The following is a 71,656-nucleotide window of genomic DNA, read 5'->3' on the forward strand; positions in this document are numbered from 1 at the left end:
CAAATTGAGCAATCATTGGAAGGACGTTATCAACCAGTTTAAGTCATAATTGGCTATGATGTTCCCATCCTACCAGCTTGTGATGTTCGTTGTGCTTTACTCCAATTTCAAACTTGCGCTTTCACTCGGTTCACACTAATACAGCCACTTCGCCCTTGGTTGCGGCTCTGCGATCTCCCATTAACATGCTAATCTCTCTTTAACATGCTAATTTTCACCTGGCAGCCCTTTGATTGGTGAAAACCAACCACAGTCGGGTTGGCTGCCCACCACTACTTACATTATCATTGGCTACTGACATTTGGGCTATGCCCATTTTTAAACCTTATAAACAGTTTGCCTTGGAAGCTAACCCCCCTTTTCCTGAAGGCGACCGCTTGTGTTGCGATCGAAACGTTGTAGTTTTGTTATTTTTTATTTTATTTGAACCTATCTTTGTGACTTTACCAAAAGACCCAATAATTTGATTGGTTAGCTTATAACTAGCACCAGCGCTGGCTTGAAGTCTGAAGTAAGGCAAAAGAAATAGTTCCGAAATCAGCCATTCATTTAGAAACAAAAGAAAAAGCCGACCTGGCAAAGGCCGATTGACTTTTATCTTTGCAAAGTAGAAACATGTCCACACCTTTCAAATTTCAATTGGAAACTAAACATAGGCACTGCAGTACATTACATAATATAATTACACATTGGCACTGCAGTACATTACATTATATAATTACACGTTGAAACGGTAGTTATTCATTTTTAAATATATTGACAGGAATAGTAATGTATCAATGTGTACAGTATACATGATATAAAGGACTAAACATTTTATTTTAAATCCAGGACGGCAATGGCTTCTGCCGCACTGCCCTCTGCTGCCCATGCATGGTGGTTACCCCTGATCAGTGCCTATCTTATTAAAGACCAATTCAACACCTTGTTGGCTACCCCTTTCCATTAAATCATAAATCACGTTTATTCTACAAAGTCCCATCACAATTGAGAAACACAAACGAATAGACAAAAACATTTTTGCCAATATTTAAACGTCTGTACGCCGTATGGACCTGACAACTCAATTTCCCTGCACAAGAATACGGGTAAACCCGTATGGGTTGGCACGGTATGTGCATTGTCCAGGCTCAAACCAGCTTAGCTTCCGAGATCTTACGAGAATGAGTAGATTTTTACAAACGTGATTTAGTCATAGGCAATGACCAACGTCACTTGAGACCCAAACAGCGTCGATATTCCTCGAAAGCCAATGGTATAACCACCCACCGCATCCGAACAACAAAAATCCGATGTGCACACCTCCTTCCTACATTTAAAATTCAAGACAAGCCAGTCGTGTGATTGTGGCCATGTAATTAAAACTTGTGGACCGTTGAGGACATAAACCACTGTTAGTTTATGCTCACTCAATGGAGGAATAGTAAAATGATACCAACTCCTTAAGCCCTCTTGTGGCGAGCAGATCTTGACATTGGCATCGAGCTCTTGAACATTTTGCCATACGCAACGATTGAAGAGTCAATACAAACGGGAAGCACAAAACGGTTGTAGAGCTCTAAGGTTAATAGGTGCAAATTTAAACTGTCATGCATGTGAAGAAATAGGCTTTGTTTCGCTGTGTAACAGGAGGGAAAGTAAAGTAACACTCGGAATTAAATATCAGACCTGGTTTGAAATTCAGAACCAACACACCAGTCAATAGCAGTGGCTTTAAAAGAGAAACAAATTGCGACGTTTCGGGCAATTACCCTTTTTCGTGACCCATCGGTTTGCGGTATAAAACTCGCGCTCTGATTGGCTGGACGGTATCACGTGGTCATCGTGAAAAGTACAATTTAAAATTGGCTGAACGTTTGTGTCGATTTTTTACATATATTTTTTCTTCTTCTTAAAAACTGGAGTAATATATCATTATAAATGTGTTGTTTTCTTAACACAGTATCTTAATAATTATATATTATCCCAGTTAATTAGTTGAAAAATAATAAAACTTGGTTATTTTGCTTTATAGGCCGAGCAAGGATCCTGCGCCTTGCCTTGATCCTCTGCCGCGCTCCGTGGGCCGGACTGCCCAGGCAAGAGTGGAGGGTGCGGGTTGGGCCTCCCGACTTCACGAACAACTAAATTAATGAGGCTGTAATACAATTACTCTAGATTTGAAGCTTTCGTGACTGCAAGGATTCACAATCTTATGTTTTTTTCGATAAAATCACGTAGGTAAAAAGTAAATAATAAAATAATAGCCAAAATAATAGAAATCAAATAGTAAATAACAATAGAAATAAAATAATAAATCACTGATTTATTATTTTATATCTATGATTTTTATTCTTTACTTTTTTACCTACGCGACTTTACCGAAAAAACCCTAAGATTATACAATTACTCAGTAACTTGAAACTACCCTATTACTAAAATAATCGGAAATGTTGCCTGATCTCGAAAGCTAAGCAGGTCTGAGCCAGGACAGTGTCTTGGTATGGGTTACCGCAATGTATAACACAGGTAACTATAGAGGTTACTTTGTCAACAGATGGCAGTGCGAAATAAAAAATAAACGATTGTTGTACTCTACGTCTATGCTTCGACATCTATGTTCCCCCGCCTGCAACCCGCATTGACCGACCGGTGCGACGAAATTTGATCAAATTTACCCGCACAGTAATGTATGAATACAACAAACCGTGTTGCAAAACTGACATTTGCTTCGTGCGACCCTGAGACGTTGTGCAACATTTGAAGAATGATGCCACGGAATATGGGTGCAGTTCAACAACAAAAAAAGCTAAGCCACTTAAGCTTACAGACACACACCGTAAGTCTTCTTGGTTCTTTCGGTAAAGTCACGTAGAAGGGAAATAATAAAATAATAAAAATAAAACAATAAAATACAATTTATTTTCACGTAGAAGGGAAATAACAAAATAATACAAATTAAACAATAAAATACAAATTGTTTTTATTATTTTATTATTTCCCTTCTACGTGACTTTACCGAAAGAACCAAGAAGATGAATCCCTGCAGTCACGAAAGCTTTCAATCGAAACACACCGTAAGGTCAACAGTTGCTGATACAAAAGGGTGACAAAGTCACACTCGACCACGGTCAATACATCGCCGGCTGGCTCTCCAAAGTCGCTATTATCTGCGACGTTCTGTTTGTAAATGTTATCCACCTTTGCACGTGAGCTGATTCGGTTGCTTCCAGTACCGTGTCGTTTTAGCCTTGACCATTGTCCCTTCTGACCACGGCGTGTCCTGCCCGCTTATCAATTCGAATGGTGTTAGGAGTCCGCGTTCTCCAATTATTTTTTTTAAAGAGTGACACATTGCATTAGACAATACCACGTATAATTTTAACTGTCTGGAACAAGTTCCATTTCTATCAAACCTCACTGGTTTGTAAAGTGTTGTATCCATTCGCCTGAATTCATACCTGTCAACCCCTTATCAGTGCCCTATCTTATTACAGACCAATTCAGACATTATTGGTCACCCTGTGCCCTTATATTTCCTAACGTTCATCCTACAAAAAGTCCCATCACAAGGGAGAAACACAAACAAATAGACACTCACTACTAGTACACTCACCACTAGTACACTCACCACTACATGCCTGTCAACCCCTTATCAGTGCCCTATCTTATTTCAAACCAATTCAGACCTTATTGGTCACCCCGTGCCCTTAAAAATCTCAACGTTAATCCTACAAAAAGTCCCATCACAAGGGAGAAACACAAACAAATAGACACTCACTACTAGTACACTCACCACTACATGCCTGTCAACCCCTTATCAGTGCCCTATCTTATTACAGACCAATTCAGACCTTATTAGTCACTCCTTGCCCTTATAAATCTCAACGTTAATCCTACAAAAAGTCCCATCACAAGGGAGAAACACAAATATTTTTTTCTGGCCGTAATGAAACGGCTGTATGCCGTATATGGACCTAAAAACTAAATTTCCCTGTACAAGAATACAGATACACCGTGTGGGTTGATAGGTATGGGAATATCACAGAATATGATTTTTATACATTGTAAAAAATATTCTTAGGACCCTAATAAGCAACCATTTTTTAATTCCCTTTGTCGATCCACTGCTGGATGAAGGGCCTCTTCCATGCCGTCTCAATCCAATACCACAATGGCTCATATACGACTCGCCACTGATGTTAGCCGTGGCCTGTCATCAAACTTCACGGTGGATAAGCTCACCAACGCGCCACCGTTCCACCGTCAAAATACGAAAAACGCCAATTCTCGCACAGGCGATTCTATGGGTCTATCTCGGGGTCTTTATCGTCGATATTGATCGATCAATGCATCGTGTGGGCCCTAATACATAACCAACAATAATCGTGATGTCACACAACCCAGGTATAACTCGACAATGACACCTAGTGCCAACCCTAAACCATAATTCAACAGCAATCATGAACTGAAAGTATCTGACACAGTACGGCGCTTGACACCAGCCATGGAGTCAACATTGGGGGAGACCAAATCTTCCAGGGTCTCTGGGGGTCCCAACCCAGAAAAATATCTAAATTAGAAAACTCATTTCCTGCCTAAAATATAAAAAAAAAATCACTAACACATGGGATGGACTTTTTATTTATTTTTTACAATGTCTAATAGTGTATTGTATTACATTGCTCTGTTTTTACTTGTTTACCATTTCTTGTATCATTGTATGTAATGGCAGAGATTAGGGATTAATAAAGTACAACCATAACCACAATCTTATGAACAGAAATCTATGCATTGATTTATATGAAGACAAGTCCAGATATTGTGGCCAAGGTTTAGCAAATTGTTGTTTTTATTTACATAACATAGCAATTCTATTTTCTATAGTAATATATTGTGGGGGGGGGGGGGGGGACATTTTGAGCATACTCTTAGGTTTTTTCGGTAAAGTAAAAAAAAAACCTAAGAGTATGAATCCTTGCAGTCACGAAAGCTTCAAATCTTGACATTTTGAGCATATTTGAATATTGTGGGGGGATGTGCCCCCCCCCAATTTCTATTATAATTACGGCCTTGTGGTGAAGTATGGTCAAACAACCCGCCTGACCGACATAGCCCCGGGAGACGCCGTCATCCAGCAGTGGCTTGGCAAAGGCGCTGATTGACATTGCCCGTCATTAAGCACCGTGTTGTTAATGACTGGGACGGTGGGGTACATGTCAAACGCGAGCACGGTTGGCCACGTACGGCGCGAAAGAAGTTCAACGTAGAGTACAGACATACGGAGTAACAACAACAACGACGAGACGTATGGCCAGCACAGTACTTGGGACCCTTTTGCAAATCCACTGCTGGATGAAGGGCCCTGCCCCGAAGCTTTGTGTCGGCCATGTGAATCGTTTCACTGTTGTACGTCAACCACGCCGGTGCACACGAGGTAAGACGCCTTATGGGATTGCAGGCTGCCGTGAGGCTGTACTCCTGTGCTGGACGTTACAGGGCCACCAAACTCGATGTAGGATTTAACACCACGCGGTTTTGTCTGTATGTGTACCGTACGTTGGACGACAGAAAAGAAGTTCACCAAATGAGATTTCGGGTTTTTCGTTCACTCTCGGAAGCTGCTAAGCGGCGCTTAGTCTGGATATCGTTTGGAAGGGCTACCACGGCGTGCCAAAACCAATGCTCACAGGCTCATTCGCATTGTCCACGTTGGTGGGCAGTAAAAAAAACACAACGGATGCATCAACAACCACAATGTTGGCACTGCAACTGCGCTCCCAACATCTACATGGCTGTGTGCCTTCACGAACCCCGCGTTAGTCACCGTGGCAAAAACCGGTCAAACAACCCGAACAACAACCCCACGGACCCAGCACGCACAGGCGTGGGGTCATCATCATCATCATCATCCAGAAGTAGATTGACAGCAGGGACGGCTGCCTGTTGTAGGGTGGTCCAGATGTATGTGACCCCCCCCCCCCCCAATTAATTCACCCCTAACATTACTTTCCTTTGCAATATTCATTTCTGTTTTAAATAAACCTCGCTTTAATTTTTTTAAGTTTAAGATGACTAAATAGGGTGGGCAGGGGGGGGGGTCACAAGACATTTAGGCCACCCTGCACAGGACTGTACGTGTAGGATCACACCGTACATGAAGTGCGAAATACTCACTAAGTTGCGGCGAAGACCATCAACGTTGGGTGGACGTTCCGAATGAAGAAAGAGCGAAACGAATAGCTTAGGGTGGGGGACGGACTCAGCAGCAACCCTGGCAACGTAACTTCTATATATTTTTTATTTTCCAAACCGGATTAGAGCAGCCCCTTTAATCTTTGTACCCTTGGGACAACAGGATGTGCGACTGTGATAATATTCAACTCTCACAAAGTTCTGGCCCGCATAACATTTCTTCCTTACACCCCCTGCCACACTGCAGTTACTTACTGGCAATGTTCTAGGACAATCGATACAACTCGACAAGAGTTTAACGTGTGCGCGTTGACGAGCGAGTTAAGGCGAAGTTGGGTCTCTTCTCACGGGCAAAGAACTCCGTGGCGGTCAGAGTTGGGGCCACACCTGGGCCACGTCACTCAAAACGCCGCGCGACCCACAGGTATTTACTCCTGGCCGACACGTGGGCGTGCAGGTGGTGGTGGTGGGAGGTGCTGGTGGTGGTAGTGGGTGGGTGTGGGAGGTGCTGGTGGTGGGTGGGTGGGTGTGGAGGTGTGGGGGGTGGTGGTGGGAGGTGGGTGGGTGGTGGTGGGTGGTGGTGGGAGGTGTGGCTGGTCGGAGGTTCTGGTGATGGGTGTGGAGGTGTGGGGGGTGGTGGGTGTGGAGGTGTGGGGGGTGGTGGTGGGAGGTGCTGGTGGTGGGTGGTGGTGGAGGTGTGGGGGGTGGTGGTGGAGGTGTGGGTGGGTGTGGATGTGTGGGGGGTGGTGGTGGAGGTGTGGGGGGTGGGTGAGTGTGGATGTGTGGGGGGTGGTGGTGGTGGTGGCGGTGGGTGGGTGTGTGTGTGTGGGGGGTGGTGGTGGGAGGTGCTGGTGGTGGGTGGGTGTGGATGTGTGGGGGGTGGTGGTGGGAGGTTCTGGTGGTGGGTGGGTGTGGAGGGGTGGGAGGTGGTGGTGGGAGGTGCTGGTGGTGGAGGGAGGTGGTGGTGGGAGGTGTGGCTGGTGGGAGGTTCTGGTGATGGGGGTGGAGGTCTGGGGGGTGGTGGTGGGAGGGGCTGGGAGGTGGTGGTGGGTGGATGTGGATGTGTGGGGGGGTGGTGGGAGGGGCTGGTGGTGAGTGTGGAGGTGGTGGTTGTGGAGGTGTGGGAGGTGGTGGGTGTGGAGGTGTGGGGTGGTGGTGGGTGGTGGTGGGTGGGTGTGGGGGGGTGGTGGGTGGAGGTGGTGGTGGGTGGGTGTGGAGGTGTGGTGGGTGTGGAGGAGTGGGGGGTGGTGGTGGGTGGGTGGAGAGGTGGTGGAGGTAGTGGGTGGAGGTGGGGGGGAGTGGTGACGCAGCTGTTCGCGCTACGCTGCGCTACGAACCCGGCGACCCGAGTTCGATTTCCGCTCACGGCCAACAACACCGGTGACGATTATCTGAACCGGCCTCAAATGAGCACCTGGTGCGTTGCGTATTTAAAAAAACCCATCGCCACTCGGGAGACAAAGGCGGCCGGGCGTGGTGCTTGACAACCCAACCCCTCGTATGCCGTGCCGGCCTTTATAGGTGCTCGCTAACAGCACTTGCCCCAACAGTCTGTGCAGGTTATACGGGGGATCTTTGTCTTTGGTGGGAGGTTGGGGGGTGACGCAGCGGTTAGCGCGCTGCTATATGAACCCGGCACACCTGAAAACACACACCACCACCACCACACCCTGTCAAGTCATAGGGGGTTTGTTTGACCAATTATGTACAGGGGTTGGCAAACCTAAGGCGCATGCGGTTCTCACTAAGGACTGCTTCGTGACATTATATATATTTAAAAATTAAGGACAACCGTTTCGTACTTATGTGCAATACGGCTCTCGAAATATTGGGTTGTTCCTTAGGTTGCCGAGTCCTGGACTAAATATTTCACCGTGCTGGTCAGTGTGAGTTGGTAAAGAGGGTACCCTAGGATTTGTTTAGATAGACGTTTAAGTTGTAACATTCATGTTTTTGTTTTCTCTTTGCACACATTTGCGAAACGAAACTTGCAATGGCATCTGAATATTCACAAAGACTGGAAGAATCCGATGAGCTATGAAGCTCTTCTTCTTGGTTCTTTCGGTAAAGTCACGTAGAATTGACGGCTACTTGCGTTGTGGCCGAAACGTCGTGAGAATTATTTTATTATATTTTTATTATTTTATTATTTCAATTCTACGCGACTTTACCGAAAGAACCAAGAAGATGAATCCCTGCAGTCACGAAAGCTTTAAATCGAAATTTATGAAGCTCTTTTTCCACAGATGTCCAGTATGGGCGGGTCAGCAAGTTACAATTATTTGCAATTATACCCAGAATGCGCCTGAGCTCGCTCGTTGGGTTCATGTAAGCTAAGCAGTGCTGAGACTGGATAGGGTCTGGTGTTCTATACTGTGGGGAAGAGTGGTGGGCAGCAGAGGGCAGTTCATCATATTCCATTGCTGTACTCTTACTGCTGTGCTCCCATGTCAGTGCTCAACATCTTCAACTCGCACTGACCAACGTGGAGAGGCATGGGCAAATACTCCCCACGACTCGCAAGCCACGGGGAGACCACATGGACAATACATGAACAATATCTACATCTATATACAGAACATACACACCCTTACACATGTACATGCATATATGGTACCTGTTTTCAGGGTTGTCAACTTTCCCATTTGCAAACCATGGGGGTGGAATTGGGGGTGGGAAGAGAGAAGGGTTGACCACTCCATGGTCAGTGGACAGCAAAAAACGCTATTAACCTGGCAACTTGAGTTTAATTCCCATCCACGTTTCACATTAATGGAGTTAAAACTGAAACTATTTTTTATTTTACTAGGAAGGCCCACTGAGATATGTAGCTCTTTTTCAGAAATAACCTGTCCACAAGTGATAGCTCAACGAAGTGGCTTATGATGTGGAAATTTATAGCAGCCACATACTCTAAACGCATGTTTCTAAATGTGGAGGGAAACCAGGAGAACCCGGATAAAAATCCACACGACCACGGGGAGAGAGACACACAAACTCCGAATATACAGCAGGGGTCAGGGTCGGGATCGATCCCACGACCTCCTGTATACCAGGCGAGGTAGTTAACATCCCACCACCGTGGCTCGAATCTGTCCTGGGTCTCACCCTGCCACCTTCAACCAACAATATGTTCATCACATGACAGCAGTCAAATTAATACTTCAAATTTTTTAGCACTAAATGGTGCCCGCTAAGCACTTTGGCCTCTGAGCCGCGTGGTCACCTCTGACTTTGCCCCCATTTGAATTAGGCCATCTAAAATCACAGGCAACAATTATAGAATATACCCCTTCACGAATTGTTAAATGGCAGAACTGAAACTGTCCGTAGTTTTCACGAAAAAATCCTCACAGTGGCCTAGCTATCAAGTGTGTAGGTTGATGCAACTGCACCGTGGCCAACTGGCCATTCCCCTACACGCTCCCTTTTGAAGCCAGGCGCTTGGGCCCCTTTGGCCAGTGGGCCCTATTTAATGTATTGCATGAGGGCCCATGCTAACCATGATAATCCACTTGCTATCATAACGCAAAAATGGGCAAAATGACGGCTAAAACATTAATCAGTCATGTCTTACGCAACCATTGTACAGTGAACAAATGTACATTCCGGGCAAGTACATGGACGCTTTGTAAATCTCACCTGCTGCCAACCTTCCCAGAGTTTATGAGCATTGTACAACATTGTGGTGTGCAATTCTCTACGGGAAACTTTTCACTCACGAAAGAGTCGTTGGCCACACACATATAGTCAATATTTGCTCCCATCATGATCATCATATTCACGGTGAAATGGCGCATTCGTCCTTTGTTGCAGCAGAGGCTCACGGTTCAAAGCCAGCGGCCGTCCTGTTGAATACTCTCGTTTTATTGACCTCAGAAGTACGCGTCGTCTATCTCACAGTGGATGCGACATCATTCGCAAGCATATGCGATTTTTTACGTATTGTATTTTGAACTTCCTTTGTACCGTACCTGGTCAACCGTGCCAATCGGAGGTGCGGGGGAAGGACAACAAACTAACACACGAAAAGCATTTGTAAAAAAAAAAGAATTTTCAATCTAGATTTGTGCGGGTGTCATGGTACAAATGTGAAAACTTACTTGAAAGTTTTACAATTGGAATATATATAGCAATCATCGCCCCTACTGAGTCATGAGACTCAATAATACTTCCCTGAGTATACATTATTGGATGAGGACCTCCCCAAGTCGTACAGGTTGTGAGGGCTATCTGACCATACTTCACCATGCTGGCCAGTGCATGTTGGTGAAGGTTTTGGAGCATTGATATCAACAAGTTGCCTAACTACGCACTGCTTCATGTAATGTATTACCTCCCCCCCAGCCCAGTCACCCTATAATTCTTAAAAACAATAGTGGAATAAAGGCCCATTTCTGGCTCAAACTGCATGTCACTATCTATGGTTTGTAAATTAACTCAAAGTGTTGTCAAACATTGCTTATACATGACTCAAACCCCCCATTAATTCTGTCACATTGTTTTATGGAGTTGTGTAAAGTGGTTAACGCACTGTGCTATGAACCCAGAAAACCAGTTTGAATCATGGCCATGGTTAACCTCAGTGGCAAGTAATATCAAAAGCGATCCCGCACTAAACCAGCGTCAAGTATGGTAAAAAAAAACAATGACCGACATGGTGTGGGTGAGGCCTGGATTCATTTGTAGATTGAGAATGACTCATTTATAATTGTCTTGTCACAATTTTATGTAATCTTTAAAAATATGAGTGGGATGGGTGCGCATTAAGGTTTCCAAAAAGTCCTAGGACATCTCAAACTCTGTATGTCAACATACCTGGCTCTCATGCAGCTTTACCTGACGTGTTCAACATTGTTTACACCTGACACAGATCTCCCATTAGTTCACATTATCACGTACTTTTGTAGTGGGTTCTACGGAGGCACACACTTTAACTTGGAGGCAACACGTTTATTGTAACACCCCAACAGGGTTTCTACATAAACGTACACAGTTACTAGACCCCAACAGGGTAACTACATAAACAGTTCAGGTCAGCAACACACTGCCTGATCCACGATGCCGAGCGTAACGACCGAAGACCGACGACCAAAGAGACGTAGCACCGAGGGTTCCATTCCAGCAGACAGCCGTGATTGCTCTCGGGACCTCCCTTTTATCCTCCCGAGCGTGGCCTCGCTCCACCTTCGGCAACGCCCCCTTCTGGATCTCACCAGAAGGTTCTCGACCGAGCATCACATGTCCTTCAAGCCACATTTGAAGGGCACGTGCCCTCTTGGGTTCACCCAGACTGTGACATCCTCACTTGCCCTCTCTCTGACCGTCACCAGAACCATGCCCCCTGGGGCCCGCTTCCGTGCCATACCAACTCTGGTGCCAGAGAGAGGCTCAAGATGCACAGTTTCACTCTTGTGACAATAGCTGGCGCTAAACGACAGTGACTCCATTTACATCACTACACTTTTAAGTGCATATGTGGTGCCACAGCGACGGGGCCGCTCTGCCGAGCCAGGGAGCCGCCCGGCTTCCCCCACCGCACTGCCCCCAATCACCCGCCCCACATAAGCACACACCCGCACGCATCCCCCCCCCCCCCCCCCCCCCCCCATAGAGCTGGAAGGGAAGGTTACCTGATCGACCGGTTTTTATCCGAGAGACCCTTATCGGGATTAATTCTCACGGTTTCCGGCGATCAGGGAATTGGATGACCTCCCCCGTGCTACGTGGTACCGCGGCGCTGCTGCCGGCCTTAATATGGTGTGGTCGCGGCGTGGGGCATTCGGCCACCGCGGTTGAGGCGCATTTCCCCCCACACACACCCCCACGAGTCGACGGGGCAAGCAGGGGAGGCACGGGACAGCATGAATAGCGGGGTCACAGGGGCTGTTGCGCATAGTCATGGAGGGTTGGGATAATTGCGCTTGAGCGCGCAAGCCCCATTGGTAGGAAGGGTAAGGGAGTAATTAGGATTTACGCCTTGCACGCAGCACACTGATTAGCATATCAACAGCGCCTGGGGACTGCCGTGCGCGGGCTTGGGGTGCACGAGCCCATTGTTCAGCGCAGCATCCCCTTTGGGAGGTAGGGAGGATAAATAGAGGAGCGCAGAGGGGAAATCGCTCTCTTACTCCAGCGCCAGGCGACCAGACGCAGCTCGAGCCAGCGACCCGGACGTCCGTGCGACGCACCGAGGCACGCGGTTAACACAAGGATCAGCGGACCGCCGTGGACACTTAACAGTGAGTAAGAAGGGGAATTAGAATCATAGCCGATAAATAGGGAATAGGTACAGGTTTAGTGGAATAGGCCAGCCTCGTCGACTCACTGATTCAACATCAATTCGCAGGTGGCATATAATAAATCATTAATAGCGAAGCGTGGTCTCGCGTGATCTTGTCGTGCAGTGTGAGCGTGTGGGTGCGCTGTGTGCACAGTGGTTCGCCACGTGAGTGAGCGCTGCGCGGAGCTGAGCGCGCGGGTTGCGTGTGGGAACGCGTGTGGTACTGTGTGTGCGTAAGCTCGCGGCGTGCGTAATAGGCGTACCCCAGGTGCGCGATCATAACGCAAGCGGCCAGCAGACGGCGAGCGCTGCGCAGAGCGGCGCAAGAGTGGGTGTCGCGTGTGTTCACTCCGTGTGTGATACAGGTGCGCGATCATAACTTGCGTAGTTGGTGTGGAGTTGGAGTGCACGGAGCGGCGTGTGTGTGTGTGCATACGTTCGTTACATGTCGGACACGGATGCGCATTGGTAACGTGCCGCACAGGGCTATACTGCGAGCACGGCGTTTGATTGACGATGATGTGCGCACGTATGCTCGCAGCGTGGGAGCGCGGCGCGAGGCTGTAACCCTAGTGGCGTCGCATTCGAATGCCGGCAAAACCGTAGCGAGTAATAGGGAGGTGGGGTAACTTAAACGGAATAGGGGATGCTGGCGGGAGGGACCCCGGGGGCCAACGGCCCCCACAAATTGGTGTCGGAAGCGGTACGGACCCCCGCGTTACCTCACGCTAAAATAAGACTAATATTTACCGGCCGGGGGGCCCCTTCGTGGAAGGCATTCGCCCGCAATCTCTTAGGGGCCAAGGAAATTAATGGATGGACGGACGCGCAGGCAGTACGTCAACTTAATATGAATCTTGATGGGCGGGCAGCCGATTTTGTAGAAGCGTTACCCGCGAGCGCACAGACACAGCTAGAGGAGCTGATGCGCCGACTCGATCAGCGGTTTGGCACGCGTGACGAGGAGGAAGCAAAATCGGCCTTAGAGGCGCGCCGGCGCCAACCTGGCGAAGATCTACGTGATTACGCCGAGGATGTGCGCGAGTTAACAAAGATCGCACGCCCGGGGTACGCAACTGATGTTATTGAGGAACTGGCCGCCGAGAAAATCCAGCGGTACCTGTCTCGCACGGCGTGGTGGCAGCCAGACATGAGCTGCCCACGTCTTCCCTTTAACGCCCTTGTCGAGCGCGCACGTAAGTGTGAAAGAATTCACAGCGAACGCGCGCAGCTCCGGGGGCTGGGACGAGAGCGCGCCATTGCGAGCCTGCTCTCGGAAGACGAGGAGGAGGAACAGGAGCTCGCGAGGACGGTAAGGGGCCGGGAAAGAGAGCCTCCAGTGTCCCGCGAGACAACCCCGGGATGGGTTGCCGGTATACAAACAGGGTATAAAGGATGTCTCCGGCCAGGTAACCCAGATAGACAACAAGGTAACTCACGTAGGTGAGAGGGTAACCCAGGTACGCGAGGAAACGAATAAAAATATGACCCAACTGCAATCCTCCGTTGAGACCATCCGATCCGAGATGGGGGAACTAGACTCCACGGTAGGAGGGCTAACTGGAAGGATAGCGCGACTAGAAGCAGAGTATGAGCAGCAGCGCACTGGGGGAGGAGGGAGTGGGCAGAGAGCCCACTACGGAGCCGCCACCCCTCCCCGGGCATGTTACATGTGCGATCGCCGAGGGCATCTAGTGAGGGACTGTCCTCAGGTCGCCCGAGCTAGACAAGAGCTAAGGTCAAACACTAAGGCCCCCCTAGAGAGGGGACCACCGGGGGGTGAAATCGACGTAGCCCCGACACAAACAAGCTGTGAGAATAATGGCGAGCGAGTGATCTCCACACAGGTTCCAGCAACAACGCCCACGGAAACGGTGACTCCTGGCGACTGGCTGCGGGAGCTGGTGGCGGGGATCACGGGGGCCACGTCGCTGGTGGAAGGGGAGGTAAACGGAGTGCGTACCCGCATCCTACTGGACACGGGGGCGGTGGCCTCGCTCGTGAGCGCAGCGCACTGCAGCGCGATCGGGGTCGACGTGCGTCACCTGCAGGCCCCGGACCGCGCGCTGCACACGGCGAGCGGAGCCGGAATGGGGCTGCTGGGGAAAGCCACCCTAGAGGTCCGCATAGGCAGCCAGGTATGCACGCAGGAGTTCTACGTGTCGAGTGCGTTGTGTCACGAGTGTATCGCAGGCACCGACCTCCTAGAACGGTTGGGACTCAACGTGCAACCCCGCCAGCGATGCGCCACCATGGAGAGCAACGGCGAGCGGATACCGTTCCTGGGACGAGAACCAACGCGCCGCCGCTTTGCACCTGTGGCCGCTATCCTGGCGACGGCAGTCACCATCGGCCCGCTCACCGAGATGCTGGTGCCGGTGGCAACATCCCCCACCGACCCCGCGCTCCGACCATCAGGGGAGGTAATGCTAACTCCTCACCCGGAGTTGGCAAAACGGTATGGGGTTGTGGGATCCGCCACGTTGGTAAACGCAGATGGGGGCCGATTGTTTATGCAGATGTTTAACCCCCACAATACCCCCGCGATACTGCGACGGCGCACCCCGATAGCCACAGTACACCCCCTGCACGCACGCCACTCTAACGACTCGGTGTTCGCACTCTGGGCTGAGGACCCCGGTCGTCCTGAGGGTGAGCAGGACCTGGCCTGGCGAGTCGGCCCGACTCCCCGAGCCGAGGTCGTTCCCCTGCTCGACGCGTTACATGTACCATGGGCGGACTTACCTAAGGGAGAGGCCGATCGGCTGCGCGAGTTACTGCGGGAGTATGCCGACGTGTTCAGCGAACACGACTCGGACGTGGGTCGGACCGACCTTGTTAAGCATCAAATTGACACTGGTGCAGCCCGACCCATCAAACTCCCTGCGTACCGAGTGGGCGCACCCGAACGCGCCCAAATCAAAGAGGCAGTTGGGGACATGCTTCGCGATAACATAATTCAGCCCTCGGCGAGCCCCTGGTCAGCCCCGGTGGTACTAGTAACGAAAAAGGATGGGTCAACCCGGTTCTGCGTCGATTACCGTAAACTAAACGCAGTCACGCTCGGCGATGCCTTCCCCATACCTCGCATCGACGACACCTTCGACAGTCTCGCAGGAGCGCGGTATTTTTCCACCCTCGATCTGGCATCCGGTTACTGGCAGGTGGAGATGACGGAGGAGGATCGGCCAAAAACAGCATTCACCACCCCGATGGGCCTGTTTGAGTTTCGAGTGTTGCCGTTCGGACTCACCAATGCGCCCGCGACGTTCCAGCGGCTGATGGAGTTGGTGATGCGGGGCTTGCAATGGGAACAGTGCCTGATTTACTTGGACGATGTGATAGTGTTCAGTAGATCTTTGTCTGAGCATTGGTCCAGGCTTCGAGAGGTGTTCCAGCGACTGCGAGCGGCTCATCTCAAGCTCAAGCCACGTAAGTGTTACATCGCACAACGCGAGGTGGGGTACCTCGGGCATCGCGTCAGCGAGGCAGGCGTGCACACCGATCCGGAGAAGGTGCGCGCCGTAGTGGAGTGGCCACGGCCAAGGAATCTGACGGAGATCAGATCATTTTTGGGGCTTGCCACCTATTATCGTCGATTTGTAAAGGGATTCAGCGAGATTGCACGCCCCCTCACCCAACTCACTTCCCCTAAGCACCCCTATCAGTGGACGGGGGCCTGCCAGACGGCCTTCACCACTCTCAAAGACCACCTCACCCACGCCCCCACCCTTGCTTTCCCCGATTTTACCACCGATTTTATTTTGGACACCGACGCCTGCAGCAGCGGGCTGGGCGCGGTGTTGTCACAGGTACAGGATGGGACGGAACGAGTCATCGCGTACGCCAGCCGGACCTTGAGTGGGGCCGAGCTGAACTATTGCGTGACCCGCCAAGAGTTGTACGCCGTGATTTTCGCATGTAAGCAGTTCCGGCCGTATTTGTACGGCAGGAGATGTCGCGTACGCACTGACCATTATGCTCTGCAGTTTCTTCTTACATTCAAGGAGCCGCGGGGGCAGATGGCCCGGTGGTTGGCGCAGTTGCAGGAGTACAACCTGCAAATCGAGTATCGGGCTGGCCGGACGCATGCAAACGCGGACGCCTTATCGAGGCGACCCACGGTGTACGCCGAGACGAGGGCGGAGGAGGCCTGCCCGTGTTTCACGGGGGGACGCTGCCGGCAGGCAACGGACCCCCGAGAGGCCGCGGCCACTGACCCCCCCCCAGCGAGGGAGAGTGCAGTGTGCGCCACAGAAACCCTCACAGGTGGCACTGAGGATCCCGTCGACCGCCCGGCAAGCGCGGGACCCGCGGCTCGGGACCCGATCGGACGGATCCAGGAGGACGTCGGCTGCGCCTTCCCGGGCCTAAACGACGAGCAGCTGAGACAGACCCAGCAGCGAGATCCGGATCTGGCGGCAGTGGAGGCGGCACTGCGGGAGGAAAAGAGCGCCCTACCAGGACCCTGGAGCGGTTTGTATGCCCGGTTGTGTGTGCGGAACGGAGTGGTACGGGAGTTAACCGAGGCCGGCCAGCCGGGGGGCATCTGTGTTCCTGCCCAGGTGCGACCCCAGCTGCTACGGCTGGTGCATGACCACCCACTCGGGGGCCATGATGGGGAACGGCGCACCCGGGAGACCCTGCGTCGCCAGTATCTCTGGCCCAAATTGGCACAAGATGTGGCCGCCTGGGTGCAGGGCTGCCGGGCCTGTCAGCAGTGTGGGCAAAAGCCGGCGAGGTACCAGGTACCCCTGAGGCCGTTCCGAGTCAGTCGGACGAATCAGTTGGTCGGAATCGACCTGCAGGGGCCCTTTCCACGATCCCACCGGGGCAACCGATATATTCTCGTAGCGGTGGAATACTTCACCCGCTACCCCGTGGCGGTGGCTATCCCAGATAAAACAGCCCTTGTAGTGGCCCGGGCCTTCGTGGAAAACTATGTACTTAAGTGCGGGATCCCCGAACGAGTCATTACCGACCAGGGTAGTGAATTCGAGGCCGAATTATTTCAGGCGCTGTGCCGAGAGTTCGGGATCCAGAAGGACCGAACCACGGCGTATCACCCCCAGGCGAACGGGATGGTAGAGAGGATGAACCAGACTCTGGCCGGGAAGCTTAAACGCATGGCGGCCGCGAATCAACAGGACTGGGACGAACACCTTCCCTATGCCCTGTTCGCCTACACCACCGCCGTTCACACCTCTACAGGACAGACCCCGTTCCTAATGATGTTTGGTCGCGAGTCTCGCCTGCCCGCAGATCTGCTGTTCGGTGTTCCTCCGCCGCAACGGGAGGAAGGGAGCCACCCCGTGGAGCACTTGCTGGAGACCCTGCGAGGGGCCAGGGGCCGAGCCTGCCCGCACGGAGAGGCCGCGCACCAGCGGCAAGAGCAGGGCGCCCGACCCCGTATGGAGCCCCCCTTCTACACTGCGGGCTCCGAGGTGTGGCTGTACACTCCCCGCGTCGGTGCCGGACAGGTGGGGAAGCTGACCACCTACTGGCGAGGACCCTGGATTGTGAGACGGCAGATCTCACCATGGACGGTGCTGATTCAGGGAGGAGAGAGGGGCCGGGAGATGGTGGTCAACATCCGCCGACTGAAGCCGTGGCGAGCAGCCCCCGAGGGGGGGAGCCCCGCCGTCCAAGTACCCCGAAACCCCGGGGTCCCCCCACCCCCCGTGCCCGGGGGCCTCGCGCAGTACATGGGCCCCACGGAGCCCCGGGCTCCGAGGGGCCCCGGGCGGGGCCGGGGGCGACGAGGACGGCGACCCTTAAACCCCACCGCCTCTGAGTTTGTTCCCCAGCCCGCAGGTGCCAGAGGCCGAGGGGAGCCGTTGGAATGGAGGAGGAGACCCCCGCCGGAGCCCCAGGAGACGGAGCCGCCACCCCCGAGGCCAACCACAAGGGCCGGGCGAATCCCGCGGACCCCGCGGCGATACCTCGTGGGGGCAACCCAGGCGAGGTGCTCAAGTCAACCCGGGACGGGGACTGGCACCCCGGGGGGCTATGTGGTGCCACAGCGACGGGGCCGCTCTGCCGAGCCAGGGAGCCGCCCGGCTTCCCCCACCGCACTGCCCCCAATCACCCGCCCCACATAAGCACACACCCGCACGCATCCCCCCCCCCCCCCCCCCCCCCATAGAGCTGGAAGGGAAGGTTACCTGATCGACCGGTTTTTATCCGAGAGACCCTTATCGGGATTAATTCTCACGGTTTCCGGCGATCAGGGAATTGGATGACCTCCCCCGTGCTACGTGGTACCGCGGCGCTGCTGCCGGCCTTAATATGGTGTGGTCGCGGCGTGGGGCATTCGGCCACCGCGGTTGAGGCGCATTTCCCCCCACACACACCCCCACGAGTCGACGGGGCAAGCAGGGGAGGCACGGGACAGCATGAATAGCGGGGTCACAGGGGCTGTTGCGCATAGTCATGGAGGGTTGGGATAATTGCGCTTGAGCGCGCAAGCCCCATTGGTAGGAAGGGTAAGGGAGTAATTAGGATTTACGCCTTGCACGCAGCACACTGATTAGCATATCAACAGCGCCTGGGGACTGCCGTGCGCGGGCTTGGGGTGCACGAGCCCATTGTTCAGCGCAGCATCCCCTTTGGGAGGTAGGGAGGATAAATAGAGGAGCGCAGAGGGGAAATCGCTCTCTTACTCCAGCGCCAGGCGACCAGACGCAGCTCGAGCCAGCGACCCGGACGTCCGTGCGACGCACCGAGGCACGCGGTTAACACAAGGATCAGCGGACCGCCGTGGACACTTAACAGTGAGTAAGAAGGGGAATTAGAATCATAGCCGATAAATAGGGAATAGGTACAGGTTTAGTGGAATAGGCCAGCCTCGTCGACTCACTGATTCAACATCAATTCGCAGGTGGCATATAATAAATCATTAATAGCGAAGCGTGGTCTCGCGTGATCTTGTCGTGCAGTGTGAGCGTGTGGGTGCGCTGTGTGCACAGTGGTTCGCCACGTGAGTGAGCGCTGCGCGGAGCTGAGCGCGCGGGTTGCGTGTGGGAACGCGTGTGGTACTGTGTGTGCGTAAGCTCGCGGCGTGCGTAATAGGCGTACCCCAGGTGCGCGATCATAACGCAAGCGGCCAGCAGACGGCGAGCGCTGCGCAGAGCGGCGCAAGAGTGGGTGTCGCGTGTGTTCACTCCGTGTGTGATACAGGTGCGCGATCATAACTTGCGTAGTTGGTGTGGAGTTGGAGTGCACGGAGCGGCGTGTGTGTGTGTGCATACGTTCGTTACATGTCGGACACGGATGCGCATTGGTAACGTGCCGCACAGGGCTATACTGCGAGCACGGCGTTTGATTGACGATGATGTGCGCACGTATGCTCGCAGCGTGGGAGCGCGGCGCGAGGCTGTAACCCTAGTGGCGTCGCATTCGAATGCCGGCAAAACCGTAGCGAGTAATAGGGAGGTGGGGTAACTTAAACGGAATAGGGGATGCTGGCGGGAGGGACCCCGGGGGCCAACGGCCCCCACACATACGTCATCTTGTACATTACTTTAAAAAGACGCGAGATGGATGCCCATATCTGGTTTGTCATTCCGTTGGTCACTTATATAATTGAGACAATTTATTTTGGTCCACTGCCCTCTGCTGCTTCTCAACAGCGTATAACAAGCCTGTTATGCATGTTGGTCGGCAACGAAAGCACTATTCAGGCTCAATCCTGCTCATCTTCTGAGATCTGACAAGATCGGGCACATTCTGGGTGATTTGGTCACAATTAATTGTTTACGGAAAACAAATATGAATTCAGATATCAAAAACACACACATCTGTACCAGTTTCCTCATGCACTTTTATTACTCGCCTAAAAGTCACAAATCAATGTACGAAGATAAACAGGTGTTCATTATCTCCGCTATATGCTTCACGTGGTTATTAGCAGTAGACCTACATTACAACAAGCACGCCTGCGTCAGTGAAAACCAAAAACTGTCATTATATACCACGGTAAAGCTGAATTATTTGTCAAAACAAACCTGTCAATAGATTTAGAAAATAGTAACATACAGAAATGTCTTATTGGCAACGTTTACAAATTAGAAATTGAATAAGGTTTTATCAATATATATTTATAGTTTATGACGTTAAAGTCATGATTAAGGGGTAACTACCAAAGTCATGAGGTTTACATTTTATTATACGATTTATCTTTGACGAACATTAAGACTTCATATGTAGGGTTTAGGAGTTACATTTAAACGCGTTTTCGTTCACCAGAAGTTTAACACGAAACCAAGCTCGTAGCAAATCACCGACACCACTTTGCCACTTTCTTAAGGGACCTGGAAAAATCAGACAAGCAGCCTGACCAGTTCACTTGCGATCACGAACAAAAATAAAAACCCCTCTTCTTGGTTCTTTCGGTAAAGTCACGTAGAAGGGAAATAATAAAATAATAAAAATAAAACAATCAAATACAATTCTCACGACGTTTCGGCAACGCTGTCTTTCTGACAGCCCTGTTCTTCACCTGAGGACGGCTGCTTGCGTTGTGGCCGAAACGTCGTGAGAATTATTTTATTATGTTTTATTTTTATTATTTTATTATTTCCCTTCTACGTGACTTTACCGAAAGAACCAAGAAGATGAATCCCTGCAGTCACGAAAGCTTTAAATCAAAAAAGAAAAACCTTTGGACAAATAGTGAAAATACACAAAGGTGCTAATGTCTGCATCGTCTGATTTTCCTTTAAACTCACCACAATGCACAGCAAATTAAAATTGACTCAGTGTTACGGCTTTCCCCCCATGTTTTCGGGCTGTGCCGCGTTTAGTTCGGCATGATGTCCCAAAAGTGTCGCTCCACGTGCTGGGAGCTTCTTCAAAACTGAAACTGCGCAGCTCGCTGTTCTCAAAGTCCAGCAAACACGTGGCACAAAACCCCAACTCATCGGATAGCAGCATTGCAGCATGTCCACGAGAACGCGTACGCAGCAACTAAATTTTTCGTTTCTCATTTCGGAGAAACAGTGGACTTCCAATAACCCTGCGGATGTGATTTCATCGCAATTTTTTTTTTACAATCGAGGCAGTTTGGAAAGGACTGCGTGAATAATTCTGCCACATGCAGGTACGGTTCTATGAGGCGTTTACAAGAGTGAGAAGGATATGTCGTGTGCATGATCTCCTGCACTTTTGTACATGGGGGAGCCAGGTTTAAGGAAGGTGGCACACGAACAGTTCACAATGCCAAATGTTGTGGCGTTCTGCATGTGAGACTTCTGGAGCCTCGACATAGACTTCAGGCCACATGCTGTTGAGTATCACTCACTTTGCTTTCGGGTTGTACTGGGTGTTGTTCGGCAGGATGTCCGACGTTTCGCCCCACGAACTGGCAGCTTCTTCAGGAACCAGTTGGACATAGTCCCGAACAACATTTGGTACAACCCCAAAAATATCGCTGAGAGGTATACAGCACAACCGCTATAACCTACGCAGTTACACTTAATGAATGTAGTTCCAAGGATTGAGGAAAAGTAGCGTTATACTACATAAGCATAACGTGGCAATGCGGTCCATGGGCATGGAATAAAGAAAACGCGACGCAAACTGAACATACTCACTAACCTGTTAAGCTGGGTTTAGTGTAATGGGCTTACATAATCATTGGGGGCTCAAGCATTAGGAGGGCTCGGTGAAAGTGCCGAGGATTTGAGACGACATAAGGGGGGGGGGAGGGTTTCTCCACATTGCTCCCTCCTCGATAGATCAGGCTTCTGTCAGCAACATTAGTTATAGATGAACTCACCATTACTTTATTTGTAAAATATCTTCATTTATCGGGTACTGAAATACCTCGGCATCTGAAAGCACCCCAAGTCACATCATCTCAACCATGCCATTGCCCGAAGCCAAACTAGCCTAGGAGATCCCCGGTAGCAACTGTCTACGCGACACAAAGTAGACACCGCTGAACTGCAACTGAGTATTGCCTGCCAGCTAGTGGCGATGCTACAACTAGTTCCTCCCTCCCCCGCACAAGTAAATACTTTGCTCATAAGCTATATAACAGTTCTCACGAGTTGTTATAATTGTAATGGGAATATAAGACATTTTTCAAGGGTAAGGAATTATTGGTCAATAAAAAATTAGGAACCGCTGGCTCGGTACATGGTGGTTACCTCTTTTAATGTTTACGTTTTTAATACACAGCATGCTCAGCTTTATTTGTGATGAAAAATATTAACAGTGATAATGTACCAGTGTCTGTACAAAGAGCACATTGCCCCTAAACACATCAACAAACGTAAATTAAGCGAATTAAACAGGGGCTCTCAAACTGAAAATCAACCCTACGAGGCTACATTAAATTGACTCGTAGATGAAATATACAATTACCATCTAAGTACCAGATTTCAATAAAAACCGTTTTGTTCACACATCTCTTTACAGTGAAAATAGCAGACAGGGTTAGTGTTGAGATATTGAAGCTAGAATTTGACGCGGGGTGCTTTGGCCCTATTTTTACATTGAAAGCCACGATTGTGGCCGAGAGTGTGGTGGGTACACAACAATATGGCTATTATAAAGTATGATAGTGGTGCAAAGTTGAGTGTGAGCCATGATAAGTTTGTCACTACTACTGCTGTTGCTTCTAAATTTGACTTGCGGTATTCAAATGATGTAAATATACCAGTGGTAATTGTATCCACCAGGGATCAGAATAATTCCATACATGAATTGTTATATCCGTGCCTGGTAATTGGTGAATTTTACACTACAAGTATTGGAACCACTTAATTAAAATCGGTCCTGAACAAAAAAAACAATATATTGTGCATTGATAAGATGTTGCCACGGTATCTGTACAAAAACCAGCAGTCCAACTTCTCACATTTGTCGTATTGATCCTGGAACCCCGAGACCATCAGAAGCCAGGGGATCTGTAGCTATGGCAACTGCTCAACGATCATCAATTTGGATGGTAGAGTTGTAGCCCCGGAATTGCTTCCTCGTGCCAATGTTGGCACAGTGGTCTTCACTAGACAGTTCTAGAGCCTATAGTGGGTATTTTGGCCTACTCGTGCTGGCTTGCCAGATGTCTTTGACGAGGTAGGAATAATCCACCGCAGTACCTGGCCAGACCAAGTGGATGACAAAAAATGTCAGCACCACCATAATATTTTGCCTGTGGTGAAGTTTCTACACTGCCATGCGGATTCTGCATCATATGAAACACAGGGATACCATGACAAAGGTAAATGTGGTCTGTCAGTTTAAAATGAACACCTCTCTCATCCAAACACCTATATAGACATCACAACGGATACGAGGGTGCTACATAGTTCTATTTAATTAGTCACAATTTTAAAAGGTACATTTAAATACAGTATATTTATTTTTAAAATTGTCAACTAATAAAATGATAACGTGCTGGCCCTGGGTAATATACGAATACCAACAATACATATTATAGGACTGATATTGGGCGACTACTACTGTAATATTGAAGTTAACAATATGGGGTAAACTATGTTAGTAGCAAATTAAAACACTAAAACCGAACCACAAAATAAAGGCAGGCCCCTTCCATCGTGCCAGACCCACGTTTTTTTTTGGCATTCACACCTTCCAAAGAGAAGTGTATTCACGGAAGGTGGATGTATCTACAGCAACACTGCACATGTCGACGGAACAGGCTGCGCTTTCTGTTTCATCCGCTCTGCATTTGGCAATTTGGAAGGCATTGGTTTCAGGATTCTCACAATCAAGAATTCACTGTTTTCAAGTTGCATGTGAAAGATTCTGTCGCCTCGACGGACCTGGTTTTCACCTGAGGACGGCTGCTTGCGTTGTGGCCGAAACGTCGTGAGAATTATTTTATTGTTTTATTTTTATTATTTTATTACTTCCCTTCTACGTGACTTTACCGAAAGAACCAATAAGATGAATCCCTGCAGTCACGAAAGCTTTAAATCGAAATTTACAAGCTTCTTGATTGCTCATTATCACGTGAGATTCCTTAAGACTGCTTGCACGTGTTACTTGCTAACAAGATCAGACTGGACATCTGTAAAAAAAAGCTTCATAGCTCATTGGGTTCCTCCAACCTCAACGTTGTGATTGTGAATCTGTATATATGTACTGTGGAAACTTATTGAAATGGTGTCTCATTGAATTTAACCAAGATTATTAATAATTGCTGCCGCTGCAGTGTCTGTAGTGTGGTAGTTTTTAATCGTGTTTTTTTCCTCTCCCAGGCATTGTGAACATACAAGCCGACAAGAGATTGACAAACACCACCTCACAGCAAACCTCACAATCCTAGACATATGCAGTCCAATAGTCTACTAGCCACATGCATTGTAACACTGTAATATGCATCGCCATAAAACATGCCCCCCCCCCCCCCTGATATTAATTCATTTGCACGTTCCTACGCATTCAGGAGACGACTGGCAAAACCTTGACACGGTGTCGAGATTGACCAGAATAGAATGTGTCCGGTGTTAGTGATGATGAAAGCTTTGCGTTGTTCCGTTTGTGTGGCGGGAACCGCTAATGCAATTCCTAACCTTCCCACACAAACCACGGAAAGTGAACAACCAACAGAAATATAATTGGGAAATACAAAACTTAAAAGACTGTTAACAAGAATTTAATGGAACGGCAAAGACCGCTGTTCAATCAATGCGCTTATCTTTTACTAACTGCAGGTTATACAGCTTAAACATTAATTCTGTAACCATTAGTGTAACGGTTGAATTGTAAACATTCAGTTCATACCCTAATCTTGCAGTACTTTTTTCAATTCATTCAGCATTTACAAAATTCAACTTTCACCAAAACCATTATGCGGATGATTTGTCAGTCATTTTATCACTTCTACATTATTTTTATTAGTGTTTCGTGATCTAGACACTGCATTTTTGTTTTTTTAAAGGTTAATTGCAAGACATTTTTTGTGAGCAACAATTATGGTGATTAATTCCGCTCTATGCTTAACATTGATTTTTAGATCCCCTTTTGAAATTTAGCCATTGTAGCGAGCTAAGGGGAAAGTAATTTTAATGACGGATGTTTTTATGGAATTACTTGTGCTCAAGTTGAAACCGTTGATCTCACTACACTTTAGATCCTGGATTAATGTAAAGCGAGCAGCTGGTATTCAAATAAAGATTATCAGCAGCACTGGCTCGTTGTTATACCGTTGTTTTTAATAAAAGTCACCATAGTCAGAAATTATGAATGTCAATAGGGTCTTTCCGCCAGGTTAATTGATCCCTATTATACTCTCATGTCCGTGTAAAGTTGGTCAGAAGTGGTCCTCCAAATTCTACAATTAAAGCGGTGTGGTTATGTACACGATACGAAGAGGTACCAGACATGTGCCGCACATTAATCGGTGAGAAAATGAAAGTGTGTTTTAATATCTTGCAAACAATATCACGCAGAACAACAATTTTGTTTTAATAGTATTTGTCAGCATCACCTGCAGTGTCACAGCCTCTACATGTAGCCCAATAATGAAGCCAACCGTACGCAACCCAAAACAACGTTACCACTTCGCGCTGGCGGTAACCTCCGGATGCAAGTGGTGCTCGTCCGCTAATCCACTCGTAGTGTGTGTTGTTAGTGTGGAGAGTTAAGCGGTGATTTACAGGAGCTGGCACTTCTTCTTGCGCTTCTTGGCGGGTGGGGGACACAGCACGGCGCGGATGGCCTCGTCAAACACGGTCTTGAGGCCGCGCTGAGTGAGCGCCGAGCACTCCAGGTACTTCACTGCTCCTGCTCGCACGCCACACACAAGCCACCGGGTAAAGCAACGCAGCAGCAGCAGCAGCAGGACCAGCGCAATGTGCATATAAAGAACCGTTCCTGTACAGGATAACACTTTACAGCAGTTTGTAAAATCCACAGCTTTTAGGCCGGAGAATTAGCGGATCTATAATATTGTAATGAGTTGCAGCAGTAGCGCTGTGGTTAGCATACTGTGTTACAAACTCAGCAACGTGTTCTGTTCCTGACCACAGTTATCATAAATGTTGAGCGATGTCTGAACCTGTTTTGGACCCTCCCACCACCACCTTCACCAGTCTGCACTGACCAGTGTGTTGAACTATAGTAAAAAAACTGCATGTAGAGACATGCATGTAGAGACATGCAGTTTTTTTTACTATCGAGAAGAGGTATGAGGCTGCTACAACTCCTACAAATGAATGATTCCAAACCTCTATTAACAGCTTCAAGAATACAGAATGTAATGTTAAAAAAAATACTGTCAGAAGGAAACAAGCATAGCAATTCCCTGGAATATTTGTAGTCAAACCTACTGAGGTCCTTGGGAGTGTGTATGCGAACTTTAATAGCGTAGTCGCTGTTAACATCAATTACATTCGACCAACACTTCTATTTATCATATTTCCTATTTAGTCCTTTGACAATCCATTAATGTATGCAATCCTCCCGGCGTTAGTTATGGCGGTTGATTGACCATACTTAAACACGCTGGTCAGCGTGGAAAGACCCGGGACCAGTTCACAAATCACCCTTCCCCAATGTTAGTTGGGGCCAGAATTGAACTTGGCAAGTTGAGCTCATGGCACAGAACGATAACCACTGTTCCACTGTTCCTCCCCGCTACTCCAACGGTCCACGGAAAGCTTTGCCTTTACGCATGACACTGATAACTAATGGATATGACACTGAACATTTAGCTCGCAAAATTAAATTATAGATGTGTCAATGAGATTGTATGTGTGTTAACATGCATCTGCAACGATGCACGAGTATGTGCGTACAATGTGTCCTCTAGATAATGTGAGCAAATAACCATGTTGCACATATAACGGGGGTATTGGGGACATCTAAATAACACAAAATTGGATATATTTTTCTCTTTTTCGAATTGCACTCCAGAAGCTTAAAAATAAAACATCGTGAAAAGAAACGCTGCATTGTTTTTAGCCGCGACTCCAAGCTGCACAGACGCCACACAGCCCCAGTTTAGTCCTGTACTGGCCAATTACTGTAGCAATTGACTTTGCGTTCCAGAATTAGTTTGTGATTTTCAGCTGTTTCAAAGGTGCCTTTTTTACATCAATATTATATTTGTGGATTCATTTTAGTAATTCCATATGGCAACATCACCCCTTTATCGGAAGACTATTATTGCCGCGTGTGAAAGAAAGTGCCTTCTTGATAACATTTGAGCTGGAAGAATGGCGCCAACTCATATCACTGCGGGAATTGCAAGTGCAGGCAAGGCTGCGCACGATGGTGCATTATCGCTACCAATCTCTTTGGCCATGGCCAGGCCCTGTGGGTAGGTGATGGGCGCCAGCTTCTTCTCGCGCAGCTTCTCCACAGTGTCCTTGTCGTCCCGCAGGTCAAGCTTGGTGCCAACCAGGATGATGGGGGTGTTGGGGCAGTGGTGGCGCACCTCCGGGTACCACTGGATAAAAAAGATTAAGGGTAAAGTGTGTTATCGCGTGTGTGTTTGTTTGCTTGCGTTTGTTTGCGGGTTTGTGTGTACTGCACTGCACGACAACCTGAGTTGGATTCCCAGCCATGGCTAACATCAAGTGCAAGTGAGGTCTGATAAAGTTCAAAGCCGCTTCTTGGTTGACTTAGCCTTAAATGAATACCTTGTGCAGCGTGTACACACGTTAGCACTGGGGAGACAAAGGTGTTAATTCTAGATTTGAAGCTTTCGTGACTGCAAGGATTCATACTCTTAATTATTTCGGTAAAGTCACGTAGGTAAAATTAATAAAAAATAAAACAATAAAAATCACGACGTTTCGGAGGCAATACAAGCTTCCGTCTTCAGGTGAAGACGGAAGCTTGTGTTGCCTCCGAAACGTCTTCAGGTGAAGACAGAAGCTTGTGTTGCCTCCGAAACGTCGTGATTTTTATTGTTTTATTTTTATTAATTTTACCTACGTGACTTTACCGAAAGAACTAAGAGTATGAGACAAAGGTGGCCAGGCATGGTGCAAGTCACACCACCCCACCCTATACCGTTGCAAACTTAATAGGTGCTTGCTAACAACACTTGCCCCAACAGTCTATAAAAGCTACATGGAGATCTTAGTTTGTTTACATATCTTTGTTCTGTTGTGTAAAGGTAGTTATATATGTGCATGTATATTTTGCGTGCCTCCGTTTGTGTGTTTTTTTGCGTAGGTATGTGAGCATTTTCAATCCAGATCCATTCAGTTTGGTTCCCTTCAGTAATGTGCTGGCTGGAGCTGTATGCAGTGTCTTTGGCCCAAGAGTTTATAAAGGGTATATGGGTAAAGTTTGTCTTTGCATGCTTATACAAGTGCAGGTATATGAGATGCTGTGTGCATAAAAGTGTGCTGTGTATATCTCCGTGTGTCCGTATCTCTGTGTACACATGTGCATCAACCCACGGGCTGGTTGAATATTCCAATTCACCCCTTTGCTCGCTTAGTTGAATGTGAAGGAAGTCTTCGTGAACCCCTCAAATCTGCAGCCGTGTTACCATGTTGAAGACAGTGTGGAACATTTCTGTGACGGCAATCCACTGCTAGATGGAGGCCTCCCAACACCATGCGGTTCATGGAGGGGTTGTCTGTCCATACTTCACCAGGTTGGTTAATATGGGTTAGGTGGGGTGAGGTGACTCGGGATAAGTTCAGATATCCCTCAGAAAATGGCCATACAGTACAATAATAAGATTTACTGCAATGCATTGTTGCCTACCACGTAGTCCCACACCAACCTACGACACCTGTCATTCATGGTGGTTGCCCACCCAAGCACTCTCCAGGTTTGGTCCTGCTTTGCAATCGAGGTCCGATGAGCACCGACACATTGTGAGCGATTTGGTCATCGTGCTGTTATACTGGTAGGAACCTCCTGGTTACACCAGTCCACAGGGGATTATTCTGTCCGTCCCTCGTGCAGGGAGGGGCTTGGTGGGGAGGGGCTGGGTGGGGAGGGGAGGGTGGGGAGGGTGGGGCTGGGTGGGGAGGGGTTGGGTGGGGCTGGGTGGGAGGGGTGGGGCTGGGTGGGGAGGGGCTGGTTACCCCGTACGTTTAACCTACTCACGCCGGCTTGTGCCCGCCCTCACAGTCGGCCATATTTACGGAATACACCACGCCGCCGTTGACCCTGGCCATTGACCGAGCAACCCAACGTTCCTACCAGCTCCCTCCGCAGGAATGTGTTTGTTACATATTGTGGCAATGACCGCGCGTCACCACGAACGCGGAATCAACGCCGAGTGAATGTGGCAATGCTCACTTTGGCACGGACGTTTTCAAAAGAGGCCGGGCTCACCAGAGAGAAACAGATCAGGAACACGTCCTGTTAAAACAAATCCACAACATACGCTTAGTATAAACCAAAGCCTATTCACATTAATCTCTTAATATATTCACCACAAACACTCTCCTGTGTAAGACTCTCAAAGCAGTCTTTGTGACCAATTCCATTTGGGTTTCAGTCAAGACTACTTTGGGTAATTTTGCTGCATTTGGCATGGTATATTTGTGTATTTATATATTTATGCTTTTTTTACCTAGGAAAGCATCACCGAGTAATTTTCAAATAATTTTATCAGCATTGGGATGATTAACTAATACTAGTTACACTGTTTTTAGTAAAAAGATGGAAACCAGAGAACCGAGGAAACCCATGCAGAATAGTGGGAGAAAATAAACTCCACACACTGCAAGGCACCAGAGTCAAGAGTTGAACCCAGGACTTATTGCAGTGAAGTACAAGTGTAAAGGGTAGGCCAATTGTTTGTTCATTAGTTGTCTGCATTACCTCTGTAGATGGACAATATGTAAATTAGGCTAGGAAACACATGTATTGCTTACTTATGTAGAATGGTGGTGAAGACGAGAATGTGTCATCTGTTTTAATTGTTTCATAAATAAATTGGGTCAACACCTGCACCGAGTCAGAGTGAGGGGCATCTAATAATTATTAAACCAGCTTTGCCTGTCAGCTTTTAATGAGTTCGAATTTAGGCGCGAACAACTTCTTGGGAGGCCACACTATTTATTACTGAACAACAATTAACTCTTACATTACGCATAAGGTGGTGACCACCGACCTACTCTAGCTAACACACACTTCTCTAACTCTCAGCTACTCTAGCGTGACCCAGCCAGGTGGGCTACTGGCAAGTCCGCTGACTGGAGGCTTGACTCTTCTTGGGATCTTCACGATGCATCTTCATTCTTGATACGGGCAGCCTCGAACCTCGTGAGGAGGCTGCTTATAATGGCCTCGGCGTGCCAGGGCCCCACCCTGGCCACGCCTCCCTCTCGAAGCCCCCCCCCCCCCCTGCTGTCCACGTGCCCCCCGAGGTGCCCCCGGCCCCCACTGGGATCCAGTCACGTGTCCAGCCGGGGTCACAGAGTGCCACGACCTCACACCACCGCCGTGGCCTCCCGAGTCCAGAATCGGCCCTGACGTCATTCCCGCCTCCAGCCGGGATGACGTCATGTGTGTGTGTGTAGACCCACGTGGTAGTGACGCTCCCCCACATGGTGACGTCCCACGTGTGCATGTGTACACAGTAGTGATGCTACAATCACTACACATGCACCGTTAATTTGCAACCCAGATAATCCACACACGGATATTGATAGTTGACTTCAAATGTAGGTTTGTCATAGCCAATATTGTATTCCATATTCCTTTTTGGGTTAGTCCATTTAGAAGTAGTTTCATGGCAAAATTCTTGTCATGAACACTCCACCATCAAACATGATTGTTAAGTTGACAAAGATATTATTTACACATGCCAATAAATTGATAAAATTCTGACCAAGAAAGCTCCTCACTCGTGGCTTAAACAATTTAACTTATAGCAAGCAGATACTATAAAGATACAACATTTAACTGTACAACTTAGTAACCAAGGCTTCCTAAAACAACACTACCAGTCGACCTCTACTCCATAGGGGGTTGCTCCTCTGCTGCCTTTGATGTTGGGAATTTCCTCTCCCATACTCTGCACACTGCTGCCATCTCCGCCTGTGAGAGACCTGATGACCTTACGATTAACTGTCCGCCTTAAAATTGTTCCCTACATCCGTCTTCATACTGTATCAACTGCTCATCCATGCCTCGAGGGCTTTATCATAATTTCAAAATGTTTCAAATAATATAACCCACAACCCTATCCATCCTTTCAACAACCATTTTCCAAAACGCATGTCTCATAACTGCAAAGCATTTAGACACCATATGTAGAGCCCTTTTGTCAACCCACCGCTGGATGAGGGCCTCACCACTGGCAGCACAGATGCTAGAGCATGATACAGCAATTCAAAGGATTTGCTGCACTACCCTCTACTGAAGGTAGAAAGCAAACACTTGTATTTTTCATGGTGGTTGCTCATCCAAGCACTATCCCTGCAAAACTCTGGTTGGCTTCTGAGATCTGAAGAGATGGGTATTGCAGGTGATTTGGCCACATGTCTGCAAGTGGCAACATCTCATTCTGCAATTCCTAGGAAACAACTGCGACTCAGTTATAAGCACTTCAAAAAAGTGTGGAGATCTCTGAAAATGAATGAACTAAGCAACAGTTTTGACTACCCGATGTTCAGATGAGGCAAATATCAACTCAGGTACGTGCATTTAATTCGTTTTTTTTAACGGTATGCCAATTATGCTGTGTCATGTTATGAGACAAATAATCCATTCAGATCACTCAAAGAGCAGTGCAAACCTTGGTGTTAGAGAACGGTCCACGGAGTGGATATCACAAAACTACGTATGACATCCCTGCGGTCCCTCGATGGGGCAGCACTTTCCCACCCATTCTGGCAGAGAAATGCTTGTCACATGACAATCAAACTGATATTAGAAATTATCAGAGCTATAGTGCAGCCAATTTAAGTGCACAACCAAATTGAATGTGACAGGTTTTTGTGTGTGTGCAGGCATTGGTATCCTGCCCGAGGATAATCAATTCGCCACACTTGAGAACTTGGTTTAATCACAGGTAGCCGAAACCCACATTCTAACAAAGAATCGCAGCTCTGCCAGCGCTTGACACCAGAGCCACCCAGCGTCCTCCTTTCTATCTTATTCAACCAGTTCTGCTACGAGTGTGCTCTTAGAACTCACTATCTGAGCAGCCAGTTCTACTACGAGTGTGCACTTAAGAGAACTCACTGTCTGAGGGTAAGAGAGTGGACGCAGACGGTCGTAGTCCTCCTGTCCGGCTGTGTCCCACAGTCCGAGGTTCACCGGCTTGCCATCCACCATCACGTTCGCAGAGTAGTTGTCAAATCTGTGCAGTCAGCACAAACAGCCCCCCCTCCCCTTATTAGATAACTACCAGGGAATACGAGCTGCCGTACACAATCACAAGGATCAGCTTGCTTGTCGGGTTTATTTTGCATGCACCGTTCATTTGCAACCCAGATAATCCATCCGCGGATATCGATAGTTGACTCAAAACATAGGTTTGTCATAGCCAATACTGTAATCAATATTTGTTTTTGGGTTCGGCCATGTTGTAGTAGTTTTACGACGGAATTCTTGTCATGAACAATCCACCACCCAACAAGATTGTCAAGTTTACAAAGATATTATTGATACATGCCAATGAATTGACAAAATTCTGATATAAATAATAATTAATCAAACATGATCTATGGACTTATGGATGAAGGCAACCTCCAAGCTGCCGTCATCTCTCAGGGTCTCATGATGCAACAATCCAATCTTTAACTCTGACGCACACGAGATGATTTTATCGCTCCCCCACTGTGGACATCCTTTAATGCATATCCCATCCTTTGCTTGCCACTGTGGTTTGTCTCGACCACTGGCCATCATCCCTTATAATAATATTGCATGGCCTTTAATCACCGTGTTGAGCTGCTCCTACTGTCTAAAACGTTCCGATCAAGCATACATATAACTATGCTTAATCACACAATTGTAGTAAACTTACTTTCACTCTGCTGACCTACACGACAATATTCTTCTATACTCATACATGTATACCAGCAAATTTAAATTACTCCATAATTCAAAACTATGCTGCCAAGATGCAGGGCTACATTGTGAGCTTCACAAGACAGTACAGAAAAATCTTTTATTGTACTGTACTTCTATGCTTCCACATATATGCTCCTGACGTTCAACCCACACTGACCAGCGCTGTGAAGTAGGGTCAAATAACCCTGATAGCCCTAATGGCATGGCTCTCATCCAGCAGTCGACTTCACAAAAGGAGTGTACAGGTACATTTACATTTTGTAAAGATATAAGCTACTTTCCAATATCTTAGGTAAGCCTGTAAAATGCTTGTATTATTCTGTGTCTATGAAAGTAAAAACTCTGGTTTCACAGTTTTTGCAGACAAAAGGCATCCTGTAAGAGTCACAAAAGCTGGCTATGTTTTGAGTGGCTTTAACCAAACTACCTCTTTCCAATACCCATCCCCTCCAAAATGTTTACCACTCGAGTTTAGTTCCCTCAATGAAAGCTTGCCAATGCCCCATTTAATGACCGTATTTAAGTGAATCGGCTGGAATAGATTGTGACACGAATGGGCACAGCTTTCAATGTCTACCTGAGCCTAGAGCGTTAGGGACACTTGTGAGAAGCGTGTGCATCCCTTCTCCCTAGGCTCTAGGCAAAAGCCTATGGCTAAGTTTTGACAGGGTGTCTTCCATATATGTTTTAGTACTGGCACTTTAAAACCAGAGACATCAATTATGAAAATCAGAGTAACGTGCTTGAATTGACGAGTGGACGAACAGTACTGTGTGGCCTTTGGCATTTGGAATGTGGCTGTAGAGCAAAAACACATGTAGGGCATGTGTAACTATGTGCATCTCTCTCTGGATCTCCATTTCCTCATGTCTTGCTATATTTTGCCTGTCTCTCCACGTCTACGTCTCATTCTACATCTCTCTACAAGTCTTTTGTCCGTCTCCGTGCATCTTTCCATGTCTACCTATGTCCATCTCTCTCAATCTCTATTTCTCTCCATGTTGCCCTTTGTATTTGTTTCTGGGGACCCTCCTCACCTCATCTGCATTGGGCTCTACTTATCGTTAAAATGGCTTTGAGTGAACCTTCACCCTATCTGCTCTGCACCCCATTGCTAATTTCTTCCATCTCTCGATGTGCCTGTCCCCCCTGTTAAATATGTCTGTACCGTTGCCTCCAGCCTAGGCAGAACCCAGAAGCAGCTGTGACATTAAAGCAGCACAGCCGCAAGGCGATGCTTCAACTGTAATATAACTTACATCATTCAAGAGTCAGGTTGTGCTTATTTAAAAATTGCATGGAGAAACCACTCCGTGATTAAAATTGATGAGTAATGATTCTCCCCTCTCAATTTAACAATTATTATTCTAAATCACAATTCAACTTAAACATCTATTCTTTAATATTTTTGTGTAGTGGCCTCGAGTGGCTCATATGAACCCATTACGCACAATATTATACAAATCGCACATTTTTGATTCGTACACCTAATTCAATACACGGATGTAAGCTTAAGAATGTATATTAATCAAGAAACTGATGCATCACTACACCCACACTAGAAAGCACCAATATTACTATCAATACCATTGTCCATAATACAGGCTTTTTTGTTAGATCGTGTAAATATAAATGGTCTTATTCTTGGGTCTTTCAGTAAAGTCACATAGATAGGTTCAAAGAAAATAACAAAAAATAACAAAGAACTACGACGTTTCGATTGCAACACAAGCGTTTGTCATCAGGAAGAAAAAAACATTTTTGTTGTCATCAGGAAGCAAAATATTTTTTTTCCTTTGAACCTATCTACGTGACTTTACCGAAAGACCCAATAATATGAATTCCTGCAGTCACGAAAGCTTTAAGTCAAGATATGTGTCGTTAAACCGACAACCACCTGACACAGCCAATTATTAAGGTTTGTCACGTAAACAGAACATGCCAAATCATTACTAGTACAGCAGACCGGTGTGTTGGAGAGCAAATCCACAACATTTACAATCTGAGTACGACGTTTCGCCAGTAATTACAATCAGCATCAGGCGGCAGCCAGATTTGTGTATTATGGATGATATTGGTTGTGAAAGCCTACGTGTTAAACTGACAATACCATTGTATTTTATGCTGCATACAATTTTCATATATCAGAAACACGCAGTTGCTTGATGGCATTCATTTAATGAATTTTCCATTTGACACAAATCAAAGCTGTCCACCTTCAGAGGCAATACCCATCATCTGTCAACAAAAAAGAATATGTCAACATGCCAACACACGTATACCTTCAGACGTTTACAAATTGTCGGCCATAACGTGTGAATCTTCTCATGCTGACAATACCTATATCTGGGATATGATTCATGGAAAAAAAGCACTGAAAATTGATTGAGGGATGAGATTAGATGTTTGGAGAAACGCACTGGATGGAGGTGGCAAGAGACTGTGAAGAGTGTAATACACTTGGGGAGATCTTTGCTCAGCAGTGGGATATTTAACGGCTAGAATCCAACCCCTGCATCATCATTGGGGAGAAGGGAAACATCATTAGCAGGAGTTGTATTAAAGTGCTGCTTAAAGAGCCTCTGGCCTTGGGTGTAGGATGACAAAGTGGCATATCTACCTCAGGTAGATGAGTCTCCAATAGTGATTATGCCACAAAAGGATAGCGAGTCACATCATCAATGGCAGAGGATGATCTTAGTGGGTCAAAGGCAGCCACAATATTGGGAGAGGATTAATAACTCTTTAATCCCTTACCAGCCACCACATCATGTCTCCCTGACAGAATCCATGCAGACAATGCACAGGTTATGGTAATGAGGCTGGCTGGATACTGGAAACCTAGGATGAGTTGTAAAAAATTAAGCTGATAGTGGTGGTAAGGGATAATCCTCTAACAATTTATCACAAATGTCAATAGGAAGTGAGAATAATGAGGTAAGAGGATTGCACATTTATGTAGTGATATCGATTATGCACTGACCAATGTGAAGCAAGATCAAACAACCTCCATGACTGACAAGGTGTTGGAAGGAACTTCATCCAGCAGTGGAAAAAAAACATGCTGTACCTAAATCCATCACAGGTGACTGAGGAGATGGTGAAGATCAATTTTCTCAATAATTAAGAGGGTAAAGTTTCAATGGACTAAATATATAGCACTTTGGAAGTATAGAGAAGTGTTTTATTCAGGTGCATGAAGAAGATGTTGGGTGCACAGGTTACCGAGACAAGCATAGGAGTAGGCACATAAGTAGGTGAGCAAGTGAAAGACCCAAAGCCAAATGGTGGAAGACTACAAGATCAGATCCCATGTGGTGACATTAATGGCAATGGCTGCGATAATCTCTTCGCCTTGCCCTTTAATGACGGTTAGTTTTGAAACTTCAAGTTTGCTGAATTTGTTGGGTCATTTGGTTTATGGTATTAAGAAATAGCACAAATCCCTGCACCTCAGAAATGTTTTAAAATATTTTAACAATGCTCCTCACTGTGGACCGTAACCCACACTGACCAACATGGTAATGTAAGAACAAACAACCCCCGCGACCTGCACAACCCCAGTAGTCAATTGACAAAGGGCTGTAAAACTTATTGGGGAAGGAAGCTTCACTTTGAAATTTGCTTTAGGGACATTCATGCTTCCTATTACACTAACTATTAGCTTGTGATACATTATGATGAAAGCGCAGCAGGATACATACACAGTGGGGATGTACTCCCCCGGGAAGGCGTTCGTCGTGTAGCTGATGAGGAGACACGTCTTACCAACGGCTCTGTTGGGAGAACATGCAATATATTGAGGCAAATGGTGCCACACAAGCGCACCCATTAAGATAGTGTTACAGCACACACACGCGCACCAAAGCCAGGTAATTATTTACACAGCATTTTACAGGCAATGTGAAGCAATCTGGTTTGGTTCATTAACCAGGCAACATGACTTGGCCCAGTTTTCCATGGTAAACTTTACCTGGCCGACCGAACATGGGTTCTGAGCCTTCTTTCTCACATATACTCCTCTGTTCCACTGGCACATCCGAGCCAAGCCAGGGCACTCATGGGTGTGAGGCTGTCTAATGGCCAATTGCCGTGCGGAACCAAACCACGATACCCTGGCACCAAAACACATCCGAATCTGGCTCGCGGCCGAGCCGGGCGAATGTTAAAGATAAATCTAGCTAAATATCCGGAAATATTGAAATACATTCCAGCGGTGATCGTGGCCAAGGCTGGAACCTGGGATCAATGTCACACACAGTTCTCTACACACATACAACAGCCATTCAACATGCGAAGACACAAACACGATCAACTCAACAAAAATATATGGAACAAAGACATACAAGACATAACAAAACCACACAACATATGGAAAAAAGGCACACAACACAACCAGTACCCAGATACACAGTACACATACAATACACACATGGGACACGGACACACACACATACGCACAAACATTATACAACATAAAAACCAATGTAATACAGTCCATGCAACACACTTGAACACGGGTACACGATACAATTCAGTGCATAAACATAAACCAACCATAACCTTTAAAACAAAAAAGACCCCGCTCGCTGGGCCGCGCCCTTCTTAGGCCCCTCATCACTTGCCTCGTAGCCCCTACCGCCACGAACCGCTCGCTCTGGGCGGGAAGCTTAGGCAAGACCGAGGCTGCAGCCCGCACAAGGCCCTAACCAGGCCGGAGTTAAACCGCACCGTACTCACCCGTCTCCCACGACGACGCACTTAATCGCCTGCATCTTGCCTGCGTTCTTGCTCCTTATTTTTAAGTGGGGAAGGAAAAAAACCAAGCAGAATTAAGCGTTACGTGTTTTGAAGAAGAAAAAAAAACGGAGCAGTCAATGAGCCGCACTCATCCGCCCACGGAACGGAGGTTGCGAGCCGACGCCTAGAGCCGGGCGCGGGGCGGGGCTCTGTTGAGTGTAGCCACGCCCCCGTGCGGGAGGCCCCGCCTCTGTGTATTAGACCACGCCCCGTCTGCGCTGAGTCAACGTCAATAAACATTTCGATTTAATTGCTGCAGTCACGAAAGCTCCAAACTAAATTCATCTTCTTGGTTCTTTCGGTAAAGTCACGTAGAATGGAAATAAAAAAATAAAAAAAATACTATTATTTTATTATTTCCATTCTACGTGACTTTACCAAAAGAACCAAGAAGATGAATAAATATTCTTAGGTTTTTTTCGGTAGGTTTTTTCGGTAAAGTCACGTAGGTAAAAAAATTAAATTAATAAAAGTAACTTGATACAACTATCGTGCTGTGACGGTTACCCCTAAAGACGGAAGCTTGTGTTGCCTCCGAAACGTCGTGATTTTTATTTTATTTTTATTTTACTTTTATGAATTTAATTTTTTACCTACGTGACTTTACCGAAAAAACCTAAGAATATGAATCATTGCAGTCACGAAAGCTTCAAATCTATAACGTCAATAAACATTAGCATTTCCATTAAAGAACACGTGGCTCTGCAGAAGGGTCATTTCCCGAAACGTCGCCTGGGATGTTTTTTGTTTGTTTATTTTATTGTAAGGCCACTTTTCGATTCTAAACTTTCGTGACTGCAGGGATTCATCTTCTTGGTTCTTTCGGTAAAGTCACGTAGAATGGAAATAATAAAATAATACAAATAAAACATAATAAAATAATTCTCACGACGTTTCGGCCACAACGCAAGCAGCCGTCTTCAGGTGGAGAACAGGTCTGTCGAGAAGGCAGTCTCATTCAGTCTGTCGAGAAGGCAGATTCAGACTCTGCCTTCTCGACAGACCAGTTCTCCACCTGAAGACGGCTGCTTGCGTTGTGGCCGAAACGTCGTGAGAATCATTGTATTATGTTTTATTTTTATTATTTTATTATTTTCCTTCTACGTGACTTTGCCGAAAGAACCAAGAAGATGAATCTCTGCAGTCACGAAAGCTTTAAATCGAAAAAAAAATATTTTCAATCTACATTTTAAAGTGCATAGCTCAGAAGCGCATCTGAAAGCACGCGATGCGGTGACCATTGTCTTTGTTCAATGGCCAGCCAAAAGCAGCTGCTGAGAGGATGACCACAATTCGTGTGGTGGTTGTGCTCCTTTAAGTCACGTAGAAGGGAAATAATAAAATAATAAAAATTAAACAATAAAATTCTCACGACGTTTCGATTTCAACACAAGCAATCACCATCAGGTGTGAAAACCACAGCAAGAAAATGTTGAAAAAGTGGCAGGTTTTTTTCACACCTGATGGTGATTGCTTGTGTTGAAATCGAAACGTCGTGAGAATGTTATCGTTTCATTTTTCTTATTTTATTATTTCCCTTCTACGTGAATTTACCGAAAGAACCAAGAATAAGCGTAGTCATATTAATGATGATGATTCATAGCAACCCGATAACTCATCAGAGAGGTAAAAAAATAAAGTACAAGCTGGAAAAAACTCCCCATGGAAACAAAACAGATATTGTAAGAACGCGATGAAAAAAAATCGCACCAATTCATGAAATTGAATGGTTCAACCCCTCCTGGGAGTGCCGGACAAACCCTGGGGGGTGCGTCTCTCGATTCTTGAGAACTGGTCTAACAATATATATATATATATAACACGGGTCTTTGTGTTTGTGAACTCAGTTGGGGACTCATGGTCAACTCGACATGACGGAGATTAAATGCATCGTTGTTGGCGACGGGTGAGTTTTCACCATCGTAATTATTTCCGTGAATTATAAGAGAGACAGACGAGACGAGAACAGGGTTGACACAACAAAGTAGTTTAAAGGAAGTGTTTTTTTTATTGTTATCATTGTGCGTTCATGTATTACCTGCTTTTATTATCATCCCCTTCATGAGAAAGCCTTTATTAAATATTAGAAGCCGAGGAGGTGAGAACAAGTTTGAGGGTTTTGGGAATTGTTGTTCACCTGATAATGAAGAGCAAGAAACCAATGTGCATTAAGAAGTAAGTACGCGATGAGTGTATACTTACCTTAACTCTAGATACTGCACGCTCTTGGAATGCAGAAACAAAAGCTTACATATTAACGGAGACAAAATATTAACCATCAGATTTGCTGATGACAACGTCATTATAGCATTCAATGGGAACGGGCTCCAGGAAATGTCAGAGTAACTCAATATTCTATTGTGTATGGCGATATGTTCAGGAGTTAAGTGATAACGAGCCAAATGGCTCACAGGGTAAATCCTAATAAACGAAACTGAAACTGAGAGTTCGTGTAGTTTTGCTGTTCCTCCATTAGCACCCTTGTTTACTAAGAAAAGCACACCCTCTCAATGTGTTGCTTTTAGTGTAATGTAATTCTAATCTGTTAACATTTAAATGTTCCTCGGGATTTCACCTTTTTATTTGTATATTTGTCTGTACAGTAGTTCAATACTATGACTCAGTCGTTCAACACGGTCCTCAGACACCAGGAGGAACAGAAACAGTTCCTTCTTCGAGTGTTCGAGAAGCATCGTCAGTAATATACGAACGCAAAGAAGTCCAACATTGTCCAAAAAATTCGCAGTGACATTTATCTGGACTGTCATAAATGATCAACCAGTATATTTTTGGGGATTTTTTTTAAACTCGCAGTGCTTCAGATTAACAAGCAAATTAATAAAACCAGGACACGTGCCTTTGAAGATAGCAAGCTTTAATTTTGAGTGGCACCCTAATTGACCCATTCAAAAATTCGAAGGAGGCATCACAGTTATACACTCCACTACTCCTGACGCAATTGTCTGGCTGAACCACCTCATTGTAGAATTATAGTTGTTGCTCTTTATCAACATAAGCATTGCCAAGTTTGTTTGAATATAAACATCAGGAAAACGAAGGTTATGTACGACAAGTTCGCTGACAATCGGAGATGTATGTCGGAGGAACACAGCCGGAAAACACAGCAGAATAGGTATTCATTGGACAGCGATTGAGGCTAGACCAGGGAAAATATCATGCCAGAAAGATCCAGACCAAGAGCAGGTTGGAGTGCTTTTGTAAAACGAAACCAACTAATGAAAAACATAGAATGTGTTAATCAGTCCATATTTCATGGCATGACATTGATCATAACGTGGAAATTTATAACAAAAATGAAACAAAAACTGAAAAGTGCGCAAAGACGCTTGGAAATGTGCACGCTTGCAATTACTTTGAGACACAGAAAAGGAACTGAGCTGCTCTGAGCCGAGTTCTCCAGGAGTCAACACTTTGTGGTGACACCAGCTTATCTGTTTCATCAGAACAGTGGATGATGCACTCCAACCATGATCGCTTTGGTAGTGGGTTGTGACTTGCTTCTAGATTTGAAGCTTTCGTGACTGCAAGGATTCATACTCTTAGTTCTTTCGGTAAAGTCACGTAGGTAAAAAAATTAAATAAAAATTAATAAAAAATAAAACAATAAAAAATAAAAAAATCACGACGTTTCGGAGGCAACACAAGTCTCCGTCATCACGTGACTTTACCGAAAGAACTAAGAGTGTGTGACTTGCTTGTTCACCAGTGGCCATGTTCAATCAGTTTTCACCTGCACCATACAGTACAGTCAGAAATCATCATTGCTTTGATGCAAAACCTGAATTCATCTGTCAGTACTTTGGTTACACATTCACGGCAGCAGGGAGTTACAACCCAAAAGCAAAACTAACATTCATAAAGGGTAAAATTCATCTTAACTAATCTTAACTAATTTAAGGGGAGGTACTGCAGGTGAATAGGGAAAACAAATTCCTGTCCTTTTATCAGAATGAAAAATTACCAGATGAATATACACAAAAATCTAAAAATCTAAGATTTGTGTGTATTGTGAATTCCACCCCATTCATTTATGCATAGTATGTGCTATCTCATTAAATATGCAGAAATTTACATATTATGTAAACACAATATTGACTTAGTAGATGAAGTCAGAACTTTTTGGTTTGTTTTAATGTGATCAATAACTAATTGGTTGGTAATCTACAGAGGCTTTTGTTAAAATATTGTTCTTTCAGTTAATTATGTTAAAATACACTTTAACATGTTAAAAAACAAGATTTTCACAATGCCAATTCTGGCATTGTGATGCAAGTAGAAATGATATTTGAGAGTTATTCCTGTGTTCCTCCTCCTATTGCCATGACAGCAAAGTAAATAGCCATATGTGACTAAGCTAGACGTCTGCTCCAGAGAATAAGCTTTTCACTGATATGCAATTCAACTAGGTTATTTCTTAACATGCGGAGATAAATTGAAAGTTTACAATTTGTAGAAGCAAAATATTTAAAAAAATATCAAATTTGACAAACTGAACAAAAATAAAATAATAAAAATAAAACATAATAAAACAATTCTCACGACGTTTCGGCCACAACGCAAGCAGCCGTCCTCAGGTGAAAACCAGGTCCGTCGAGGCGACAGAGTCTGAATGAAACAGCATGAAACAGCATTCAGACTCTGTCGCCTCGACGGACCTGGTTTTCACCTGAGGACGGCTGCTTGCGTTGTGGCCGAAACGTCGTGAGAATTGTTTTATTATGTTTTATTTTTATTATTTTATTACTTCCCTTCTACGTGACTTTACCGAAAGAACCAAGAAGATGAATCCCTGCAGTCACGAAAGCTTTAAATCGAAATTGAACAAAAATAATTATTTTTGCCTGTAGTACATGGCCTTGACTAGTAATCTTAACAGGTACATTAACAAGTTAGCACTTTAGATATCTTTACTGAACAGAAATAATACAGAACCACCAGTACTTGCCTCACCTGCCAGTCAATGATCATGAGCACACAAGCCGCTAGAAACAGAAGGAAAACAGAGAGCGCCAATCTATTCCAGACTTCACTAAGTCACTGAAATTGAAGAACAAGCGTGAATGAATGGAAGAATATGTATGAAATACATCCCTTGGGGACAAACATACATTTTGTAATTTATTGTCTTAATTATCAGCAGAGGTGTTGGAATGCTTTCTTTGTAACCTCGGGGCAAATAGGCGTGATTACGATAGGTGCAAAAACAGGTTTCCTGCGAGAAAAATTAAAACAGCTGCTCAGTTGGAAAGGTTATCATGTATTATTTTACTTCTGTTGATGTAACAAATAAAATGGCACCGTTAAAGTTTTGCCACCTTGGGTGGTGCCCATATCTGGTCTGACCCGAGGACTAAGCCTGGTGCAAATGATTGGCATGCGTCTGTGGATTGTGAACAAACTTGTTTTCTTGCAGTCCCCAGTGACGGATGGTCTGCATGGGATTTTAGGTGACACCCCACCTAAAATGTTGTTATAAGTTATTTTTAAATATATATTTATTTTATGTAGAATAAAACACAGCTATAACAGCTCCCATTTAAATGTTAATACCAATCGGCGAATTCAAGTATATATTTTTGATGTAAGTGTATTATCATAAAATTGTTTCAAACTAAACATAAATATGGGTCGCCTGGTCTCACCGCCCCAATAATTTCGGTTTCTCTCATTGGTCGATTCAACCCACTCCCACTGAGTGCAGTGCTACGGTGACCAGATGTTAACTACCTCGCCTGGTATACAGGATGGCGGTGGGTTCAATCCCGAGCCTGATGCCTGTATATTTGGAGTTTGTATGTTCTCCCCGTGGTCACGTGGATTTTTTCTCCGGGTCCTCTGGGTTTTCCTTCCACTTTTATAAATATACTTTTAGAATATGTGGCTGTTATAAATTTCCACGTGATAAACCACTCCGTTGAGTTATCATTTGTGGCGAGGTCGCTTTTGAAAAAGAGCTATATAGCTCAGTAGGCTTTACCTGGTAAAATAAAAAAAAACTGTTAAAATCTGAATACAGTAAGACCTTGGATTGCGACTAACTTGGTCTGCGAGTGTTTTGCAAGACGAGCAAATTTTTTAATAAATATTAATTTGATAAACGAGCGAGGTCTTGCAATACGAGTAGTACGTGTTTACGCTTTGTCTGCCGAGCGTCACGTGATCACAACTGATACACGAGTGCTTTGGATTACAAACACGTTTCCGGAACGAATTATGCTCGCAATCCAAGGTTTTACTGTAGTTTAAAGTGGCACAATGAAGCCCCTGGCTAATACAAGCCGCTGTTCCAACTTAATTTTCAAAGGGACGGCCAAACAGGTCCCTGCGGGGTGGGCTGGTAGGAACGAATAACCAAAGAATATAAACATAATGTATTATTACACTTCTTCTTGGTTCTTTCGGTAAAGTCACGTAGAAGGGAAGTAATAAAATAATAAAAATAAAACATAATAGAACAATTACCGAAAGAACCAAGAAGATGAATCCCTGCAGTCACGAAAGCTTTAAATCGAAATTATTATTACACTTGTTTAGCCAGGAAAGCGTCACTGAGTCTAAAGGTTTTTGTAGGGTCCTGCCAAGTGTTTGCAGTAGGGGGCGATGTTGCTACACGGACAGACGGACGATATAATCTATTGTAGGCTGGTTCACTTCGTTCCTACCAGTATAAACTCATCCTTCTAACGCCCCCTCCCACCTACGGCGCCGGCACCGCCCCACCAAACATTTGAGAGGCCAGCTGCCACCGGCATTAAGGGTAAAGTCAAGAAAAATGCACACATTTTTCGAATTCACCAGTTATTTGCTGTGTGTGCGGCACATGTGTGGGTGTTATGAGAGACAAGCACGTCGGCTGTGGTGCTTTCCTGCCGCACCACCCTAAACAGGGGATGCCATAGGCAAGAATAGAACTGGGGATTTTGTTTTTTGTCTTGTGTGATCGTAAGTCGTCGTTCTTTTGCAGATACGTGGGTAAGACATGTCTGCTCGTCGCCTACACGTCTGACGTCTACTCGCAACAGAACTTCCTCCCCTTGTACGTGAACCCAGCCCTGGTCAGGGCCAGAAGCGCACTCAGATAGACATTTCGGAGGGGGCATTGTTTTCCTACCACAGGTCATTTTGCCCACGCGTGCACGTGTGTATGTATTTTTATTTGCATATGTGACCGTGCGTAGGTATGTATTTGTCACTCTTTGTGTCTGTGTGTATGTATGTGCGGTGCGATAATGTAATGGTGAGCGCACTGCGCTCCGAACTCCACGACCCGAGGTCGATTTCGGTGACGAATATCTGAACCCGTTCTGGGCCTCCTCTAGGTCGATTGGGCCTTAAATCAGTACCTGGTGAGGTGTGTAAACATTAGCACTGGGAAGACAAAGGCGGACGGGACGTGGTATTGGGTACCCCCCCGGTGTGCCGTGCCAGCCTTTATTTAGGTGCTACTCGCTAAAAACATTTGTAACAACCGTCTGTTAAAGGCTATATGGGGGATCTTTGTTCAGAGACACAGTTAGAGGTATTCTTAGGTTTTTTCGGGAAAGTCACGTAGGTAAAAATAAAGAATAAATACAATAATAATATAAATACCTTTATTATTTATAATTAAAAAAATAGAAATAATAATAGAAATAAAATTATTATTTATAATAATTTAATTTCTATTATTATTTCCATTATTTATTTGTTATTATTTATAATAATTTTATTTCTATTATTAGTTCCATTATTTTATTTGTATTATTTATTTTTACCTACGTGACTTTACCGAAAAAAACCTAAGAGTATGAATCCTTGCAGTCACGAAAGCTTCAAATCTAGAACAATTAGAGGACTCTGGGTGTCGCGCCAGCCACAGTACTGGATATGGGAAATGCAGGTATGTGATTAGTACTACTTATGCCCGTGCATTATGCAGGATTAGCAGCATCAAAGGGAGGGGATATGGGAAATGCACATGGGAAATGCATATCCCCTCCCTTTGATGCTGGTAATCCTGCATAATGCACGGGCATAAGTAGTACTAATCACATACCTGCATTTCCCATAAATATGCTAAATTCCTCTTGATATGCAAATTATTTTATCAAGGCGTCCTTTCCCCCCCTTCCTACCCAGCTTAAATATATGCTCCAAGCATGGTGTTGTTTCATTCAGACGCTGTCGCCTCGACAGACCTGGTTTTCACCTGAGGACGGCTGCTTGCGTTGTGGCCGAAACGTCGTGAGAATTATTTTATTATGTTTTATTTTTATCATTTTATTACTTCCCTTCTACGTGACTTTACCGAAAGAACCAAGAAGATGTTTTTTTACCCTTTTATCTGGCAACAAAACTGACACCTTTTTTTTTACAAAGAGTCATGTTTGCATAGACCACAATACCTGCAGTCAAAATGCAAACAAAAAACATAACTCTGATAATGTATGCACTGTCCTTGAAGTTGATTGGTCCACACCCGAGACAGCTTCCCTTAGAGCCTAGTCTCACATGGTGTTGGACCAGATGACGCCAAAAGGCGCAAGCACGTTTATTGAAAATATACGTGCGTACTCTTAGTTCTTTCGGTAAAGTTACGTAGGTAAAAAATTAAATAAAAATTAATAAAAATAAAACAATAAAAATCACGACGTTTCGGAGGCAACACAAGCTTCCGTCTTCAGGTGAAACCGTCACAGCAAAATATCTGTACCTTATATAGTGGTTAAGGGGGGAGGAGCCAGGAAGGGCAGCGGGGAAGGAGGAGTTGTGAAGTGGTTAATAATTTTGATTAAATTTTTTACCTACGTGACTTTACCGAAAGAACTAAGAGTATGAATCCTTGCAGTCACGAAAGCTTCAAATCTAGAATATACGATCGTGCCAAACTAACACGCGGTACGACCCGAAAACACATTGCAGAACAATGTTGCCGGGCTTGTCTGAAACAACTAGCCTTAAACTGCTGTTGCTGGTACTGTAATAATTTAATGGGCTGTGTCATTTTCATTGCCAAGGTTTAACAGCTTCTATGCCAACGTAACGGTGAATGGCGACCTGTTCAACCTACACCTGATTGACACACCAGGAATAGAGGAGTATGATCGCCTGCGTTCTATTTGCTACACGAACGTCGTGAGTGTTACCCCCACATAACGCTCGCTTTTCAGACGATTATATCAACTTCTAACTCGGAACAGTATTCACTGATCCTCGTAAGTCACCACCGCCGCCCACGTAAACAAATGTTTCCCTTGTGTGTCACGTGAACATGAAGTAAAACACTTTGGTTACGTGATCTTTGACCGTAACTTTGTTAAATTCAAACGTGGCAAACCTAATGTTTATGAACTGCAGGAAAAGGCTTTGAAGAACTCAAGAATGAAGGCTGCAAAGTTGGGATGGAGATACATATGGGCAAAACAAAAGTCGTGTTAAACATGTTTGCTGAACAAACTGAAATTATTATTTGCCGGGTTTGTTTGAAAAAAACACGCCTTTGGAAAACTATCTAGGAAAGTAAAACCAACTGATACCAAAATAACCTTCAGGACCTCCCCAAGTCAAGATTAACGTTCCACAACCCACTTCGGGATTTTATTCTTGCGTATGACGGCAACATGTTCAAGAGCTAGATGCCAATGTCGAGACAGCTTCAGGAGAGAGTCCGTGTAGTTTTGCTCTTCCAAGCTCTCAAAGTTCCCACGTTCAACCCTGAGGCTCGGTGAATAGCTTGGGAAAATACCAACGTTGCTAACTCGCACTTAATCATCAACCCCAACGAAAAACCCCACCGTTTTCAAGTAACCCCACAAACCATACCATGTATTGAATTACATCAGAACATCGCAATGCAGATGTATGTATGTTGAACTTCTTTAACATCGTACGTAGCCAACCGTGCTAATCGGAGGTGCGGGGAAAGACAACATCACCCACAGCGATGGATAATAATGAATAGCCCACGGTGCGATCGCGGTGTGCAATATCAAACCACAGACCACATAGTAACACAAGCGCCTGCTTCGACCATTCACCGGCAGAATTTCAGATGTTGACCAGGCTGCTCCTGAAGCCAGCTGTCCACCGGCTCATCCACCAACCTCAACATGAACATATAAACACTGGATGTTACCAAAACATTAACAACCTACGCTGCATTCTCCTACATTACTTTTTAAAACGTTCTCAATTACTAATTGTGTTTGTCACCTTGCTCTGAACAGGACGTGGTTCAGATCTGTTTCTCTCTAGAGAACCAGTCTTCATTTGACAGCATCCATGCCAAGGTGAGCGGAGGCTTTAATAGCCGCAATATATGCCAAACAAACTCACCACTGCACTAAGAATGATTTCAAACAGCTGCGATTGAGACAAACAGCACCGGTGCTTTGTACTATGACATATGATTCGGTAACATGGCCATTAACCAAACAAAATGGGACAAAAAACTGAAGTGTGCAAATAATGAATATGCTTTGGTTCTTTCGGTGAAATCACGTAGATGGAAAATAATAAAATAAAAATAATACAAATGAAAAAAGAAAAAATTCGTTTAAAAAACGACGTTTCGACCACAACACAAGCGGCCGTCTCTCCACCTGATGACGACCGCTTGTGTTGTGATCGAAAAGTCCTGAGTTTTTGGTTTTGATGAATTTGTTATATTTTTTATAATTTTGATAATTTTTATTTTCTTATTTACGATCTACATGACTTTACCGAAAGAACCAAAGAATATGAATTCCTGCAGTCACGAACGTTTTAAGTAAAAATTTGTGCAAATAATTGAGAGATGTTAAGGAAAGGGCTTGGAGCCAGAGAGAGAAGCAAGTGGGCACTCACTGATTAGCGTAGATGCACAAACCCTTATCTATACAGATCACGTGACGACCACGGTTTTCGCAAAGCATCATCGTGTTCTTCTCACATTTAAATAATATAAAGGTGCAGCCCTGCAATTGATTATTTACGCCACTGCTTCCGAAAGGTCCTCCACTCGAGTAAGCTCTCAAGCGCTCTTGAGAACTTCCATGCTGGCTATACATTTTGGATGGGAGTATCACACCTTACCCCACGACATGCAACCTACCGATTGACTATGGTGTATCCATTTATACTGCTTGATAGACAGAGGGGATATTTCAGAAAATTGCCCCATTGTTTTAACTGCTGTGCCATGAGATTAAATTGAAATGGCAACCTCCAGATTGTCCAGTGCGATAAACATGATACCACAGCAGCATCATACATTGAAATATAACCTAAATGAATATGACGATGCTGTGATGGCTTTGTCGTTGGACTTCCAGTGGTACCCAGAGGTGCGCCACCACTGCCCCACGGCTCCCATCATCCTGGTTGGCACTCAACTCGACCTCCGGGACAACAAGGAGACTGTGGAGAAGCTCAGTCGGAAGATGCTTCCGCTCATCACCAACGAGCAGGGCCTGGCCTTAGCGAAGAAGATTGGTAGCCACTAATTCACCATGCCACTATTATTGTAATTTGTTTAAAGTTGGGATATTCGATATTTAAGTAATCCGTTACTCTATTGATTGTTAGTTCAATCATCCGATTAATCGATAAAGTGTGTTAGAAAAAAATGTCTCACTTCTGTTCCCGCATGTGCCGCTGGATGAGAAGTGATGGGCGGGATTTGATGATGTCATTAGCATCATCATCTGTGTCGTGCTGGGCGTGGCTTGTAGGGGTTGCCTGCCTTCGTGAGGCAGAACGTTAAGCCGTTTGTAATTTTTATAGGAGCCTAAGTAATAAAAAAAAAGGATTCGATTACAATTTGTCATTGGTTCATCTACTAATCGTCCCAGCTCTACATTTCTTAAAGTGGTGCTCAATTTGCAGTGCAAATCACGGCGACTCTGCAGTTTCCATTTTGCAACATAATTGCACATAACTGAACCATTTCCGCATAGGCTGAACTGTGAAATGCTTCTAGGTCTAGAACCTTGTCTCGTGGAGGCCTATTTCGCCAGCAGTGGTGTAAGCAAACAATGGCAGGGCTACACCTTTAACACATTTCATAATTAAACGGACGTCGGTTATGCTGGAAGAGCTTAAGACCGGAAACAGGAAGACTTCTTCACAATTCTAGCAAATCGCCTGATGAAGTTGGTTGTAATCACCAGTTAAACGTCGTATTCAAATTGTAAACGTTGTGAGTTTACGCTTCAACACACCGGTGTGTGCTGAAGTAGTAACTAATTGACACGTTTGTTTGCGTGACAAACCTTACTATTTGGTTGTCGGGTGGTGGTGGGTTAACGACGCATTTATATCCACGCGATCTAACCCAAAAATCTTTATAATGAATAATATCGCTCGCGAAAGACCACACGTTAAACAGCGTTTGTGTGTGGCGTCTGTGCAGGGGCGGTCAAGTACGTGGAGTGCTCGGCACTCACCCGGAGTGGCATCAAGACCGTATTTGACGAGACCATCAGTGCAGTGCTGTGTGACCCACCTGCCATGAAGCCCAAGTCCAGGAGTTGCTGCAGGCTACTTTGAGAAAAAAAAACGCTCGTCACGAGGTGGCCACGAGGCTCAGGGGTCAAAGTGCTGAGCTTAGAGGTCACTTCTGATATGGTGCACGGGCCAGAGAAGAAATTGGTACCGCATTTACTTACAAGGCCAATACGAGTGAATAATTTGATCATCCCCTCGTATAAGATTGTGATTTTATAATTCACTCTTGTTGACCACATACAGATATTGGAACTGCGAAAGTTATTCGACCCCAGGAGATAACGATAAGTAAATCAGCTATGATATTATAGATGTGAATCCAGGTTTCAGCCACTTGTGATTAAACCGAGCTTCTGAAGTGTAGTGAGTTTCTGGCCTCAGCAGACTCACCAATGACGACTGCACACACAAAGATCTCGTTAGAAATCTGGTTGTGCAACTTAGTTTGGCGAGTTTCCAACCCTGGTCATGCAGAATATCACGTGACAAACATTACTCCTGTAGAAGGAGTGTATGTATGTTGAAATTATTTCGCACCGTACGTAGCCAACCGCGATATTTGGAGTGGGAAAGTGCTGCCCCCTAGTGTGTGAATAACAGCTCTCTGGGATACACCTCAGAGGCAGTGACGTGCACTTGCGTGGATTGTTCTCGAAATGCGAACGGTTGCCCTGCTCTTGAGAGTGTACTGAATGTATGCGTTGTCTCGTGGCATGGCAACAATAGCACATACTCTTAGTTCTTTCGGTAAAGTCACGTAGGTACAAAATTTAATTAAAATTAATAAAAAATAAAAACAATAAATAATTATTAATTTTAATTTCATTTTTTACCTACGTGACTTTACCGAAAGAACTAAGAGTATTAATCCTTGCAGTCACGAAAGCTTCAAATCTAGAAACAATAGGACAATTAATGTTGTCTTGCTGCTCTAAGATCGGGTTTGGTTGTTGTTGTGAAGCTGCCCCATCACTATCCCGACTGTCCCTACCCCACCAACTGCTGTGCACACTCTCCCCCCACCCCTTCCACAACACCACCACTGTTTAACACGTGGTAGGCTTTCACGACCAATATCATCCATAATAGAGGTTTTTGGGGTTAGATCGCGTAAATATATAAATGTGTCGTTAAAACCCGCCACCACCCAACACAGCCAACTAGTAAGGGTTGTCACGTAAACAGAACGTGGCCAATTCGTCACTCTTACAGCACTAGTGTGTAGTGTATAGTGTAGTGTATAGTAGTGTATAGTAGTGTAGTGTATAGTGTAGTATACTAGTAGAGCACACCGGTGTGTTGGAGTGCCAAGCCACAACATTTACAATCTTAGTACGACGTTTCGCCAGTAATTACAACTAGCTTCATCAGGCGACAGCAAGATTTGTGGAGAAGTCCTCTTGTTTCGTTCCTTATATAGAGGCGTAGATGTGGTGACCACGCTTCTGCGCTCTTGCGCAAACTGGGGGGGGGGGGGGGGGGTCAACTTACATTGTGCATGTGCATTATGCGAGCCCTTTGATCTTGTCCTTCGTGTCCGTTGTATAGGGGGTGCTATATATTAAAGTAGCCGTACCAATGGTAATCCCTATTTAAGTACGCTGCCTTTGTAGGCATGCATTTAAACAATGTATTATTTGATGATTCGCTTCCACGCAGCACTTAAGGCGGTCGCTATCCGAACGGTTAAAATTATTTTCATTTCTTTCAATTTCGATATATTCTCTAATTAGTCTTGGCCAGTCGTAGCTAGTTTTACACACAACTTTAACATTATCAAAAGAAATTGAGTGTCCTTGTTGGCACGCGTGTTCTGCTACTGCTGACAGTTGGATTTTGGAGTATTTAATATTTCTCTGATGTTCTTTAATCTCGTGCTAATCATTCGTCCTGTTTACGCAATATAACATTTGCTTCGGTAATACATCTTTTGTACCAGATATTAATTTCTGTATTCTATGTACCATGCCAAATCTGACTCAGATATTTTATTTTTCCAAACGTCTGGCTAGTTTATCAGTTACTCCTGCAATGTATGGTATTTTGATCTGAAGGCAGTCACACCATCGCCCCACACAGAAATCTGCTCTTATCAAGACGCTCATTCATCGACCTAAGAAAGTGTCAGATTGTGAGAGTCTGAAAAGTGAAATTCAACATGTTAAAGAAGCGCTGCAAATGAACGGATACAATGGTGCACGAATCAACAGGGCTTTGACTACCAAAACCAAATCAAATAACACGAGCATTGAAACTGCCCAAGTAATTCAAACGATCAAAATACCATGTTGCGTGGAAGCGAATATTCAAATAATACAATGTTTAAATGCAATCCTATAAAGGGATTACCGTTGGTACGGCTATTTTAGTACACACAATGAACAGGAAGGACAAGATCAAAGGGCTCACACAATGCGCATGCATAATGTAAGTTGACTCACCCCCCCCCCCCCCCACTTTGCACAAGAAGAACACACAAGTGTGGTCACCACATCTACGCCTCTATTTAAGGAACGAAACAGGTGGACTTCTCCACGAATCTGGCTGTCGCCTGATGAAGCTAGTTGTAATTACTGGCGAAACGTCGTAATCAGGTTGTAAATGTTGTGGCTTGGCTCTCCAACACACCGGTGTGCTCTACTAGTATACTACACTATACACTACACTATACACTACACTATACACTACACTATACACTACACTACTATACACTACACTATACTACTATACACTACACTATACACTACACACTAGTGCTGTACTAGTGACGAATTGGCACGTTCTGTTTACGTGACAACCCTTACTAGTTGGCTGTGTCGGGTGGTGGCGGGTTTTAACGACACATTTATATATTTACGCGATCTAACCCAACAAACACCACTACTGCCCCACTACAACACCTACGCCGTGTCCGGGGAAAGCAAGGCATACACAGAAAGATCCAGCGCCTAAAAATATTGAAGGGACGGTCCCTAAAATGGGAAGGTGCAAAGCCGAAAGAGGAAGAGGAGGAGCCTAAGCAATAAGGGGGCGTGGCATAAAGAGGAAGGAGCGGGGCCTAAAGTGGTTCAACTGCCCTCCTGATTTAAGGCAATAAGAGAAAAATAATTGAAAAATCCGTGCAGTAGGCAGCACGCACCTTTAGTGCCGTAGATGTGGCCACAGGCCAACAAGTCAGAGTAACATTGAGGTAGAATTACTTTAAAAAAAAACCTTTGGCAAGCGCGACGTGTAATGCTGCTGTTCAATCTGCCCCACTTGCGTCTGTTTTGTTACATTTTGTGTTTGTGTTTCATGTGTTTTTGTGGGTTGCTATGGAGATGCACCTGTGTTTAAATGCTATGTAAATTAAAACGGTTATTAGAATAAATTGTAATTTTGTATTTTATTTGGTGGCTAAATAACCGAGCTGTCAGTTTAACCTGGAGGCTTTTGCGATCAATATTATCCATGATTTGAAGCTTTCGTGACTGCAGGAATTACTCTTTGGTTCTTTCGGTAAAGTCACGTAGAAAGAAAATAACATGCTCTTTGGTTCTTTCGGTAAAGTCACAAAGGTAGAAAAATGTAATAAAACAAAAATAATATATCACGACGTTTCGATCGCAACACAAGCGGTCGTCCTCAGGTGGAAAAAATAATCCAGCAGTGGAACTGCTGAACCACACAGAGTGCCTATGTTGTGTGTTTGTTTCTGTGTGTCTCTGTGTTGTCTCTCTCTGCTTGTGTGTCTGTCTGTGTGTCTCCGTGTTTGTGTTTTGTCTCTCTCTAAACTTTAATTCTACCTGATGACGACTGCTTGTGTTGCAATCGAAGCGTCGTATTCTATTATTTAATTTATTTTCTTTCTACGTGACTTTACCGAAAGAACCAAAGAATATTATCCATCATAGAGGTTTTTGGTTTGGATCGCATAAATATAGTAAACCCACAAAAAAAATTCTCACCGGTGTGCTGTACGAGTAAAGAATGGGCATGTTTTGTTCACGTGACAAACCTTAATAATTGGCTGTGATGGGTGGTGGCGGGTTTAACGACACATTTATATTTACGCGATCTAACCCAAAAACTTCTATCTATATATATAAAATCGTGAATGTCTGTCTGTCTGTATGTGTGTGTGTGGATTTCGGACCATACGCACTTTCATTGGACGGCGGTTGCCCCTGCCAACGGCTAGCGACGCCTTCGCCGCTTTCATTGGACCTGGCAACGGCTAGCGACGCCTTCGCCAAGGGCTGCACTTTCATTGGACGGCGGTTGCCCCTGCCAACGGCTAGCCACGCCTTCGCCACTTTCATAGGCTTCGTAAATAATTAAATAATGGCCATTTCACAGTATTGTTCGAGCGCTAGGGGCGGGGGGAAGGAACGCCACCCGTACCCAGCGTTCGCCGGGTGGGAAAATCAGGCGAGGCGGGAGGCTCTGCACGGTGCTAGGCCTCGACACCCACCACGCCACTCTGAGGTAAATTCATACACATTTCACGTCCTCTACAGAGTGGTGAGGGAGGCAGAGTGGCGAGGGAGGGAGAGTGGCGAGGGAGGGACTCAGCCTCAAAACGAGTAACTGGTGTGGCGTATTAACATCGCCACTGGGGAGACAAAGGCGGCCGGCCGTGCTGGATCCAAGTCCCGGGCAAAGCCGGGTCATGTCTATGTGTGTATGTGTTTATGTGTATGTCTGTGCGTCTGTATGTATGTATGTGTGTATGTATGTGTGTGTATGTGTTTGTGTGTATGTATGTGTGTGTATGTATGTGGGTTTTTTTGTACGTGTTTATGTGTATGTCTGTGTGTCTGTATGTATGTGTCTATGTACGTGTGTGTATGTGTTTCTGTGTATGTATGTGTGTGTTTGTGTGTATGTCTGTGTGTATGTATGCGTGTGTATGTGTGTGTATGTGTTTGTGTGTTTGTATGTGTGTGTGTATGGATGTGGGTTTTTTTGTATGTGTTTATGTGTATGTCTGCGTGTCTGTATGTATGTGTGTATGTACGTCTGTGGATGTGTTTGTGTGTATGTATGTGTGTGTCTATGTATTGTGTGTATGTGTTTCTGTGTATGTATCTGTGTGTATGTATGTGTGTTATGTGTCTGTCTGTGTGTCTGCATGTATGTGTGTGTGTATTGTCTATGTTTTTGTGTGTATCTATGTGTGTGTTTGTGTGTCTGTGTATGTCTGTGTGTATGTATGTGTGTGTTTGTGTGTATGTGTGTGTATAGATGTGTGTGTATGTCTTTGTATGTGTTTCTGTGTTTACGCTCGCATTACACAAATGTGTTGCAGGTCTAAGGCGTTCCTCGCGCAGCATTGCCGCTTTCTTTTTTCAGTCGTTTACTGCCGTACGCACCCTGAAAGTCGTGTGTGTCTGCAGCAAGCGCGTGTATGTGTTCCTATGGACGCGCGCGCGTGTGTTGTGTAGGGGGAACGGTAGTGTAGTGCTTAGCGTGCTGTCTGTGTCTGTGTGTGTGTGTCTGTGTGTGTGTGTCTGTGTGTGTGTCTGTGTGTGTGCGTGTGTGGTGTGTGGGGAGCGGTAGTGTAGTGGTTAGCGTGCTGTCTGTGTGTCTGTGTGTGTGTGTCTGTCTGTGTGTCTGTGTGTGTGTGTCTGTGTGTGTGTCTGTGTGTGTGTGGTGTGTGACGAGCGGTGGGTGTAGTGCTTAACGCTACGCTGCGCTACAAACCCGGCGAACCGAGTTCCATTCCCGCTCACGGCCACCACCGGTGACGATTATTTGAACCTCCCCTAGGTCGACTCAGCCTCAAACGAGTAACTGGTGTGGCGTATTAACATCGCCACTGGGGAGACAAAGGCGGCCGTGCGTGAGTGGTGAGGGAGGGAGAGTGGTGAGGGAGGGAGAGTGGTGAGGGAGGGAGAGTGCTGAGGGAGGGAGAGTGGTGAGGGAGGGACTCAGCCGCAAAACGAGATAACTGGTGTGGCGTATTAACATCGCCACTGGGGAGACAAAGGCGGCCGGGCGTGGTGGATACAAGTCCCGGGCGAAGCCGGGTAGTACAGCTAGTTATAGATAACCAAGCTGTCCTTGTACACTCACCGCTTGAGCCAGTTGACATTTTTTTATGTTTCATAATCGCTATTTGGGTCAGGCCATGTAATGATCAAAGCAAATCTGTGTCGCGAAGAAATGTTAACCACCCGGCACAACGAAACAAATTAAATTCTAACGTGTTCAAGTGTTGGATAATTATTTTTTCAGCTCGCCTGTAAGTTGAATAAAAACCCTCAGAATTAAATGTAACAATTAGATACGTTTAGTTTTAAATCCCTCTTAGAACAATAGAATAATAGATGTAAATACTGTAATGAGATAGATCGATGTTCTTCACTGCAGGGCCCACGGGCCACTGGCAGTCCCTGGTGGCCTTTAGTGCGGCCCCTGACAATACACAAGTGTGAAAACACGACAGCGTGCCGTGAACCCCCAATGGTTTCAAATGAAGTGTTCAAACGCCAAGAAACACATTTCTCCTGCGGAGGGAGCTGGTAGGAACGTTGGGTTGCTCGGTCAATGGCCAGGGTCAACGGCGGCGTGGTGTATTCCGCAAATATGCCCGACTGTGAGGGCGGGCAACTACCTCGCCAGGTATGCAGGAGGATGTGGGTTCGATCTCGACCCTGACGATGTCTGCTGCTGTATATTTGTAGTTTGTGTGTCTGTCTCTCTCTCCCCGTGGTCGTGTTGATTTTTCTCAGGATCCTCCGGTTTTTGGCTCCACGTTTACAAACACGCGTTTAGAATATTTGGCTGCTATACATTTCCACATGATAAGCCCACTCCGTTAAGCCATCATTTGCGGCCAGGTCGCTTATGAAAAAGAGCTATGTAGCTCAGTGGGCTTTACCAGGTGAAATAAAATTGTTTCTAAATTAAATAACTAACATCACGCGTTTCGAGTATTTGGATGCTATAAATGTCCACATTATGATTTTAGGAAGCCACTTCGTTGAGCTATCATTTGTGGCCACGTCGCTTCTGCAAAAAAAAAAGTGGCTATACTGTACAGCTCAGTGGGCCTTACCTGGTCCAATAAAAAAATCAGTTTGAGTTTTAATTCCGGTCAGAGCGGATATCGGACGGCGGTCGGATATGCGACGTTTTGGTTCATTTGTGGCAGGCATCTGGCCCCTCCCCTCCCTCCCTGCCAGGCACTACCCCCCGCCCAAGTTCGCTGGCCACCTAAGCGCGCGGGGGGCGGGGCGTGGGGCCCTGTGGGCGGGGCGTAGGACCCTGTGGGCGGGGCGTAGGGCCTTGTGGGCGGGGCGTAAGGCCCTGTGGGCGGGGCGTAGAGCCCTGTGGGCGGGGCGTAGAGCCCTGTGGGCGGGGCGTAGGGCCCTGTGGGCGGGGCGTGAGACCCTGTGGGCGGGGCGTGATGCCCTGTGGGCGGGGCGTAGGGCCCTGTGGGCGGGGCGTGGGGCCCTGTGGGCGGGGCGTAGGGCCCTGTGGCGGGGCGTGGGGCCCTGTGGGCGGGGCGTAGGGCCCTGTGGGCGGGGCGTGGGGCCCTGTGGGCGGGGCGTGGGGCCCTGTGGGCGGGGCGTGGGGCCCTGTGGGCAGGGCGTGGGGCCCTGTGGGCGGGCGTGGGCCCTATGGGCGGGGCGTGGGGCCCTGTGGGCGGGGCGTGGGGCCATGTGGGCGGGGCGTGGGGCCCTGTGGGCGGGGCGTGGGGTCCTGTGGGCGGGGCGTGGGGCCCTGTGGGCGGGGCGTGGGGCCCTGTGGGCGGGGCGTGAGACCCTGTGGGCGGGGCGTGGGGCCCTGTGGGCGGGGCGTGGGGCCCTGTGGGCGGGGCGTGAGACCCTGTGGGCGGGGCGTGAGACCCTGTGGGCGGGGCGTGGGGCCCTGTGGGCGGGGCGCTGGGCTTGGGGGGCGGGGCCTGGGGGGGGGTCCTCTCTCTCTCGGTCGTTCGCTCGCGAGACGAGGAGGAAGCCAGCACATGGATGGCGTCCTCCCGGCAGAGGCGGCGCGGCGGCGCGGGCAGAGGGGACGGCGAGGGCGACGGGCAGCAGGGCCAGCAGGGGCAGCAAGGGCAGCAGGGGCAGGGCCCGACTGCCGTCCGGAGCGGCACGGGCCCAGCGCAGACCCAAGAGAGCGGGCGGCCCGCGGAGTGAGTGTGGGCTCAGAAGCGGTGCGCGTGGAGTGGTGGGGATGGCAGTGTGTGTGTGTGTTAGATTGCTTGGCGGTGTGTGAGCGTGTCAAATAGTGATTGTGCGTGTGAGAGAGGAAGTGTGTGTGGACGTGAGAGAGTGTGCATCAGTGAGTGTGTGCGCATTGTCATCCGACACGTGGTGTGAGTGATGTTGGAGTGTGAGACGTGGTGTGAGTGATGTGGTGTGCGAGTGAGTGATGGGGTGAAGGAGTGTGAGTGATGTTGGAGTGTGAGGCGTGGAGTCAGTGACATGGTGTGAAAGTGATGTAGAGTGGGACCATGGTGTGTGAGTGAGTGATGTGGTGTGAGCGTGATGTGGTGTGGTTGTGAGTGACATGGTCCATGTGAGTGAGTGATGTGGTGTGAGAGTGAGTGATGTGGTGTGAGAGTGAGTGACATGGGCCATGTGAGAGCGAGTGATGTGGTGTGAGAGTGAGTGATGTGGTGTGAGAGTGATGTGGTGTGAGCGTGATGTGGTTGTGAGTGACATGGTCCATGTGAGAGCGAGTGATGTGGTGTGAGTGATGTGGTGTGAGAGTGATGTGGTGTGAGCGTGAGTGACATGGTCCATGTGAGAGCGAGTGATGTGGTGTGAGTGAGTGATGTGGTGTGAGTGAGTGATGTGGTGTGAGCGTGATGTGGTGTGGTTGTGAGTGACATGGTCCATGTGAGAGTGAGTGATGTGGTGTGAGAATGTGAGATGTGGTGTGAGAGTGAGTGATGTGGTGTGAGAGTGGCTGTTGGAGGCCAATGCCCGTCTCTGGTTTCTGTTGTTGCGACACATCACTGGGCTGCAACTCATGTGCTCCACGTGGATTGTCTCGCCTCTAAATAACAATTGCCCACGCCATCATGTCCTTGACACATTTGCACCCATTGACTTGAGCTCTGCGAGACAAACCCACATTGGCGGCCAGATGCGTCCAGAACAACCGCAGCGATCCAGAGAATTTCAGTTTTTTCTGTGCATTAATTATCAATGGGGGGAAGTCGGAGACCACCAACAACCAGGGCTGCACTGCACCGCAATGCGTGTTCCATTTTATTAAGTGATGTGTGAAGGTAAAGGTGCAGCCCTGCATATTGCTTGCTCACACCGCTGTTGGCGGGTCTCCACTATCGAGGGAGCTCGAATGAGATCCTCTCGTGTTCTAGAGGGTATATTGGCCGAGATGGTCTCTTCAAGCTCTCCGATGGGGTGATTTTTCCTGCTCTTCCACGGTGGCCAGATGTCTCGGAAGAGGAGGTGAGTAAATTTCGATTTAAAGCTTTCGTGACTGCAGGGATTCATCTTCTCGGTTCTTTCGGTAAAGTCACGTAGAATGGAAATAATAAAATAATAAAATAAAACATAATAAAGTAATTCTCACGACGTTTCGGCCACAACGCAAGCAGCCGTCCTCAGGTGAAGACCAGGTCTGTCGGGGAGACAGCGTCTGAATGTCTCCCCGACAGACCTGGTCTTCACCTGAGGACGGCTGCTTGCGTTGTGGCCGAAACGTCGTGAGAATTATTTTATTATGTTTTATTTTATTATTTCCATTCTACCCCACCAAACGTCACCTGCCGACCGACTAGCCTGCCGTTAAGTATGTTGAACTTCTTTCACACCATACGTCGCTAACCGTGCTAATCGGAGGTGGTATGGAGTCTAATTTGCATTTCCCTTTCTCAATGGACTGCTGAAGAAAGGCATGTAGTGTCGGTCATGCGATTTTCTGACCATACTTCACCACGCTGGTCAGTGTGGGTGGAATTGAGCGACCCAGTCTCACCCTCGATTAAACAGCGCTACCTGCTGCTGCTACCTATGCTGCTGATGTTGCCTGCTCTGTATAATCGAGGGAGAGAATGATCTGTCGTATGTATACTCTTAGTTCTTTCGGTAAAGTCACGTAGGTAAAAAATGAAATAAAAATTAATAAAAATTAAACAATAAAAATGCATTTAAGGGCTTACATCTTGAATCCTTGCTTCACTTGATGCAGCAAATCTGGCTGTGACGGTCCCACCTGATGACAGAGACTTGTGTTGCCTCCGAAACGTCGTGATTTTTTGTTTTTTATTGTTTTATTTTTATTAATTTTAATTAAATGTTTTACCTACGTGACTTTACCGAAATAACTAAGAGTATGAATCCTTGCAGTCACGAAAGCTTCAAATCTAGAATGTCGTATGTATGTTGAACTTCTTTCACATCGTACGTAGCCAACTGAGCTAATCAGATGTGGTATTAGCACGGTTGGCTATATACGGTGCGAAAGAAGTTCAACATATATTCATACAGAATGAGCTGTTAATCAAATTCCCGAAGAAGCTCACAGCCTGTGGAGCGAAACGTCGGACACTGTGCAGAACAAACCCTTGCTATGACCCAAACACCACTTAGGAGAGCAATAATCTGTCGTTTGCTTTGAATCTCTGCACAGTGCACCCAGCGCAGTAGGAGGACAGATATGGGCTCCAGAGGGGGCCACTGCCTTCAAGTTGCTCTTGTCTGCTCGCTTTTGCTCAGCGCTGCTCAGCAACATCTCTGACTGCGATGAGACCTTCAACTACTGGGAGCCTGTAAGTTTACGGGTCGTCGTCGTCCCCCCCACATTTTGTGTTCTACTCTGGAGTGGTCAGACTGGGTGCGTGGGTGTTGTGGTTAGATTCAGATAAAACTAAATGTAAACGAAATCCGTCCGTTGTCCGATCCATTGCCGGATGAATGCCTTCTCCCGTGCGATGTCATTCATGAGGGTTGTTTGATCATACTTCACCGCACTCCGTGTAGGTTAGTGGAGGTAAGGTGGGGGAGGTCCAGGACCGGTTCGGATATCGCTCGCCCACTGACGTTGACTGCGATCGGGAATTAAACTCACGTCGCCGGGTTTATAGCACGGTGCGCTAACAATTGCTCCACCAGTCCATCTATACCTGCAATTACATCTGGACACATTTTCACAATTTTTATGGTCGGTGACTATAAGAGGCTGGGTATTTGTAATAAACACTTTCTTTGCGTGATACAGTGAACTGTCGGTATAATATTCCCGCTTTGTGCATTTTCCCACGTCTAACATCTTGTTTTTTTAAAGTCGCAAAAAACATCCCTAACAAAACAATGTGCAGTAAATGTTCCCCAATTGAACATTGTCCCACACATAATATAGCAAAATGGCTGATTCCCCTGAAAACTATCAAGTGTTCACAATGTTGAATGGCTAAGAATTATCTAAATGTTTGACTGGTTAAGGAAGCTAGACTAGAGCAATGACGAAATGAATCCCACGGACTAAAATTCAACAGGTTGTTATCGACTATAGTAGGACTTTAATTATGTTTTTTTAATGCTGACTCTCAATAACCACTCGCCTAGCATCATTGGAGTAGCGGTCGAGGGCAGGGGTCCTGGCAACCTCTGGCTCTGGAGCTGCATGCAGCTTTTTAGCTTCACCCTTGCGGACAGTCGTTTAAAAAAAAAGTAAATCTTAAACATAATTGAACGTTAAGATAATGTATTAAATATGGCAGGGAATGGGTCGCTATGGAATGTCTTATTGACAACAAAATGTACAAACTGTATTGTTTAAAGAATAAGAGGGGAAAAACGAAATAGACATAGTTTATTTCATTGCCTATTTTGTTTAGTTAAGTCAGAATTTGTTTGTCATCTGCTGTATACCTGCTGCTGTATTTGTGGACGTGTAGAAGTTGCTCTACGTGTGATGCGGTTCTCGAACTATTTTGGTCAAAGACAAAAAAAATGGCTCTTCTTCTTTGAAAGGTTGCCGACCCCTGGTCTAGGGAGACGAAACCCAACGAGTGTCTGTTGGGCCCCGTGCATTTCAGACGCACTACCTGCTGTACGGCACAGGGTTCCAGACGTGGGAGTACTCCCCCGAGTACGCCATCCGCTCGTATGCCTACCTCTGGCTGCTGGCCATCCCCGGCTGGTTCCACAGCCGGGTCCTGCAGGCCAACAAGGCAAGTTGACGCCGAGCGATCCGTTTCCACGTCGAGCCTATCCTGTCGCGAATACGGGTGCGATTTCGGTTGTACGTTTCAGACGTGCTATAGATGTGGGCGGCGATTGATCATGAGTGTAATCACGAAGTGGTTTCTGCTTTTACTCTGGATTAGTACGCGATGTAAATGATTTGTATTTGTTTATTACTGCGTTGTAAAATTAAGATGTAAAGCTTTCATGACTGCAGGGATTCATCTTGTTGGTTCTTTCGGTAAAGTCACATAGAATGGAAATAATAAAAAAAAATGCGTTGTAAAATGTTTTGGATCACTCTTCAATCAATTGGCACGGTTATTCACGTGGCAACTTTTATTATACAGTATGGCTGTGTCAGGTGCAGAAGGGTGTACGACACACTGGCATGTTACTCAGGAGATCTGAATCCGAAAATATATATTTGTAATCATATTGGTCGTGAAAACCTCGATGTTAAATCTGTAATTTGAGTAAACTTTTTATTGTATTCGTCTTGGACTTTGCTTATGTTGTCCATGTGCTGCAGGTGATGGTGTTTTACTTCATGCGCTGTGTTTTGGCCTTCACCTGCTGCCTCTGCGAGTTGTACTTCTACAAGTGAGTTACGTTAACGCGCTACATGTACAGCCCTTTGGTCAATCCACTGCTAGATGAGGGTCTCTCAACGCCGTGAGTGTCATGAGGTTATCATTCGAGATTCATGCCGTCGGCTTGTGCGGGTTGGTCAAGATCATAGACCTGGAAGCGTAAAAGTATGATGCAACAATGGGTTTTGTCGTACTTGCGTCTGCTGCCCTCCACGCGTCTCTGAACCCCCAAGCAATGTTGACGAATGGACTGGAGTGTCTTCGGGTTGTACCAATTGTTGTCCTGCATGAGGAGCGGTAATGTAGCCAAGCGGCATTGAGGCTCTTACATCCAATGTGTCCGTCTCCTCTAGAGCTGTTTGCAAGAGGTTTGGCCTCCACGTGGCCCGGCTAATGCTGGCCTTCCTGGTGTTGAGTCCTGGCATGTTCCTCTCGGCTGCCGGTAAGGAGTTAACGACAGTCAGTGCACAAGCCATCTTAAAACAAAGGTTTTCGTAGCCAATACAATGACTGATATTTGTTATAGGGTATGTAGTAGTTTTATGCCAAAATTCTTGACTTTAACCCTTTGCCGCCGAACAAGATTTTCAGTGAGTTTTATTGTCAGTGAGGAGGTTTATTGGTCAGAATATCATCAATATATTGGCATGTATAAATAATATCCTTGCAAGTGTGACAATCATGTTGGTTAGTGGAGGGTTGATGACAACAATTTTGGAATTAAAAAAATACCGATGTGACAATTATTCCCTAATTACTCATTTGGAAATATATGTTTAGCAATCATTGACCCCGAACTGCCAGACTAATGCCCCTGGTCGCTCTTTCAAATGAGATGAGATCTTGGTATCTTGCTTTTCACATGGTTTAACAAAATAAACTTGAAACTTTATCCAAGTGCTGTCCAGGTATTTTATTTTTACATATATCATCATCATCAGCAATGATTGATCCACTGCTGGATGAAGGTACATTAAACCTGGGCTGTGGAGAACCCAACAATCTCCTTAGTACCTGCACAGGAGCTGATGTCACCATCTCTGCGGTGGACATATTTATGTTCAGTACAACCTTGTGTATCCAACTTTCACATATTTGCCCAGTTAACCGCCCACATCCAGTGCAGTATTTGTGTATGATGGTGTAACTGTCAATTTCTACAGATGTTCACAAATTCACAGCTTTCACATGCAGAAATATATTCTTAATCTCGTGTGCAACTTCGTGCAGTACCCTATTTGCGCGTGGTGTAATCGTCTCAAGACGTTCACATATATCTGCGTACTATACCTAAAACTCCCAGCACTTCTGATATGCGGCGTCGTACTCGGTTCGTACACGAACATCTGTGTGTACGTTTTTCTCCTCTGTAGCATACCTGCCCAGCAGCTTCTGCATGTACACGACGCTGCTCGCCCTCTCGGGCTGGTACCTGGGCCACGACGGGGTCGCCGTGCTCTCCATCGCTGCCGGCGCCATCGTGGGCTGGCCCTTCAGCGCGCTGCTCGGGCGAGTGCCACCCTCGTTCCCCCCCCTCCTGACCCCCCCTCCCCCACCGCCCCTCAACCGCTCCCTTGACTCTCGCCTTCCTGCGTTGGCGGCCTTCTCTGGTCAGAGCCAAGCCGGCTGGGTTTAATGTGGTGGCGGGGGAGCCTACGGCTCATGGGCCGCATGCAGCATGCAACTTCATTTCACACGGCCCGTGGCACACACAAGGCCTACCACTTAGAAGCGACTCCCAAATTATAATTGTCTGTCACTGAAAGTATCTTAGCCGCCGCACTAATCAGGTACTAGAGGGGAATATGTTTGACCAAATAACACGGTGTTTTTAGTTTTAGTGTGCTCAGTGACAGAAGTATCTGAGTTGCGTGTAAAAAATGTGTGCGGTGTTCTATTTTGCGTATTTCACTTAACATGATGAACTTCCTCGACCTGTCTTCTTCCTCTTGACATGCATGTTATAGTAACTGATCCGGTGACCCGTGAGGCTATGGGCGATGTTGGTTGACCCTTGAACCATCCTAGCCAGAGATGATCGTGGAGTGTTGCTGGTCGACATTAACGTGACGGCTTCCTGCACTGTCTCCTTCACAGGATCCCCATTGCGGTCGACCTGCTGCTGAGGAAAGCGCACGTGAAGGAATTCCTTTGGTGGTGCTTGGTTGCGCTGCTCGTGTTTTTGGTAAGAGCAGGCCTTGCACGTGCGCACGAATGGCCAGCACAGGCGCAGCACTACCGCTCGGCTGTGCTGACGGGTTTAATCGTGACAGTGATAGGTTACCGAGTTGCTAATTCATTTAACTTATGCGTGAAATAACAGGCGAATTAAATACAACAGCGATGAAATATAACAATAGGCTTTTACCCTTTCTAGCAATAAAACAGATGTTAAGATGTTCAAACACAAAATAGATACCTATTGCAAGGCATCAAGTCTGCATTTGCCACACATACTTATGGCAAAACATGTAAATAAACATGCTCTGATAATATATGCATTGTCTTTGAAACTGATTATGGCCTCATCTCACCAGTGATATTAATGGCATATATTTGTATAAAAAATATTCCACAATTTTATTCCGATTGGATACTTTGTCTCACGACGCCATCATATCATGACACGAAGTATCCAATCAGATCTCCCACAGAGCAGCGCCGGTCCGCCTTGTTACGAGAACGGCCCGCAGAAGCGGGTTTCGCAGAGCTACCTTTGAAATCCCTTTAAGAGATCCCTAGTCCACACAGTAGGGGGCAGCACCTTCCACCCACCCTACATGCACTTAACAGCCACCGACAAGAGAGTGCATAAAACGTGGGTAATGTAAATTAATAAATCTGATTGATATGTTCATCTCGATTGCACTAATCTCACACCCGCTCCGTTTGGCTGGTGCCCACAGTTGCCCGTGGTGCTGGTGGACAGCTACTACTACGGCAAGCTGGTGTGCGCGCCGCTCAACATCATCCTCTACAACGTCTTCACACCGCACGGGCCAGATCTCTACGGTGAGCCTGCCCACCGGCAGCCGAGCTATCGATGGCACAGGCGGTGCAATTGCACCGCGGCCCACGCGGCCGTAGGGTAGATGGGGCTCAGGTGCCGGCATATAAAGAGGAGGCAAACTAGACGGGGTACGGGGGGGGGGGGCCCAGTTTGTTCCTTGCACCAAGGTCCATGCCAACGCCACTCTGCAACTGCACCGGGCCACCTCCAGGGTACAAAATGATTGAAAACCTCTTGCCGTGTTGAAACGGCCTCGTGTCAACGGGGGTGTCTTGTGCCTTCAGGGACGGAGCCGTGGACCTTCTATTTTGTGAATGGCTTCCTCAACTTCAACATCGCGTTCCCGCTCGCCCTGCTCGCCCTGCCGCTGGCAATGCTCACCGAGTCTCTTCTCTCCAAGTACAACAGTAAGGCTCATTGTGGTCACAGTGTGTGTACTTGTGTGTTGGGGCGTCGAGTGTGATTGTGTGTTGGGGTGTCACGTGTTGGCATGTCATCATGTTTGATTGCTTGCTGTGGCGTCACGTGTGGTTGTGTGTTGGGGTGTCGCGTGTGATTGTGTGTTAAGGCGCGCCATGTGTGATTGTGAGTTGGGGTGTTGTATTTGGCTGCAATAAATTTCCGCATGATAAGCGAATTTGTGACCATGTCTCTCCTGAAAAAGAGTTATATAGCTCAGTGGGCCTTACCTGATAAAATAAACAATAGTTTAGTTTTAAATGGTTTAGTTTAGTTGTGTGTTGAGGCGTGCCGTGTGTGACGGTGAGTTGGGATGTCGTGATTGTGAGCTGGGGTGCCGTGTGCGATTGTCTCAGTCCAGCACCTGGGGCGGCCCTATTGGCTGTCGCTGTCTCCGTTCTACCTGTGGCTGCTCGTGTTCATCGCTCAGCCGCACAAGGAGGAGCGCTTCATGTTCCCTGTGTTCCCGCTCGTGTGCCTGCACGGCGCCGTTGCGCTCTCAGCGTTGCAGGTACCGCGTGCTCTCGATTCGCGCTTCACGCCGTACGATTGGACGCTTGAAAGTCGACGTGTTTCTATTCCTATTCGTTGTGGCGTGGGGGGAGCGGTGGCGCAGCGGTGAGTGGCACCGCGTTTTGAACCCGGTGATTTGAGTTTCGATTGCCGACCACGGCTAATGTCAATGGCGATGATATCTGAACTGGTCTTGGGCCCTTCCCTTCACCCAACCGCATTGCCCACTGTGGCCAAACAGCCACCAATGGGGTGGGGAGGCCTTCATCCAGCAGTGGACTGACAAAAGTTCTATACATTTGTACACCGCCCTAACCCTCCCCATGCAGAATTTGGCGAGACCTAGGTTCGATTTCCTGCCACAGCTAATATCAATGGGTGACCTGTCCTCTGCATGCCGTAGGTTAACTCGTCCTTAAATCGATATCCAGTGCAGTGTGTTAGCATCATTACTGGGGAGACAATGACAGTCAGGCATTGCCGCTGGTTGCTCTTCCTGTGCCATGCCTGGCCTAAATAGGTGCTCGCTCCCAACATTGGCCCCAACAGTCTTCTTTTGCACCGTACGTAGCCAGCCGCACTAATCGGAGGTGTGGGGGAAGGACAACAAACTAAATACAAAAAGCAGTTCTAATATCGAAAGAAAGAGTGTTCCAGATACACTTTTAAAGGCTACACGGAGGATCTTTGTCTCTGTATGTGGGTGCAGAAGTGCTACCATTTTACGTTTTGGCGCTACCGTCTGGAGCACTACACTCACTCGTCGCAGTGGCTGGCGCTGTCCGCACTCGCGCTCTTCTCTGTGCTCTCAGCCTCGCGGACGCTCGCTCAGTTCAAAGGCAAGTTAACTCTCACATGCACACTCAGGGACTCGTGGCCCCGTCTGTTTTACTGCGTGGAGAGCATTGACGATTAAGCACTTCTTACACTTTGTGAAAATCAAAAGAAACTCTTTGGACAGATAATTGCTTGCAGGCTGGAAACAAGTAGTAATAATAATACACACGAAGGATGATTTTGAGACTGCAAAAGGGACAATTGTGAACAGAGGATCAATCTGGCCATCATGTTTTAGATGTCACGTGAGACGCAAGGCATGATGGGAAGACTGACAGAAGTGACTGGAGTGCATGTTAATGTGTGGCTTACCAAAGCTATTTGAAAGTCCTCTTCTGCCCTCATTAATGAAGAGATTCCACACTCCTACTACACTACAAGAATAACTTTGTCACAGCCTCGGGGGCAACGAAACACCGGTGGAATTAGAGAACGTCCTTGATGGTTGTTTTATCTGTTTGGTTTTCCCCGCCTGGTCGCGTAGGGTACCACGCCCCTTTGGACCTGTTTACCGAGTTCCACCGTGTGGCGGCCGACCCCAGCATCCACACGCTGGCTGAGGGGAAAACGGTGAACGTGTGCATCGGCAAGGAGTGGCACAGATTCCCCACGCACTTCCTGCTCCCTGAAACGTAAGGGGGAGGGGGCGGAGGCGTGTCTGGAGAAATGTTATGCAACGGGAATGAGAGGCAGGCAGAAGGTTTTGGTTTTGGTAAATGAGGAGGTCTTTAGTTTTGGTGAGGTTCGTTTGGAGAAAGTCTGAGCCAGCCCGAGACGGGATTGTGGCAAGGCCGCATGTAAGAGTGTACGGTGCCGTTTTTAAACTTGTGTTGTGTCATTTTGTGAGTTTTCACTTTCTGTGGCTGTTTGCTTCGTGATCAGTGTAGAAACCGCGGAATCACTCTGCACTAAATCAGTGGATCACCTCCAACACCTGCCTAATGCTTTGGGGTATAATGATTCTTCGAGTCATCAATTGCATGGTGTATGTAAGAATCAGTTATTTTATGTTTTGTATATGCTGTGAGTAATTAGTCAACTTAATCTCTGCAGACACAAGAGGTGCTACAGTTCCCCCACGTAAAAAAATATATGTAATTTACTCTTGACTTAAATCGCACTGACAAAATAGGAACGGATCATCCAGTCACAAGGAGGAATTTGTTGAGCAGCATTATCATTGCCGTCGCTGTCTTTAAGGCTAAAAGCGTTCTTCTACAGTCGCCAACGTTGCGTGCCGTGGTCGCTCAACGCCGTTCGTACCACCGCTGCCAATTGCCCTCTGTGTTCCTGAGCAGAAACTGGAAGCTGCAGTTCATCGCGTCGGAGTTCCGGGGGCAGCTGCCCAAGCCGTACCCGCCAGGAGACGACGCGACGCGGATCGTCCCCTCCCACATGAATGACCAGAACCGCGAGGAGGAGTCGCGATACGTGCGTACCGCGGCAGCGCGTGTGCGCAGCCCTTGTTTACTGCACCTCCGATTAACACGGTTGGCTACATGCGGTGCGAAAGAAGTTCAACGTACATATAGCACGTTTAGTTCCGTACGCTGCAAAAGAAGTTCAGCATACATACAAAGTGCAATTTCTGCTCGTGGTCGTCGGCGCATGATCACGGCAACCCTGTGACCTAATCTCACTGAATGTGGAATGTGACCCCAATCCCCGCCGGCAGCTAGGCAGCTAAGTGGGGGATGAGCTTGGTCAGTGCTTAGATGGGCGTGTTTGTTTGTATGTATGTTGAACTTCTTTCGCAGCGTACGTAGCCAACCGTGCTAATCGAAAGTGCGTGCCAGGTGTTGTAGGCGGTCATGCATGTGAGGGGATAACACTGGATGGGTGACCCCCTCCCCCCTGGGAGTTGCCCTTGAACAAGTGCTTGCTCGCTCAATGGATCTTCCCCGAGGATATACGTACAGTACAATAACATTGGTGTTGTAGGCTGCAGCTAGTGGGCTATTCTGTGGACAGCAGAGGTCAGTGAAGCAAAGTTTATTGGACTGTACTTCAATGCTCTTAGGTTTTTTCGGTAAAGTCACGTAGGTAAAAAATATAATTAAAAAAATACTAAAAGTAATAATAGAAATAAAATAAAATAATAAATCACGACGTTTCGGAGGCAACACAAGTCTCCGTCATCAGGTGGGACCGTCACAGCTAGATTTGCTGTATCAAGTGATATAAAATAATAAATCACGACGTTTCTGAGGCAACACAAGTCTCCGTCATCAGGTGGGACCGTCACAGCTAGATTTGCTGTATCGAGTGATACAGCAAATCTAGCTGTATCACTCGATGCAGCAAATTTAGCTGTATCACTCGATACAGCAAATCTAGCTGTGACGGTCCCACCTGATGACGGAGACTTGTGTTGCCTCAGAAACGTCGTGCTTTATTATTGTATTTCTATTATTACTTTTAGTAATTTTTTTATTTAATTTTCTACCTACGTGACTTTACCGAAAAAACCTAAGAGTATGAATCCTTGCAGTCACGAAAGCTTCAAATCTAGAATTGTACTTTCATGCTCCCACTTCTATGTTGCCGGCTTTAAACCTTCTTGCCAGCAGGGTTACGTGTGGTCAAATGAGAACCCCCACACTCGGAGGCCTTCATCCAGCAGTGGATTGTACAATCCGGTTTACGACTGTCATTGTTTTTTATTTTAATCAGAGTTCTGAAACAATCATGACCGGCGCGGCGTAGCTAACGGGTGTGCAGGCGGTGCACCTGTGCCGAGGCTTGTGGGCCAAAGGGTCCCGGGCTACGAAGAGACGGGAAAAGTTGGGTCAGGGGGCTGGGCCCCCCTCCAACCACCCTATTTTGTTCCTTGCACGAGTTCCCGTGCCAACCACGGTGCGCCACTGGAGACGCCGGTCGCAACGCCGACTGCCTCAGCACGCTTGTGGTCCAATGGCCCTGGCGGCGTGCACGCAGGTCGACGTGAAGCAGTGCCACTACCTGGTGGACCTGGACAGGGATGTGGAGACGGAGCGCGAGCCCCGCTACGTCGCCAGGACGGACGAGTGGAGTGTCGTCGCATACAGGTCCTTCCTCGATGCGGCCAGGTGCGTACGGCGTCCGTCCATCTGTAGCGGGAAGGGGGGGGGGCCGCTATAACTCTACGAACAAAAACTTGAGTATAAAGTTGCATTGATTATTAGAGAATCACACTGGAGAAAACTGGATGAATCGATGAAAGGGAGCTAGTGAAAATTTGGAGACACAAACCAAAGGGAAAAAATATTTGCCCTGATAGATACACGTTGGTTTAAGGCTAAGCAGAAAGCATGCACAATAGACTGAACAGACCCAGATGGAAAGATAAGTGCATGAAGGATGTGTTGTCCACTGTTGAGGCATGGAGTGTGTGAGG

At 46.7% G+C, this 71,656-nt stretch overlaps 3 protein-coding genes across 4 annotated transcripts in view; 2 read left to right on the top strand and 1 right to left on the bottom strand.

Moving 5' to 3' along the window:
• Positions 1-20,261: 20,261 nt before the first annotated feature.
• LOC133352488 (ras-related C3 botulinum toxin substrate 1) lies at positions 20,262-38,379 on the bottom strand. 2 transcript variants are annotated; one of them, XM_061568166.1, is made up of 6 exons: positions 38,174-38,379; positions 37,138-37,209; positions 32,600-32,717; positions 29,702-29,764; positions 27,722-27,881; positions 20,262-26,215 (listed from the first exon to the last, which is right to left on the bottom strand). In XM_061568166.1, exons 1-6 carry the CDS (start codon positions 38,206-38,208, stop codon positions 26,085-26,087), a joined length of 579 nt encoding a protein of 192 aa, XP_061424150.1. In that variant the 5' UTR covers positions 38,209-38,379; the 3' UTR covers positions 20,262-26,084. The 2 variants fall into 2 exon arrangements, with proteins under 2 accessions (XP_061424150.1, XP_061424149.1); XM_061568165.1 differs by having other exon boundaries at positions 20,262-26,218.
• A 1,714-nt stretch (positions 38,380-40,093) lies between these two features.
• LOC133352338 (ras-related protein Rac1-like) lies at positions 40,094-51,359 on the top strand. The gene is made up of 6 exons (XM_061567933.1): positions 40,094-40,139; positions 45,219-45,290; positions 47,251-47,368; positions 48,460-48,522; positions 49,546-49,705; positions 50,625-51,359. Exons 1-6 carry the CDS (start codon positions 40,105-40,107, stop codon positions 50,759-50,761), a joined length of 585 nt encoding a protein of 194 aa, XP_061423917.1. The 5' UTR covers positions 40,094-40,104; the 3' UTR covers positions 50,762-51,359.
• A 7,290-nt stretch (positions 51,360-58,649) lies between these two features.
• Positions 58,650-71,656, top strand: part of ALG9 (ALG9 alpha-1,2-mannosyltransferase) — a 17,393-nt gene continuing 4,386 nt past the window's right edge. Inside the window, exons 1-14 of the mRNA XM_061567922.1 lie at positions 58,650-58,841; positions 61,313-61,451; positions 62,721-62,855; positions 63,401-63,471; positions 63,815-63,903; positions 64,835-64,970; positions 65,559-65,646; positions 66,368-66,473; positions 66,756-66,878; positions 67,287-67,441; positions 68,153-68,282; positions 68,765-68,912; positions 69,579-69,711; positions 71,218-71,348. Coding sequence (XP_061423906.1) covers positions 58,675-58,841; positions 61,313-61,451; positions 62,721-62,855; positions 63,401-63,471; positions 63,815-63,903; positions 64,835-64,970; positions 65,559-65,646; positions 66,368-66,473; positions 66,756-66,878; positions 67,287-67,441; positions 68,153-68,282; positions 68,765-68,912; positions 69,579-69,711; positions 71,218-71,348 — 1,751 coding nt within the window. The 5' untranslated portion in view covers positions 58,650-58,674. The remainder of the gene's footprint in view (positions 58,842-61,312; positions 61,452-62,720; positions 62,856-63,400; positions 63,472-63,814; positions 63,904-64,834; positions 64,971-65,558; positions 65,647-66,367; positions 66,474-66,755; positions 66,879-67,286; positions 67,442-68,152; positions 68,283-68,764; positions 68,913-69,578; positions 69,712-71,217; positions 71,349-71,656) is intronic.

The sequence above is a fragment of the Lethenteron reissneri genome, chromosome 40, assembly GCF_015708825.2.
Source record: "Lethenteron reissneri isolate LAM-NWPU_2019-01 chromosome 40, ASM1570882v1, whole genome shotgun sequence".
In the NCBI taxonomy this organism is placed as follows: Eukaryota; Metazoa; Chordata; class Hyperoartia; order Petromyzontiformes; family Petromyzontidae; genus Lethenteron; species Lethenteron reissneri.

Coding starts and splice junctions, on each gene's coding strand:
- LOC133352488 (XM_061568165.1), bottom strand. CDS start 38,208: ATGCAGGCGATTAAGTGCGTCGTCGTGGGAGACGG. Junction 37,210..38,173: donor TGCGTCGTCGTGGGAGACGG/GTGAGTACGGTG, acceptor TTCTCCCAACAG/AGCCGTTGGTAAGACGTGTC. Junction 26,219..27,721: donor GGCCATGGCCAAAGAGATTG/GTAGCGATAATG, acceptor GTGGCGTGCGAG/CAGGAGCAGTGAAGTACCTG.
- LOC133352338 (XM_061567933.1), top strand. CDS start 40,105: ATGACGGAGATTAAATGCATCGTTGTTGGCGACGG. Junction 47,369..48,459: donor CTATTTGCTACACGAACGTC/GTGAGTGTTACC, acceptor TGCTCTGAACAG/GACGTGGTTCAGATCTGTTT. Junction 49,706..50,624: donor GGCCTTAGCGAAGAAGATTG/GTAGCCACTAAT, acceptor GCGTCTGTGCAG/GGGCGGTCAAGTACGTGGAG.